At 46.9% G+C, this 72089-nt stretch overlaps 1 protein-coding gene across 1 annotated transcript; it reads right to left on the reverse strand.

Annotated features, from left to right (window-relative positions):
- Window positions 1-25700: 25700 nt before the first annotated feature.
- On the reverse strand, window positions 25701-43842 carry LOC142270265 (uncharacterized). Its single transcript, XM_075332425.1, has 8 exons — window positions 43729-43842; window positions 41304-41427; window positions 41123-41220; window positions 40835-40925; window positions 32945-33039; window positions 32431-32554; window positions 32219-32347; window positions 25701-29183 (listed from the first exon to the last, which is right to left on the reverse strand). Exons 1-8 carry the CDS (start codon window positions 43840-43842, stop codon window positions 27385-27387), a joined length of 2574 nt encoding a protein of 857 aa, XP_075188540.1. The 3' UTR covers window positions 25701-27384.
- Between the last annotated feature and the right edge of the window lie 28247 nt (window positions 43843-72089).

Consider the following 72089-nt stretch of genomic DNA (forward strand, 5'->3'; position numbering starts at 1 on the left):
CTACGTCCTAGGTGCATTACTTTACATATATCAACATTAAATCTCATTTGCCAAGTATCTGCCCATTCTGACATCTTATCCAGATCTTTTTGTAATATTATACTATCAAGTTCAGTTTTTAATATCCTACATAGTTTGGTGTCATCAGCAAAGACTGACACTTTACTATCAATCCCATCCACAAGGTCATTAATAAAGAGATTAAAAAGAATTGGTTCTAGCACAGATCCCTGCGGCACCCCACTGCTGACTATGGCCCATTTAGAGAATGTTCCATTTATGACTACTCTTTGTTTCCTATCTTTTAGCCAATTCCTTACCCAGTTGCATATAGTTTCCCCTAGTCCTTGCTTCTGGAGCTTTAGTATAAGGCTATTATGTGGTACAGTATCAAATGCCTTTGCAAAGTCCAAATAAATCACATCAGCTGCATTACCAATATCCAGGTTTTCACTTACCCCCTCATAGAACCCCAACAGGTTGGTTAGACACGACTTATCTTTCATGAATCCATGCTGTCTGTCAGTTATTATATTATTTTCTGCAACATATTTTTGCATGTCATCCCTTAAAATGCCCTCAAAAACTTTGCATACAACTGATGTCAGGCTTACTGGACGGTAGTTGCCTGGATCTATCCTCTTACCTTTCTTAAATATCGGTACCACATCAGCAATCCTCCAATCCTGAGGCACGAACCCTGTTACAAGCGAGTCTAAAAAGATGAGATACAGCGGTCTGTCAATTACGGAGCTCAATTCCCTCAATATTCGTGGATGAATGCCATCTGGCCCTGGGGATTTGTCAATGTTTAATTTTCTCAGACGTAGGCGTACATCTACTTGTGTTAAATTAATTATATCGGGTGTTGAGCTTTGATTTTTTACTTGTTGAATACTGCCTGCTACAGTCAGTTCCTTGGTGAACACAGATGAGAAATGCCTATTTAATATCTCAGTCTTTTGTTTGTCCTCTATAACTAACTTGTTATTATATTTTAAGGGGCCAATACTATCCTTTGTTTTCCTTTTGGCATTAATGTATTTATAAAAGATTTTGGGATTTATTTTAATGTCATTGGCGATTTTTGTTTCAGTAGCTAGTTTTGCTTGTTTGATTTCTTTTTTTTGCATTGCCTATTGATATCTTTATACTCCTGCAATGCTATTTCTGTATTCTCAGCCTTCAAGATTTTAAACGCCCTTTTGTTTTTGTTTTATTTTACTTTGTAAAGTCTTATTTATCCATAGTGGTTTCTTTTTATTCCGGGACGTTTTATTACCAGAGGGTATAAGTTTATTACAGGATTCTAGCAGTATATCCTTAAACTTTCCCCATTTATGTTCAGTATCCCCAGTTACCATGACTTTGTCCCAATCTACACATTTAAGCTTTTCCCTTAATTTGTTGAAATCAGCTTTCCTAAAATTCCAGGTTTTAGAATTTCCCCTTTGAAATGTTCTATTGAATATTACGTTGAAGCTTACCATATTATGATCGCTGGTGCCCAAGTGCTCCCGGACCTGTAGATCTGAAATTGTATCCGGTCTATTTGACAGGACGAAATCTAGCAAATTATCTCCCCTCGTCGGTTCATCTACCATCTGAAAGAGGAAATGGTCTTGAATGGTAGATAAGAATTTACAGCTTTTAGCACAACCAGAAGATTCTATGTCCCACTGTATGTCTGGATAGTTGAAATCCCCCAAAATAAGAACCCGATTATTATTATTAGCTGCCTATTCAATTTGTTCCAGCATTTCACCCTCTATTTGTTCAGGTATGTTAGGAGGCTTATAGCAAACTCCAATTAGCATTTTTCCATTATTCCCCTCCCCATGTACATTTACCCATACTGACTCTACATTGTTGCAGTTCCCCCCAATGTCATCATTCAACACAGGTTTTAGGTTAGATTTGATAAATATACACACCCCACCACCTTTTTTGTCTTTCCTGTGCCTCCTAAATGTACTATAACCCTGTATGTTTGTCACCCAGTCATGGCTTTCATCCAGCCAGGTTTCCGTAATGCCCACCACATCATAATCCATGGTTGACATAAGAGTCTCCAATTCATTCATTTTGTTTGCAAGACTTCTTGCATTTGCCAGTAGACATTTAATCCTATTAACACCTTTATTACTCCTAGCCTCCCTATGTTCCTTGCATGTCCCATCCCCCCCTAATCCTTCATTGACCCCTACCATCTCACTGTCTCTATCTACTCTATCTATCCCCTTTTTTGCTCCACTACCCTCCCTCCCCCCAGATCCTAGTTTAAAAGCTCCTCCATCCGTCTGCCCATTTTCTCCCCCAGCACAGCTGCACCTTCCCCATTGAGGTGCAGCCCGTCCCTACCGTAGAGCCTGTAGCCGACTGAGAAGTCAGCCCAGTTCTCCATGAACCCAAACCCTTCCTTACTGCACCAATTTCTAAGCCACGTATTTATCTCCCTAAGCTCCCGCTGTCTTTCTAGTGACGCTCGTGGCACCGGTAGTATTTCTGAAAACACCACCTTGGAGGTCCTGGACTTCAGCTTCTCTCCTAGTTCCCTGTAATCATTTTTAAGGACCTTCCACCTGCCTCTAACTTTGTCATTAGTACCAATGTGCACCATGACCGCTGGGTTTTCCCCAGCCCCACCCAGCAATCTGTCTATCCGATCCGCAATATGCCGAACCCGAGCACCCAGCAGACAACACACTGTTCGGCATTCACGGTGTCGGCGACAGATGACCCTGTCTGTCCGCCTAATTATAGAGTCCCCTACCACCAACATCTGTCTGGGCTTTGCTGCACTCCTATTTCCCTCCTTCCTACAGTAATTGTTTTCCTGGTTGCTAGGAGCAACGTCCTGCTGTAGTGACCCTAGTCCTGGCCCTTCATTCCTAATATCAGCCAAGGACTAGGCTCCCTGACACTTTTCCCCCTACCTCTTCTTCTAACTGTTACCCAACTACCTACCTCTGGGTCCTGATCTTCCCCACCTCCACCCTCCTCCATATCATTGGCCCCAGCCAGAGAAAGCTCAGTGAGCTCTAAACTCCTCTCCAGGTTTGCAATGCCCCTGAGTGTTGCAAGCTGCTTATTTAGATCAGTTACCTTGGCTTCCAAATACGCAACATGCTTGCATCGAGTGCAGACATATTCACCCTCATCCTTTATTTTAAATAAAACAAACAAGCCTCGTTCACCATTTTATTAACCCCTCCCGCACCAAAGCTCCGACGTAATCCACAGGTCCTGCGCTGCTTACATCCAGCCGCGACTGTCACAGACACAGCGCTGAATGAATGCAGCAGACAGCAGAGGTAATTACCGGTCATTTCCCACGGCCGGTAATGTGAACTCACTGCCGACCGTGGGAAATGCAGCGATCTGTCCTCTATCTGTCTATCTATCCCTCTGTCTGTCTATCTATGTATCCCTCTATCTATTCTTCTGTCTATCTATCTACTATCTCAGAATTAAATTACTTTTTTTTTTTTTTTCAATGTGCTTTATTGCATTGAATGCAATAAAGCACATCCCAACCCGCACGCGGCAAAACCGCGGCAATACCGCGAACAATACCACGGTGAAACCGCGGCAAACCGCATGCGGTTTTCGGGTGCGGTTTGCCGCGGTTTTTTACCGCGGGTGCGGTATTTTTTGAGAGCATGCGGAATTTTCTCAAGAAAATTCCATTTCCCAGTGCGCACATAGCCTTATGCTATGAACGGTGAAGTACCAAGCAAATGGAGAAAGGGAAAGAAACCATGTGCCTAGGGAAAGGGGAGATGGTAACCTCTGACTAAGCCTACCACTGTGCCCTGAGTTCCCTCACCACGCTGAGCCGGATACCTCACCCTATGCTGACCCTGATCTGGAACCATAGGCTATGTTCACACTAGAAAAATGATTTTTCCTAAGGAATTTCTTGAGAGTGAAGGATTAGCGCACCTGTGTTGAAATAGGCACTAGTAACGCAGGTGCGTTTTGGTGCGTTTTTTTGCAGGTTGGTCCCTGCGTTTTTTAATGCTTTTAACAGCTACTTTAAGAGATAATAGAGAGAGATAATAGATAGATAATAGAGAGATAGAGAGAGATACATAGATAATAGCTACATAGATAGATAGATAGATACATAGAGGGATAGATAGATACATAGATACATAATAGAGGGATAGATATTCCAGCTTTATTTATGATGTTTGTGGACATACTGCACTTCTCGCTGCCGGTAATGTGTTCACATCACCGGCCGTGAGAAATGTCCTGGAGTTACCCGCAGCCTCGCTCAGGGAGCCGCATTCAGCACTCGCTCACTGAACGAGGCTGCGTGGAGAACTGTCAGTCATGGCTGAAGCAGGGCTGGAAGCGCCACGGGACATTGCTGTGGATTATGTCGGAGCTGTGTTCGGGGGTTTAATAAAGTGGAGAAAGGGGGCTTTTTGTCTTTTAATCCAAATAAAGGAATTTTTCGGGGTGTGTGTGTTTTTAATGTCACTTACAGATTAGTAATGGCGTGTCATACACACTGCCATTACTAATCTTGGACTTAGCGGCAGCTATTGGTTGCCGTTAACTCGTTATTACCCTGATTGCCACCGCATCTCGGCAACAGGAAGAGCCGGGGACACTCTGGGACTGTCGCATAATGGATGCGACAGTCCCGGGGCAGCTGCGGGCTGATATTCTCGGTTGCGGGAGGGGGGGTCATTAACCATGGCCCTCGCCCTCCCCAGCCTGAGAATACCAGGCCGCCGCTGTGCGCTTTCCTGGCTGGAAGGTAAAAATACGCCGGAGCACACGCATTTTTTTTGTTTTTTTATTTTTAATATGTTCGTTTGATTTCTATGTGTATTCTATATGTCTGTGTGTGAGTGTCATGTGTGTGTTACTCTGCATTACATTACAGTCAATGGAGTGAAATAACGCAGTTAGCTGCAGAAAAGAAGTGACATGCTCAATCTTTTTCTTAAGAAAATCCACTGAAAGAATTTTCTTAAGAAAAAAAACGCAGTGTGCACACTACTAATTTTTTTGCCATAGGTTTTGCTGGGGAATGTCTGCAGAAAGGTTACAAGAATTTCTCAAGAAATTTCTGCAGCAAAAACGCGGGTAAAAAATGCAGTGTGTGAACATAGTCTAAATAAGGAATGGATGGGATGAGCTCTTCATCAACCCCACTAAGCACTTAGGGTATGTGCGCACGTTGCTTTTTACCTGCTTTTTACATGCTTTTTTGCTGCTTTTTCTTCTGCGCTGTTTAATGCCAAAATGGATGTGTTCTTCTATTCAAGCAAAGTCTATGGGAATTTGGGTTTCTTGTTCACACTATGTTGTTCAAAATGCTGCCTTTTTGTGGCAGAACTTTGGTCAAAAACTCAGCTTTTCAAAGAAGCAACATGTCAATTGTTTTTGCCATTTGGGTTTTGCACTGCAAAGCTGAGTTTTTGACCAAAGTTCTGCCACAAAAAGGCAGCATTTTGAACAACATAGTGTGAACAAGAAACCCAAATTCCCATAGACTTTGCTTGAATAGAAGAACACATCCATTTTGGCATTAAACAGCGCGGAAGAAAAAGCAGCAAAAAAGCAGGTAAAAAGCAGGTAAAAAGCAACATGCGCACATACCCTAAAGGACACACAGGGATAACAAACAATTTGAAACAACAAACAACTTATCTCTAGACGACTCCGTAAGAAGTTCAGTAAAAAGCAACAACAATCCTACTGGTGTGTGCAAGCCACCTGCTTGCATCCAGAGCTTGTGAAGTAACTGAATAATATCACCAGCACAAGTCCATGGAAAATGAAAGTATTTAAACCCAAGGGGAAATACAGATGATTAGCAACTGAAGCTCAACTAGGTCCTAAAGAAAAGGATGAAAACCCAGCAGAGGAGATACGAGTACACTGAATATTGACAGCAGGAACAATAGAAAGTCAGGGCTATTTTGCGCAGCCAAATGCTGTGACCTTCTAATGCCGATCACCATAGGACTGTCTGTTACCGTGACAGACAGTGACTCTGATTCCAATGATGTGTCATTTACTGGGCTGCTTGCTGTAGTTTTGATAAAATCACAGTATTATAGCTAGGGGATTATCACTAGAGAACTAGTAAACCTGCTACCATGTATCACCCATCACCATTAGCTCTGTATTACCCCGCCCGCACTTGATTGGCAGCTTTTTGTGTATGCTCATTGTACACAGCGGCCAAGCAGTGATGTAAGTGAGGTTAGGGTATGTGCGCACGTTGCGTCGGAGTACCTGCAGTTTATTCTGCACGTTTTCCTTCCCTTGGTTTTTGACCAAATGGCTTTTGACCATTTTTTAGCGCTAAAAATGCATGCGTTTTTACCGCGCTTTTAGCGCTTTTTACCTGCGTTTTCACCTGCGTTTCTGCAGATGCGTTTTTTAGATCAAGACACTGAGAAATAAAGTTGTAATAGTCAAAAAGAATGAAAAAAAGAGAAAAAAAAGTATAAAATTAACTTTTAATAATACTATATGGGAAATTATCAATTGTAATGAAAATATAGTGGTTATGCACATTTTAACAGAAAAATAGGTGAAGTTTATTATTTTTTAACATTTAAATTTTCGGTTTTTGTTTGTGTGTAAAGGAACATTAGAACCCATTAATTTTTGTTCAGAAAAGCATGCGTTTTTGGAGCCAAAAACGCAGTGGAAAAGCAGGTAAAAAGCATGAAAAACGCAGGAATTGTGATTTTGATTGCGTTTTGCCATTTCTCATTGACTCCAATGTTATGGAAACGCTGCAGAAATGGCAAAAACAACTGACATGCTGCTTCTTTTTCAGCATGGTTTTTGACCACAAATATGCAAATTAAACGCTGCAGAAAAAAAAGCAAAATGCAGACAGGATTTCTGCTTTTCCCGTAGACTTTGCTGGCAATCAAAAACACATGCGTTTTAGCGCAAAAACGCTGCTGCTAAAAACGCTGCAGAAACGCGGAAAAAAACGCAACGTGCGAACATAGCCTTATACACAACAGCATTTTGAGAACTAGTAGACCTTAAGCAGATAAAACTGATTTTTATCAAAACTTAAGCAAGCAGCCAAGTGACAGTTCACTGGAATTAGGGTCTCTGCTTATACAGGTCGATTGGACACACGTTACAGGTAGCTTTGTTCCTCTTAATCTATTAGGCTATGTGCGCACTAGAAAAAGGATTTTTCTTAAGAAAAATCTGCACCCTCTAAAAGATGACCGCACCTGCGGCAAAAAAAACGCAGCAAACCGCACCCGAAATCCGCATGCCGTTTTACCGCGCATTTGCTGTGGTTAAGCTGCGGTATGTCCCTTCGTTATTTTGATAGCACAGGGAGATACTCACCTGTCCCCCACTCCTTCTGTCCATGGTGCTGAAGTGTCCCGCGATGCTGTGTCCCATGCGGCTGTTTCCGGCGCTCTGCTACTTACGGGTCAGCTGTGGACTGCATAACTGCATATGCATGAGCCGGCCTGGAAGCAGGAGACCAGCGTCCAGAGGCAGCCTCGCTGGAGAAGGTGAGTATAAGATCAGCAGTGACTTCAGTCAGCTGATGTGTAGTGACAGCTGAGTCCTCCACCTGTCACAGCAAAGCACATGAGTGAAGTCACCACTGATCCCGCGCGGCTCACTTCACTTGCGGCCTGACCCTCACAGTTAGCGGTCATGGTCTATGGCGCTCGATGTGAGTGTCAGGTGTAGCAGAGCTGGAAGTGTCGTGGGACCTCGTTTGGATTATATCGGACCTGGAGGACTGTTATTGGTGGGGTTAAGTGGGGAAAGAGGGGGCTTTTTGTCTTTTAGTTCAAATAAAGGATTTTTGGGGTGTTTGTGTTTATTTACTTTTACTTACAGTTTAGTAATGAGGTGATACCTGCCATCACTAAACTAGGTCTTAGTGGCAGCTATGGGCTGCTGTCATTAACTTCTTATTACCCCAATTGCCACCGCATCAGGGCAACGGGAAGAGCGGGAAAATTCCAGAAACTGTTGCATCCAATGGATGCGGCAATTATGGGCAGGTGCTGGCGGATATTTTTAGGCTGGGAGGCTCCCCAGCCTGAGAATACCAGCCCCCAGCTGTGAGGCTTTATCCTGGCTGGTTATCAAAATTGGGGGGAGCACCAATATTCTTTTTTTTATGTACGCCATAGATCCCCGGCACCGGCGTCCGTAATTGGTTGCAGTAAGACAGCTGTCACTCAGCGTGGGGGTGGGTATGACTGCAACCAATCACAGCCACTGGTGAGCAGTGAGTATGAAGTGCTTGCTCCAACCCCTTTGCGCCAGATTGTGTTCCCCATAAATTTTAAATGGGGAGCAGCATCTGGCCAGATACTGGGGATCAATCCTGTGACATGTACATTAATTCCGCAGCGGAAATTCCGCAGCAAAACCCGCAGGGACAAAAATTGCAGTGTGTGCACAGCATTTTTTTTATCCCCATAGGTTTTGCTGGAAAAGGACTGCAGAAATGTTCTAAACATTTTCTGCAGCAATTCCACAGTAAAATCCGCAGCGTGTGCAAAGGGCCTGAGCCACATCCCAAAGCCGTACGCTATTATATGTCATTTATTTAATCTGAAAAAGAAGACAGTATTTATAAAAATGCACAACAGATGTTACAAAGGGGAACAAAACAATATAGTATATACAATTGCATAAAATAAAAGGGAATAATGAAAGAAAATTACTGAACCTGGATCACAGAAATAGATTCAGATTTATGGAGGGAAGGCCTACAATGGAACAATCCTATACAGCAATGTTCCATTCATTAAAGTAGGATCATAATTGGCATTAGCTTTTTATTAACACAAGTTACACCCACATACTTCCCCTCTGGTGACTCATAACAGGGCTGGACTTCAGATAACTACAGGATGTGTCTAAGTCTTTGAAAATTATAACATTCCCAACTTTTACAATATCTTCGCCCCTGGAAATCCCAGGCGGCACATATTACTATCATACTTCCTCTTATGATTTTATCTGTTCACAGATAGGAGACATTACATAGATATTTTAATCTCTCTGGCGAATATCCATTTTACAGGACCTGGCCATCACCCAATGATGCTGAATGATGCTTTGCGTTCTCTACTTTATCACAAATTCAAAAATATGGCTTTCTTATCTATTATATTGATGCCATTCATGAAACCTCAATTCATATTTTCTGTAAGGGGAAACAAAGGATTTGAATTTCTCTGCTATTTTTATGTTCAACTTCTGCTCTTATCTCTATTGGTCATAAATCTGTCCTTTTCTGCATTCTTATGCATTCAAGTTGAGATTGGCCTCACATCTGCTAGAGGATTCTCTTTAGTTACCTGTTTCCAAAGGAGGGGATCAGTTTCATAGGGGTCTTGTTGAGTCTTTATGGATTTTATAATTCCTATGTGACATACTGATGTTTTCCGAAAATCAAGCTTTTATCCCCTAGAAAGGCCATTTTTTGAACACTTTCCTCGACTTGGTGCTTGAAGACTTCAATAAAATCAGAACTATTACACTCCCAACTACCCAAAATAACCTAAATAAAAAAGGAAAGGTTGCCCTAAAATCATTATGCAATGATTCAGATATAGTAACTATCAGCCGACAAGGGGGATGGTATAGTCATCCAAAACATGGATGACTATATAAAGAAGCTCAGAATATTCTCTCCAACCCCATACACTAAGGGATTACGATAAATGAGGAAGATAAACCAGCTGAGTGCTCACGGTGATTTATTCAGTGCAGTACAGACAATGCACAGAGACGTTAACGCGTTTCTGGCTTGACGCCCTTAATCATAACATCTAGTGAATGTTATCGATTCCACTATATACTCCCCTCTCCATCTGGGGCAATTTAGTGGAAATGGGAACATAGGTGTCAGCAAGGAATGTTTGCATTATACAAAAAGTGAACTAGTAAAAAAACATATAAGATCAGACTATATTATTGAAACCACGTATAATGCTCTTTTTACTATAAATCCCAATTAATCAAAATAACTGGGAGCTCATGTGAGACTTGTTCTAACTTATTCTATATAAATAATTTCAGATAAATTTTATAAAAAATTATTATCAAGAGATTCATGTTTTTTATGATTGGTACTTTAATTACCGTATTTTTCGGACTATAAGACGCACCTGACCATAAGACGCACCCTGGTTTTAGAGGAGGAAAATAGGAAAATAAAATTTTAACCAAAAAATTTGGTCATGACACACTGTTATGGGGCGAGGATCTGCTGCTGACACTGTTATGGGGGTAATGTCCCCAAATTCTCTACTAAGGTACCCCATTCTGATAAGGATCCTCCTGCCTTGTATATGATCCTGCTGATATACCCCCCATCCTGCTAATAATATACCCCCCATCCATCCTGCTCATGATATACCCCCATCCATCCTGCTCATGATATGCCCCCATCCATCCTGCTCATGGTATGCCCCCATCCATCCTGCTCATGATATGCCCCATCCATCCTGCTCATGATATGCCCCCATCCATCCTGCTCATGATATGCCCCCATCCATCCTGCTCATGATATGCCCCATCCATCCTGCTCATGATATGCCCCATCCATCCTGCTCATGATATGCCCCATCCATCCTGCTCATGATATGCCCCATCCATCATGCTCAAGATATGCCCCCATCCATCCTGCTCATGAAATGCCCCCATCCATCCTGCTCATGAAATGCCCCCATCCATCCTGCTCATGATATGCCCCCATCCATCCTGCTCATGATATGCCCCATCCATCCTGCTCATGATATGCCCCATCCATCATGCTCAAGATATGCCCCCATCCATCCTGCTCATGAAATGCCCCCATCCATCCTGCTCATGAAATGCCCCCATCCATCCTGCTCATGATATACCCCCATCCATCCTGCTCATGAAATGCCCCCATCCATCCTGCTCATGAAATGCCCCCATCCATCCTGCTCAAGATATGCCCCCATCCATCCTGCTCATGATATGCCCCCATCCATCCTGCTCATGATATGCCCCCATCCATCCTGCTCATGATATGCCCCCATCGATCCTGCTCATGATATGCCCCCATCCATCCTGCTCATGAAATGCCCCCATCCATCCTGCTCATGATATGCCCCCATCCATCCTGCTCATGATATGCCCCCATCCATCCTGCTCATGATATGCCCCCATCCATCCTGCTCATGATATGCCCCCATCCATCCTGCTCATGATATGCCCCATCCATCCTGCTCATGATATGCCCCCCATCCATCCTGCTCATGAAATGCCCCCATCCATCCTGGTCATGATATACCCCCATCCATCCTGCTCATGAAATGCCCCCATCCATCCTGCTCATGAAATGCCCCCATCCATCCTGCTGAAGATATGCCCCCATCCATCCTGCTCATGATATGCCCCATCCATCCTGCTCATGATATGCCCCCCATCCATCCTGCTCATGAAATGCCCCCATCCATCCTGCTCATGAAATGCCCCCATCCATCCTGCTCATGATATGCCCCCATCCATCCTGCTCATGAAATGCCCCCATCCATCCTGCTCATGATATGCCCCCATCCATCCTGCTCATGATATGCCCCCATCCATCCTGCTCATGAAATGCCCCCATCCATCCTGCTCATGAAATGCCCCCATCCATCCTGCTGAAGATATGCCCCCATCCATCCTGCTCATGATATGCCCCATCCATCCTGCTCATGATATGCCCCCATCCATCCTGCTCATGATATGCCCCCATCCATCCTGCTCATGATATGCCCCCATCGATCCTGCTCATGATATGCCCCCATCCATCCTGCTCATGAAATGCCCCCATCCATCCTGGTCATGATATACCCCCATCCATCCTGCTCATGAAATGCCCCCATCCATCCTGCTCATGAAATGCCCCCATCCATCCTGCTGAAGATATGCCCCCATCCATCCTGCTCATGATATACCCCCATCCATCCTGCTCATGATATGCCCCCATCCATCCTGCTCATGAAATGCCCCATCCATCCTGCTCATGAAATGCCCCCATCCATCCTGCTCATGAAACGCCCCCATCCATCCTGCTCATGAAATGCCCCCATCCATCCTGCTCATGAAATACCCCCATCCATCCTGGTAAATGGCGTGTATCCTGTGGCACAGGAAAAAAAAATAAACGTTTATACTTACCCTTCCTCACTCCCTGAAGCACCGATCTCTGTTTCAGCTGCAGCGCCGCTGTGTGGAGCCGTCACCGTTGTCTGCAGCATCGCGTCTTCCTGTCTGTAAGCTGATCGATTCTGGTGGATACTAGCGGCGCGCACAGCGATGACGTTGCTAGTGTCTAGATCAGCTGACCGCCGGCACAGACAGGAAGACGCGATGCTGCTGGGGGGCGGCTCCACACATGGTGACGGGTGAGTACACTGATTCACTGCACCCCGCGCTGATAATGATGCACGGGCGGGCAGTTAATACAGCCGCACATGATCACTCCAGGCTGTAGTTGCCAGGGGTGATCACGGCCGGCCGCTAATTATGCACGCACCCCCCCCCCCGCCCATCACCCCGCCCACCTGTCAGCGCCGGTTTCGCTGAGAGATGATGGGCGGGAGGATGGGCGTGCATATGTAATGAGCGGGCCCACGTGGTCACGGCAGGCTGTTACAGCCTGCTCGTGCCGCCGATGACCCGCTGCACCGCGGCACCCTCATTCCCCGCAGCCTTATAGTCAGACCATAAGACGCACCCCCCACTTTCCCCCAACATTTGGGGGGAAAAAAGTGCGTCTTATGGTCCGAAAAATATGGTAATCATTATTAGTTGTAGGTAAAATAATATAATAATGCATGTAAGATATAGAGCAATTATAAGGGGTTTCATAAATATAATATCAATATGATACATAGGGGTGGAAAACATACATATATAAGCAAACATCATTCACAAGAAATGCAAGACTGGAAATTTGTGGACATACATAAAATTCATTAGAATAAATTACATTTATCATTTTTTTACAAAACATTTTTAGGTATATAAGAAATGAACAGTTCATCAGATGTTAAAAATTGTTATAAATTCTGTTTTTGGATTTTCTGGTGAGGATCCATTATTGGTTCAAATAGTCCATAATAATTATGATGTACCGTTCATATTATTGAGGAAGTACGGGAAGAAGATTACATTGTTGTCAGAAATTCAGTCTTTCCAGAAGTCCTCCGAGACTCAGCATGATAAAAATGTTCAAATCACCATGAATGAATGTGAACAGGGCCCTGCAGCAATTAATCATGAGATCGTTTTTATGATTTAGAACAACTAATGCACCTTTCATAATACATTTCTGTGGAATACAAGAATTACTGATTATAAGCAAGATCAAATTAGTAATCACTATTATGAAGTAAACCTACTGTATTAGGTTATTCCAATTGATTCAGATTCACTATGGGTAAGATTATGCATTTACTTCACATTCAAACATGTTAGGCTACTTTCACACTTGCGTTGGACGGCTTCTGTTGCTATCCGCAGCCTTGAGGAATTACGGTAACCGTTGCAGGAAACCGTTATATTCCTCATAGACTTCTATTAGCTACAGATAGCAACGGATGGTCTTGCGTTGCATCCGCTGCACGACGCAGCATCGTTATTTTGACACTGCGTCGGGCGGAGGGAACGCTGCATGTAACGTTTTTTGAGAAGCGAAATCCGTAGGATTTCGCTGCGCATACTCTCTCTGGCTCCCTGCACTCATAACCAGGGTAAACATCGGGTTACTAAGCAATGCGCTTTCCCTAGTTACCCGATATTTACCCTGGCTACGGGTGCAGGGAGCCCGACACTTTCCCGCTCGGCTCCGCCCCCTCCCGCACTTCACTCCACGTGTACACACGCACGCACGCACGCACGCACGCACGCACACACACACACACACACACACACACACACACACACACACTCACACTCACCAGTCCTCAGCCTTGCATTCCTCGCTGCACTGACGTCCTCAGTGCCATGGTCCCGCTCGGCTACACAAACCCTGCACTCCACCTCCGCACTCCGCCCCCCTCACACATTCTTGGCGGCTGAACGAACAGCTGATCACCCGGCGACTGGCTGCTGTGAGCGATCAGCTGATCGTTCACAATAATCTGCCACCGGTAAAACGAAAGAAGGAAAAAAAATAAAAAATAAAGATTCCGTTGTTTTGTACGATCCGTTGCATCCGTCACACAACGCAGTGCAACGGATGCCGTTCAACGCAAGTGTGAAAGTAGCCTTATCATGGTGATTAGGAACTTACCTGGACAGTTTGCGCTATGGCCAGATTCACTGAGACAGCTTCAAAGTGAAACATAGTATCTGATTTGAAATTCAAACACCACAGAGCTCCGGTAGGTTCACACTAAATTGTAACAATTTAAATTTCAGACACAGTTTCAGTAAATAAACCCGGAAAAATCCAGAAGCATGTTATCATAATAAATGAGTATGTGAGTGCAATCTATTATAGGGAAATTGTTACAATCATTAGTAATACTTTCATTTATATTGGAGATTATTTTAAGTTAACTAAAAGGAACAATTTTCACAGCATATTGAGCAGATTGTCACTGTCATCAGAAGCGCAGCACAGTAACAAACTGTAATGTAGCACAGTTCACACCATCGGCTCTAACTAACAGTGCAGCATGATGTCTCGTCTGAGAGTCAAGCCTTGGGGAACTCTGGTGTTTAACCCCTTCAGCCCCCGGGCACTTTCCGTTTTTGCGTTTTTGTTTTTTGCTCCTTTTCTTCCGAGAGCCGTAACTTTTTTATTATTCCGTCAATCTTGCCATATGAGGGCTTGGTTTTTGCGGGACGAGTTGTACTTTTAAATGAAACCATAGGTTTTGCCATATATTGTACTGGAAAATAGCAAAAAAATTCCAAGTGTGGAAAAACTGCAAAAAAAGTGTGATCGCACAATAGTTTTTGGGATGTTTTATTCACCGTGTTCACTATATGGTAAAACTGATGTGTGGGTGTGATGCCTCAGGTCGGTGCGAGTTTGTAGACAGCAAACATGTATAGGTTTACTTGTATCTAAGGGGTTAAAAAAAATTCACAAGTTTGTCCAAAAAAAGTGGCGCACGTTTTGCGCCATTTTCCGAAACACGTAGCGTTCTTATTTTTTGGGATCTATGGCTCCATGATGGCTTATTTTTTGCGTCTCAAGCTGTCGTTTCTAATGGTACCATTTTTGCGCAGATGCTACGTTTTGATCGCCTGTTATTGCATTTTGCGTAAAACTTGCGGCGACCAAAAAACGTAATTTTGGCGTTTGGAATTTTTCTGCCACTACGCCGTTTACCAATCAGATTAATTGATTTTATATTTTGATAGATCGGGCATTTCTGAACGCGGCGATACCAAATATGTGTATATTTATTGGGTGATTTCAACTTTTAGGATTTTTTTTTTTTTTTTAAACCTTTTTTTTTTACTTTTTTTTTATTTTACTAGTCCCCCTAGGGGGCTATAGCAATCAGCAATCCGATCGCTGATCGCTATCTGCTGATCACAGCAATACAGCTGTAAACAGCAGATTCAGTCACTTTGTTTTTCCCTCTGCTCTCGGCCGAGGGAAAACTAAAGTGAAACATCATAGCTGCAGGCGTCATCACATGACCCTGTGCTACGATGGCAACCACCGATAGTCACGTGATAACGCACGTGACTTCCGGTGGGGGCGGCGGTAAGTAAAAAACATGGCCGCGCGCATTTAGATCTTGCTGCCAGACTATGGCAGCAAGATCTAAGTGGTTAATGGCCGCGGGTGGAAGCGATTCCACCCGCGGCTAGCAGGCACACATGTCAGCTGTTGAAAACAGCTGATATGTGGGCCGACCGCCGCCTGCCTATGGCAGGGGGCGGGGCTTAATGGGACACGATCCTTGACGGATAGATCCGTCCAAGGTCGTGAAGGGGTTAATTGAAAGATCCACCATGCTTCTCTGTTTCTCAAATCATTCAAATTGGAACTGTGTCTGGGTTTTTTTTTAAGTTTTTCAATCACAAATGCTGAAAAAAAAATTCAATTGTCCTATCATGTTCCTGAATAAAATGTTTGGAAGCCTGTGATGTATTTTTTACTGGATTGTATTTGACAATGTCATGAAGATGTTCCTTAATTCTAGTGCAGAGCGTTTTGTATTGCCTACATATTTAAGATTGCATTTAGTGCATTCTATGATGTATGTGACCCATCGAGTGTTACAATTCAGAAAGGAATTCATTTGATATTTTTTATTATTTGTTGCATTAGTAAAAGATTTACAGTTTTTGGCCGCTGTGCATATTTTGCAATTGTGCAAACCGCACCTGTAAAAACCCCTCAGTGATAACCAATTGCCTTTAGGGTATGACTGCACTTTGCGTTTCCACCTGCGTTTTAGGTGCTTTTTAGGTCCGTTTTGAACTGCACCTTTTTCATGCCAAATGGCCTGCGTTTTGATTTTCCATGATAGTCTATGGAAAATGAAGATTTCCTGACCGCACTTTGCGTTTCAAAGCGCTGCATTTAATTTGCATAATTTGTGGCAAAAAACATGCGTTCAAAGAAGCAGCATGTCAATTGTTTTTGCCATTTTGGGTGCGTTTTGCTAACATTGAAGTCAATGAGATGTAGCAAAAACCAACAAATATCAAAATTCCAGCGTTTTACCTGCTTTTTAGCTGCAGAAACACTGCATTTTTTACTTCAAAAACGCATGCTTTTCTGACATCAAATTAATGGATTAATATGTCCCTTTACACACACACATAGTCCGACAATTAAATTAATGAAAATTATGATTTTATTGCTATTTTAATAATAAATATTATAAAACCGCTATAATTTCATGAAATATAACTATTTTCTTTAATTCCAAAAATATATCTGTTTTGCTTTTTTTTCTCTTTTTTTCATTTTGTTTGACTGTTTAAACTTTATTTAGCAGTGTCTTGATGTTCAAAACGCATCTGTCAAAACGCAAGGGAAAAAGCATGTAAAAAGCGCTGAAAACGCATCTTAAACGCGGGAAATACGCATGTGTTTTTAGCGCTAAATTTCTGAAAAAGGCAACTTTGGCCAAATCAATTAATGCAAGAGGGTGCGTTTTGACATGCGTTTTGAACAACGCAAAGTGCGGTCATACCCTGAGGTTTGGAGGATCTAATAGTGCTAGGTGAAAGGATATTTTAAACAACATTTTACATAACAACTACAAAGTAGTGTACAAGAAAGCAACTACATTGGCTAACATCCTTTCACCTAGCGCTATTAGATCCTCCCAACCTAAAGGCAATTGGTTATCACTGAGGGGTTTTTACAGGTGCGGTTTGCACAATTGCAAAATATGCACAGCGGCCAAAAACTGTAAATCTTTTACTAATGCAACAAATAATAAAAAATATCAAATGAATTCCTTTCTGAATTGTAACACTCGATGGGTCACATACATCATAGAATGCACTAAATGCATCTTAAATATGTTGGCAATACAAAACGCTCTGCACTAGAATTAAGGAACATCTTCATGACATTGTCAAATACAATCCAGTAAAAAATACATCACAGGCTTCCAAACATTTTATTCAGGAACATGATAGGACGATTGCATTTTTTTCAGCATTTGCGATTGAAAAACTTCAAAAAAACCCAGCCACAGTTTCAGTTTGAATGATTTGAGAAACACAGAAGCATGGTGGATCTTTCAATTAAACACCAGAGTTCCCCAAGGCTTGAATCTCAGACGAGACATCATGTTGCACTATTAGGCTGTGTACGCACTTTGCGTTGAGGTAGTTGCAGTTCAAAAAGCATCCTCTGGCAGAAAGAACAATGCTTTTGGCTTTAAAAATGCATGTAAAACGCAAAGAAAGTAGCCTATGCGCACCTTGCGGTTTTCATGAGTTTTTAGTGCTTTTCCGGTGCTTTTAGAAACGCAGTTTTGTATTAAATTGAATGGATAGGAAACGCAGCCAAAATGGCAAAAACAATTGACATGTTGCTTCTTTAAAGCTGGTGTCACACATAACGACAACGACATCGCTGTTACGTCACCATTTTCTGTGACGTAACAGCGACCTTGTAAGTCGCTGTTATGATCGCTGCTTAGCTGTCAAACACAGCGACGCAGCAGCGATCATAACGTCGCTACATGTGCAGAGAGCAGGGAGCCGCGCACATTGCTTAGCGCTGGCTCCTTGCTCTCCTAGCTACAGTACACATCGGGTTAATTAACCCGATGTGTACTGCAGCTACATGTCACAGTGCAGAGAGCAGGGAGCTGCGCACACTGCTTAGCGCTGGCTCCTTGCTCTCCTAGCTACAGTACACATCGGGTTAATTAACCTGATGTGTACTGCAGCTACATGTGCACAGAGCAGGAGCCGGCGCTAGCAGCAAGAGCGGGGGCTGGTAACGAAGGTAAATATCGGGTAACCAGGGAAAGGTCTTCCCTTGGTTACCCGATGTTTACCTTGGTTACAGCTTTCCGCAGCTGCCAGATGCCGGCTCCTGCTCCTTGCTCGCTTCATTTCGTCGCTCTCTCGCTGTCACACACAGCGATGTTTGCGTCACAGCGGGAGAGCGACGACCAAAAAATGAAGCAGGACATTCAGCAACGAGCAACGACCTCACAGCAGGGGCCAGCTCGTTGCTGAATGTCACACACAGCGACGGGACGTCGCTGCAACGTCACAGAAAATGGTAACGTAGCAGCGACGTCGTTGTCGTCGTAGCTGTGTGTGACACCACCTTAAACGCTGAGTTTTTGTCCAAATTTATGCAAATTAAACTCAGCGTTTTGATCAGCAAAGTGCGCACAAGAAAGCTCAATGTCGCATTGACTTTGCTTGGAAAGCAGAACGCAAGCATTTTGGTATGAAAACGCTGCAGTTGAAAAAGCAGTGGAAAAGCAGGTAAAAAAAGCAAAGGCTTTTGGGCGCTTTGCTTAGTTACCCGATGTTTACCTTGGTTACCAGCGTCCGCAGCTGTCAGAAGCCGGCTCCCTGCACATTCAGATCATTGCTCTCTCGCTGTCAAACACAGCGATGTGTGCTTCACAGCGGGAGAGCAACGAGCAAAAAACGAACCAGCGCTGTGTGTAACGAGCAGCGATCTCACAGCAGGGGCCAGATCGCTGCTCAGTGTCACACACAGCGAGATTGCTAATGAGGTCACTGGTGCGTCACAAAAACCGTGACTCAGCAGCGATCTCGCTAGCGATCTCGCTATGTGAGAAGTACCCCTAAGTTTGAACCTACCGGAGCTCTGTGTTGTTTGAATTTCAAATGAGATACTATGTTTCACTTTGAAGCTGTCTCAGTGAATCTGGCCATAGCGCAAACTGTCCAGGTGTCATGTTCCTAATCACCATGATAACATGTTTGAATGTGAAGTAAATGCATAATCTTACCCATAGTGAATCTGAATCAATTGGAATAACCTAATACAGTATGTTTACTTCATAATAGTGATTACTAACTTGCTTATAATCAGTAATTCTTGTATTCCACAGAAATGTATTATGAAAGGTGCATTAGTCGTTCTAAATCATAAAAACGATCTCATGATTAATTGCTGCAGGACCCTGTTCACATTCATTCATGGTGATTTGAACATTTTTATCACGCTGAGTCTCGGAGGACTTCTGGAAAGACTGAATTTCTGACAACAATTTAATCTTCTTCCCGTACTTCCTCAACAATATGAACTGTACGTCATAATTATTATGGACTATTTGAAGCAATCATGGATCCTCACCAGAAAATCCAAAAACGGAATTTATAACAATTTTTGACATCTGATGAACTGTTCATTTCTTATATACCTAAAAATGTTTTGTAAAAAAATGATAAATGTAATTTATTCTAATGAATTTTATGTATGTCCACAAATTTCCAGTCTTGCATTTCTTGTGATTGATGTTTGCTTATATATGTATGTTTTCCACCACTATGTATCATATTGATATTATATTTATGAAACCCCTTATAAATTGCTCTATATTTTACATGCATTATTATATTATTTTACCTACAACTAATAATGATTAATTAAAGCACCAATCATAAAAAACATGAATCTCTTGATAATAATTTTTCATAAAATGTATCTAAAATTATATATATAGAATAATTTAGAACAAGTCTCACATGAGCTCCCAGTTATTTTGATTAATTGGGATTTATAGTAAAAAGAGCATTATACGTGGTCTCAATAATATATTCTGATTTTATATGTTTTTTACTAGTTCACTTTTTGTATAATCCAGCATTCCTTGCTTACACATATGTTCCCATTTCCACTAAATTGCCCCAGATGGAGAGGGGAGTATATAGTGGAATCGATAACATTCACTAGATGTTATGATTAAGGGCGTCAAGCCAGAAACGCGTTAACGTCTCTGTGCATTGTCTGTACTGCACTGAATAAATCACCGTGAGCACTCAGCTGGTTTATCTTCCTCATTTATCGTAATCCCTTAGTGTATGGGGTTGGAGAGAATATTCTGAGCTTCCTTATATAGTCATCCATGTTTTCGATGACTATTCCATCCCCCTTGTCGGCTGATAGTTACTATATCTGAATCATTGCATAATGATTTTAGGGCAACCTTTCCTTTTTTATTTAGGTTATTTTGGGTAGTTGGGAGTGTAATATTTCTGATTTTACTGAAGTCTTCAAGCACCAAGTCGAGGAAAGTGTTCAAAAAATGGCCTTTCTAGGGGATAAAAGCTTGATTTTCGGAAAACATCAGTATGTGGTCCTGTGTCTTATAGAAATTATAAAATCCATAAAGACTCAACAAGACTCCTATGAAACTGATCCCCTCCTTTGGAAACAGGTAACTAAAGAAAATCCTCTAGTAGATGTGAGGCCAATCTCAACTTGAATGCACAAGAATGCAGAGAAGGACAGATTTATGACCAGTAGAGATAAGAGCAGAAGTTGAACACAAAAATAGAAGATAAATTAAAATCATTTGTTTCCCCTTATAGAAAATATGAATTGAGGTTTCATGAATGGAATCAATATAATAGATAAGAAGGCCATATTTTTGAATTTGAGATAAAGTAGAGAACGCAAAGCATCATTCAGCATCATTGGGTGATGGCCAGGTCCTGTAAAATGGATATTCGCCAGAGAGATTAAAATATCTATGTAATGTCTCCTATCTGTGAACAGATAAAATCATGAGAGGAAAGATGATGGTAATATGTGCCGCCTGGGATTTCCCGGGGCGAAGATATTGTAAAAGTTGTGAATGTTATAATTTTCAAAGACTTAGACACATCCTGTAGTTATGTAAAGTCCAGCCCTGTTATGAGTCACCAGAGGGGAAGTATGTGGGTGTAACTTGCGTTAATAAAAAGCTAATGCCAATTATGATCCTTGTTTAATGAATGGAACATTGCTGTTTAGGATTGTTCCATTGTAGGCCTTCCCTCCATAAATCTGAATCTATTTCTGTGATCCACGTTCAGTAATTTTCTTTCGTTATTCCCTTTTATTTTATGCAATTGTATATACTATATTGTTTTGTTCCCCTTTGTAACATCTGTTGTATATTTTTATAAATACTGTCTACTTTTTCAGATTAAATAAATGACATTTAATAGCGTATGGCTTTGGGATCTGGCTTAGGCCCTTTGCGCACGCTGCGGATTTTACCGCAGAATTGCCGCCGATTTCGCTGAAGGAATGCTGCAGAAAATGTTTATAACATTTCTGCAGTCCTTCTCCAGCAAAACCTATGGGGATAAAAAAAAAAATGCTGTGCGCACACTGCATTTATTTGTCCCTACGGGTTTTGCTGTGGAATTTCCGCTGCAGAATTAATGTGCATGTCACTTCTTTTCCACAGGTCCCTGTATTTTGGAGGGCTGGCTGATCAATCACCCGCTGACTCTGGGCAGGTGGAGGATTGATCCCCAGTATCTGGCCAGATGCTGCTGCCCATTTAAAAATTATGGAGAACACAATCTGGCACAAAGGGGTAAGAGCAAGCACTTCATACTCACCAATCATCAGTCGGCTGTCACACTCCTCCCGTGGCAGCTCTTTCATCTTCCAGAGCCGGCCGCTCATTAGTCTTATAACATATTCACACCTTCCCTGCTCACCAGTGGCTGTGATTGGTTGCAGTCAGACCCACGTCCATGCTGAGTGACAGCTGTCTGACTGCAACCAATCACAGACGCCGGTGGGGGGGGGGGATCTATGGCGTACATAAAAATAAATAAATTTAAAAAAACGGCGTGCGCTCCCCCCAATTTTGATAACCAGCCAGAATAAAGCCTCACCGCTGGGGGCTGGTATTCTCAGGCTGGGGAGCCTCCCAGCCTAAAAATATCAGCCAGCACCCGCACGGAATTGCCGCATCCATTGGATACAACATTTTCGGGACTTTTCCCGGCTCTTCCCGTTGCCCTGATGCGATGGCAATTGGGGTAATAAGGAGTTAATGGCAGTAGCCCATAGTTGCCACTTAGTCCTAGTTTAGTGATGGCAGGTATCACCTCATTACTAAACTGTAAGTAAAAGTAAATAAACACAAACACCCCAAAAATCCTTTATTTGAAATAAAAGACAAAAATGCCCCCTCTTTCCCCACTTAACCCCACCAATAACAGCCCTCCAGGTCCGATGTAATCCAAACAAGGTCCCACAACGCTTCCAGCTCTGCTACACCTGACACTCACATCAAGTGAAGTGAGCCACGCGGGATCAGCTGTGACTTCACTCATGTGCTTTGCGGTGACAGGTGGAAGACTCAGCTGTCACTACCCATCAGCTGATTGAGTTCACCGCTGATCTTATACTCACCTTCTCCAGCGAGGCTGCCTCTGGACGCTGGTCTCCTGCTTCCAGGCCGGCTCATGCATATGCAGTTATGCACTCCACAGCTGACCCGTAAGTAGAAGAGCGCCGGAGACAGCCTCACGGGACACAGCATCGCGGGACACTTCAGCACCACGGACAGAAGGAGCAGGGGACAGGTGAGTATCTCCCTGTGCTATCAAAATAATGCAAAGACATACCGCAGCAAAACCACAGCAAATCCGCAGCAAACCGCGATAAAACCTTATGCGGATTTCGGGTGCGGTTTGCTGCGTTTTTTTTCCGCAGGTGCGGTAATCTTTTAGAGGATGCGGATTTTTCTTAAGAAAAATCCTTTTTCTAGTGCGCACATAGCCTAATAGATTAAGAGGAACAAAGCTACCTGTACCGCGTGTCCAATCGGCCTGTATAAGCAAAGACCCTAATTCCAGTGAACTGTCACTTATTTGGCTGCTTGCTTAGGTTTTGATAAAAATCAGTTTTATCTGCGCTTAAGGTGTACTAGTTCTCAAAATGCTGTTGTGTATAACCTCACCCACATCACTGCTTGGCCGCTGTGTACAATGAGCATAGACAAAAAGCTGCCAGTCAGGTGGGGGCGGGGTAATACAGAGCTAATGGAGATGGGGGATACATAGTAGCAGGTTTACTAGTTTTCTAGTGATAATCCCTTACCGATAATACTGTGATTTTATCAAAACTACAGCAAACAGCCCAGTAAATGACACATCATTGGAAGCAGAGTCCCTGTCTGTAACAGACAGTCCAGTGTTGATCGGCATTAGAAGGTCACAGCATTTGTTTGCGCAAAATAGCCCTGACTTTATATTGTTCCTGCTGTCAATATTTAGTGTACTGATATCTCCTCTCCTGGGTTTTCATCCTTTTTTTAGGACCTAGTTGAGCTCCTCTTCCCTTCAGTTGCTAATAATCTGTATTTCCCCTTGGGTTTAAATACTTTCATTTTCCCTGGACTTGTGTTGGTGATATTATTCAGTTACTTCACAAGCTCTGGATGCAAGCAGGTGGCTTGCACACACCAGTAGGATTGTTGTTGCTTTTTACTGAACTTCTTACCGACTCATCTAGAGATAAGTTGTTTCCCATTCTTTATTGTTTATTATCCCTGTGTGTCCTTTAGTGCTTAGTGGGGTTGATGAAGAGGTCATCCCATCCGTTCCTTATTTAGGGCCCAGATCAGGGTCAGCCTAGGGTCAGGTATCCGGCTCAGCGCGGTGAGGGAACCCAGGGCCCAGCGGTAGGCTTAGTCAGAGGTTACCATCTTCCCTTCCCTACGCACAGGGTTTTCCTTCCCTTTCGCTTGGTACTTCCCCGTACCTAATGTGACACTGTGTTTACATTATTCTGATTTTTAATTAAGGGGTAAACACTTAGTGACCGAATCCCATTAAATTCACAAAACCCCAGCATAGGTATCATAAATGTTACTTCCTCTCCACCAAGAGATAGGCCCCTTTCAGTTCTGGTCTCTTCTACACCCATAATCTAAACTGTAATAAAGGTTTGTGGGCAGAGATGAGTGAATCTAAATAGTAAAGTTCGGTGTTTGTACCAAATACAGACTTTATACAAAAAATCAGTGTTAGAGTTCAGAGTTTTTGGTGCTTTATGTAACCTAACCACTCGATCTAGCATCGCTGTGCTCGGGTACACTCAGTGCTCGGCCCAGTGCGAGCCGCTTGCAGTGTGTGAATGGCTTTCACGGGGAGGTAAAAACATCGTTATAGGATGTATTGTGTACAAGGAAAATACCCGCCCTCCCTTCCCAGTAATAAATGCTCTGTTTATGGCTGGATGCATGTGGGCGGAGACCCAAACTGCCCTATCAGTGACTTCCAATGGGGTTCAGGACAAGTCCGGTTCCCGAACTGAACTTTATTTAAAGTCCGACTGAAAAACCCGAACTTCAACGGGTCCGTATATCTCTATGTGTGGGTAGCCCCACAAAAAAAATAAGCTCTTGGATATCAGAGAGATAAAATCCTTTAGTTATTTTTATTACAACAATTATCCTTTGTAAAGGAATCAGTTTTATAACATAAAAAGCCCCATTTCTGCGGGGACCACTCCTGATTCATGAAGAGGTAAATGCCTCCTCATGAATCTGGAGCGTTTGACGAGTGGCATGTGCCTCCTTGTGCCATGCTAGAAATATTACTCCCATCAGACACTGGAGTGAGATTTCTGGCATAGGGAACACCACAGCTCGTCATGAATTAAAGGAGCTGTGCTGTCACGCCCCCGTCCCACCTAAGCTCTGCCAGTTTTAGAGTAAAAATGCCAAATCTTGGCACAACTTTCCAAATTTTTGTGACAGTTTTTTTTGGCATAAAAACATTGATAATTTGTGACCAGAGCGTCTTAACAACTTCCACATCTCTAGGATGCACAGTGTGATTCAATTCTCCCCTCACTATTTTGGTGTGAAATGTCTACAGGTCTGCGCCAACTCCAGAGGTTCTGAGGCGAAATCATCACATCTAGACAATAGAGAAAGCTAGGCATGAAGAATATATATTTACAAGCATTTATTAACAAAACAACAAGATTTGAAAAGCAATTATATACAATGTGATATACTTCAGAGTTCCTATCTCCAATCTGGGGCTGCGCTTTTTAGTAAATAAAGCAGTGGGCAACCTGAGATTAGTGAATTATCTAAATATAATCCAGTATCAAAACCTTTCACAAATGTTCCTAAAGGCTCTCAAAAAGGCTAACAGTGTGCCAACTAAAAAAGAAAATGAATATTCACTGCTCCCCACACCATAATCCCGCCCACCTCTAGGCAATGAAGCCAGCCCCAACCAAGAAGTAAGCGGTATTATTAGCATGGGGAGCAGCGAATATTCATTCTCTTTAATATCGGGTACACATGATTACTAAGCCGCCCGATTACTGCTATGACTGGGCGATCACGTGTGTCTACTATTAGACATTGAATATTCACTGCTCCCCAAACCCATAATCCCGGCTGTGGGGAGCAGTGAATATTCTGGCAGCTTACTGAAAGAAAATGTCCGTAGACCTTGAGAGCTAAGAAGACGTTGTAGACAATCCGTTCCAAGCAAAGACTGTTTATTCTGACATAGCAACAGAGCAGATAAGACAGGTTATGCGGCAGGATGACACACGCAGGTGTCTGGCAGAACAGCAGAATTAGCAACAGATGAAGAAGTGTCCCCCGAAAGGCGTGTGGGGATTTTATACATGTTAGACAAAGGAAAGCTCATACTGCAGAGAAAGGCGTATACGTTGGAGAACAAAGAATATAATGATACATCATGACATTATTTACGAGCATTGTGGTAAACACTTATTGTATTCCTATGGGCCTCCATGATACTTTTCTCTAGTTCAGCCATGTCGTCATTGCTGACATTTCTGATCCCTGAAGGCGCCTCTACTTCACATAACTCTTCACACACTGACAACTCTATTGACAACTTAATTTCTTTATCAATTCAATACACCTGCTATTCATGACGACACATCACCATCTATCAACTGACGCAATTGTATTCTTCTATTCGATTTAACCTTTTTTGGACCTTTTCTTATACTTGCTAATTACACTGATGTCATCTCTATCTCCTCTCTGGGGGGAGAACTCTAGCCAGTGCAGCTCATTAGCTGCAAAGTTAGTTTGCTCAAGTCTTCCCAAGATGGCTGTTAGATACAACATGGCTGCTCAGCACATTATGGCTGACTATTCTCTAACACTTACGTCTGCGTGTAACTGGGGGCACATTGCAGTAATGTCATGCGCTTCTCCACTTACATGGTGAAGTCACTTGCCAGCATCAGAAAAGAACACCGTGCACCGGAAGAGCAGAGGGATGGGGAGTATAATAATTTCTTTTCTTATGTGTGCAGTGTGATGGGGAAAGATATACCAGAATGGGCCCAAGATGAGGGCTATATATACAAGAATGGGGACATATATACTAGGACAAGAACCATATATACCAGGATGGGGATTATATATACCAGGATGGGATAAAGATGGGAAACATTTATACCAGGATGGATATACAATATACACAAGGATGAGAGACACATCAACAGTACCTGGAAGGGGCCCAGGATGGGTGATATCAGTACAGAATTGGGGGATTTTATCCCAGTAACAGTGTCAGCAGATCCCCCCCATAACAGTGCGCGATGACCACATTTTTTGTGTCAATCTTTTTTTCTATATTCCTCCTTCAAAACCTAGGTGTGTCTTATGGTCCAAAAAATACAATAAGTTTAAAAAGAAATAAAATGGTGTTTTTCCTCACAAATTCTTACTTGAGCAATTGTATCCAACTTTTCTTATAAAACCCTTTGAATTATAATACATCATGATGGCTTCTCCTGTGTGACTGATCGGACAACAGGATCTGATTACTCTTAAAAACATTTGGCAAATTCTGAAAGCAAGAATGGCTGCTCCGCTCTGTTGGTTTTCTGATGGTCGGCAAGACTTGATTTACCAGTTAAATATTTCAATTATTCACAACATGAAAAAGGTTCCCTTCCCTGTGCGGCTTCTTCACATGTTTAACAAGACCTGATTTACTAGTAAAACATTGCCCACATTCTGAACATGAAAATGGCTTCTCCCCTGTGTGAGATCTTTCATGCCTAACAAGATGTGCTTTCTGAATATAACATTTCCCACATTCTGAACATGAAAATGGCTTCTCCCCTGTGTGAGACCTTTGATGCACAACAAGATCTGATTTCTTAATAAAACAATTCCCACATTCTGAACATGAAAATGGCTTCTCCCCTGTGTGAATTTTATGATGTCTAACAAGATGTGATTTACTAGTAAAACATTGCCCACATTCTGAACATGAATATGGCTTCTCCCCTGTGTGAGATCTTTGATGCATAACAAGATCTGATTTTGAAATAAAACATTTCCCACATTCTGAACATGAAAATGGCTTCTCCCCTGTGTGAGATCTTTGATGTATAACAAGCTCTGATTTCGCAATAAAACGTTTCCCACACTCTGAACATGAAAATGGCTTGTCCCCTGTGTGAATTTTATGATGTCTAACAAGATGTGACATCTGACTAAAACATTTTTCACATTCTGAACATGAAAATGGCTTCTCCCCTGTGTGCGATCTTTGATGATTAACAAAAGCTGATTTCTGGATAAAACATTTTCCACATTCTGAACATGAAAGTGGCTTATCTCCTGTGTGAGATCGTTGATGCTCAACAAGTTTTGATTTCCGAATAAAACATTTCCCACACTCTGAACATGAAAATGGTTTCTCCCCTGTGTGAAGTTTCTGATGTCTAACAAGGCATGATTTCTGAAAAAAACATTTTCCACATTCTGAACATGAAAATGGCTTCTCCCCTGTGTGAATTTTCTGATGTCTGACAAGGCATGATTTCTGAATAAAACATTTCCCACACTCTGAACATGAAAATGGCTTCTCCCCTGTGTGAGATCTTTGATGCATAACAAGATCTGATTTTGAAATAAAACATTTCCCACATTCTGAACATGAAAAAGGCTTCTCCCCTGTGTGAGATCTTTGATGTATAACAAGCTCTGATTTCGCAATAAAACGTTTCCCACACTCTGAACATGAAAATGGCTTGTCCCCTGTGTGAATTTTATGATGTGTAACAAGATGTGACATCTGACTAAAACATTTTTCACATTCTGAACATGAAAATGGCTTCTCCCCTGTGTGAATTTTCTGATGTCTGACAAGGCATGATTTCTGATTAAAACATTTCCCACACTCTGAGCATGAAAATGGGTTCTCCCTAGAGTTAATTTTTTGATCGTTAGCAAGGTTTATTCTTGGAATAAAACATTGTTCACATTCTGGGCTTAAAAATGGCTTCTCCCCTGTGTGAGATCTTTGGTGTTTAAAAAGATATGATTTATGAATAAAACATTTCCCACATTCTTGACATGAAAATGGCTTCTTCCCAGTGTGATATTTTTGATGGTCAACAAGATGTAATTTCCTGGCAAAACATTTCCTACATTTTAAACATGAAAATGTCTTCTCCCTTGTAGGAACCGTTTCATCCGTTTCATATTCCACATCACTTCTGTAACTTTTATTCTGCTTACAATTCTGTGATAAATGGGAATTTTGGGCTTGTTTGAAAATCTCAGATGATAGAGCTTTCCGAGGAAGGACTGGATTTATATCTGGGACAACAGCATGCTCTTCATATGTATCATGTTGGATACTTTCATCATCTGTTATAAATTCTGAAGATATTAGATTTCCATCTGAACTCCCAATACAGTCATCTGCTAAAAATAAACACAAAGTTATTAATTTTTAATTATATTATCTTGAAAGTACATTTATTCTTTTAAAGCATAACATCAGAAATTAAATTAGGGAAAAAATTATTCTGAATCTGTTGTCCAATATCGAGATCTAAAGGCCCCTTTACACGCTACGAATTATCTGACGATATGTCGTCGGGGTCATGGTTTTCATGACGCACTTCTGTCGTCGTTGACGTCGACATGTTGCATGTGACACCTACGTGCGACTCCGAATGATCTTAAAAATAGCGAAAATCATGATGATGTTCAGTTTCAAAATATTGTTCGTCGTTTGGAATGCAGCAGACATATTGCTACGTTTGACACCCTGCCAACGACGAACAACATCCACATGACCGCCTTGGTCAAACAATATCTCGCTGAACGATGTAGCGTCGTATGTGAGATGGGTACATGTGACCGCTACAAAATGACCTATGAGCGATCTCGGCAAATCGTACCAATGATCTGGGCGTGTCACATCGCTAACGAGATCGCTAGCGATATCGTGTGTAAAGCAGCCTGAAGCGTTACATCTTTGCTAATTCGGCTGTCCCATTCCTAGCACCAGTTCTCTGGAATGTGCTACAGTAAATAATCTGATTGATTGTCACAATGTGACTGCAGGATAATGAGGGATAGGGGGCTCCTATACTGTCCCTCACACTGGGGGACCCTAAGCTATTCCTAACCTCTGGATTACCCCTGAAGATGGAGATGCCGGAGTCTCGTGCATTACTAGTCTCCTGACTAGATCTAATCTGTGATCCCCTAGGGAAGGAAGGGGCAGGATTATGATGGAAATACAGATAAAGATAGATGGGACACATTGCAAACTCACAAAAATAAAGAGTGAGAGGCTAAGGAGAAAAGAAAGAGCAGGATGGCACCAACAAAAATGACAAGGGTTAACACTGTGACGCCCTGGCAAAGCCAGGTTGTCACAGAAAGAGTTAATCCTCCTTGGTAACCTTATCCCACACCAGTGCAGCAGGACAAACCACCTCCCCCAGTGTAAGAGGAAAACAGAGCAGGAGGGGAGGGGCTGGAGCAGAGTGTGTGGAGAGAGAGACAGGAGAGGAGCCCGGAGTTGTAGCTCCCGGGCTGCTACTGAAGCGTGCTCCAAAAGGGCCGGGACAGGCTGGTAGTGAGGAAGGAACTCTGTGACTGGGGCAGGGTAGTGGCCCGCTGGTGTGGAAGGAGATCCTGGATCACTGCAGGGGAGCAGACTCCCCATTCCCGGCTGAGGAGGAAAGAGAAAGAGAGTGGAGAGAGAGGCACCTGGCTGCAGGGAAAGAACAGGGGCTGCTGCACCGTGTGTGGGACACTAACACCCTCCGTACCGAAGGCTGCGGACTCCGGCAGTTTCTGGTTAATTCCTGACTCTGTGTGAATTTCCTTGCAAAGCGAACTGTGAGTAACAACATTCCCCGGTCCAACCGGACGCACAGCACTCAGACCGTCTCCATTTCCACCCTGCACCACCTCACCGGGGTCCCGGGACACCAACACCCTACCCGTGGAGGGAAATCACCACCTTGCTGCCCACCACCATCCCCGGGATCCATTAACCGGCAGTGGCGATGCTCCGTTACCTCACCGCACACCACGGGTGGCGTCACGGACAATCTCCCTTACCTAATCCCCTTCTTACTGTGGAGCCTGGGATCACAGACCGGGTCACGCCACCGTGATACCCACAGAAGTGACCCCGTGGCCCGGATCTGAGTACCCCTTGTCCCCGGGCGACACAACACCACAACAGCTAACAGTATAATGCACAAAAAACACCCATAAACATGGATCACAACACCTCACCAGATCAGTAATATAGATGCCATTAATGAAATAGTCCAGCCAGCATATACAGAACAGGGGCAAACAATACTTTCTCCTCTACAGCATGTGATCACAGACATTAACAAGCAGCCCAGCAGAGAATAACTCTTACTAGCCTGCCCAAGCCTGTGGTTCGAAGCCTGCGTCTCCCTGCTCTGCTCACAGGCTGCAGAGAAATTAACATGCAAAGTACCAGAGTCTATCATTTCAACAGATCCTGAGGCTGCCATGACAGTTGGCAAAACCTGCAAACATCTCCTTGAAACATTGATCCACAACATAGACAATTTCAAAGAGGTTTTTTTGAAGACGAAAATAAAATAAAGACAGATGCTGAAAATTCAACTGGGTTGTCTGGGACTGTAACGCTGATGGCCTATCTTTAGGCTTTGTAACCAAAGCAGGTAGCAGGGTCTTGCAGCCTGTACAGATAAACATTAGGGTTCAAATTCATCAAGACCTGGCCAAGCTCTGCTCATTTTGGCAAAGCTGGTTAAAATTGTCGTGACCACACACACACCAGCCTGTCTCCTCTTCAGCTTTAGACTCCTCCAATTGAGACGTTTGGTCACATGACGTGATGTCAAAATGGTCCTTAAGCAGTCCTATAATTGGTATATAAACACTGGGGCCCCTGGGAGAAAGGGGGCCCTGAGCAATTGCCCAGTTTGCTCTCCCTTACCCCTAATGCCAGTCCTGAATGCCAGCCTGTCCTCTGTTCAGTTCTTTTAGACTCCTGCAATTAAGAGACCTTTGGTTACATCATGTCACATGACTTTGAAGCCATCAAAGGTCCTTAAACAATCAACCTCACACTACAACTGATGGGGTCTTTAAGAGAGTGGGGTCTTGAGAATTTGCGCAGTTTGACTCCTCCCAACGCTGGCCCTGACTGTAACTAGGGCTTATTTATGGAGTAGGGCTTATATTTCAAGCATTCTTCAAAAATCCCATAAAATTGTGCTAAGTGTTATATTTGGACTATGTTTAATTTTCAGGTAAACGGTATTTATGAACCCTCTTCAGGTCTTTGAGTTGCCATCATAACAACATAGAGAAGGCACTAGAAACAAACAGAAGGAAAGACAATACATTTGAAAAAAAAAACAGAGCAGAAAGCCGAAAAATGTAAACACAAAATTAGTGCAGAAAGTACATGAGTAGATATCTCTTACTGGATAGAGCTGGAGGAAACACATCCTGAGGAAACACATCCTGAGGAACATCGGGGTCTTCTTGTTTACAGTCCTGTGGGAGAAGAGGACGGGGACATCTCTCTGGTGTTGTCCTCTTACTGGATAGAACTGGAGGAGACACATACAGGGACTGAATTCATTCCTTACATACAGATAATTATAGGCCGTGTGTATTTAGTCCTGTCTATTACCTGGTGATGTGAGGGGCTGGGAATCCTCCATCATGACGTCCTTGTACAGATCTTTGTGTCCTTCTAAATACTCCCACTCCTCCATGGAGAAATAGACGGTGACGTCCTGACACCTTATAGGAACCTGACACATACAATGATACCGTCACCCCCGATCCCTTCATAGCGTTACTGTATAATGTCCCAGCATTCCCAGCAGTGTCACCTCTCCAGTCAGCAGCTCAATCATCTTGTAGGTGAGTTCTAGGATCTTCTGGTCATTGATGTCCTCATGTATCGGGGGGTGAGGTGGAGGCCCCGTGATTGGGCTCAGGGGTCTTCCCCATCCCTCAGACACAGGGGCCTGACAGCGCTCACTAGAGGTCTTCTTCACTACTGTGTAATCCTGGTTATGGAGAGACACAGTAATAAATCTCACTCCAGACATTTCCAGAGTCCTCACCTCTCCAGTTCTGTCCATCTGTTATTCCCATAGATAAGAATGATGTAATGTGACGTCATCAGAATCTCTCACCTCTCCAGTAAGCCGGAAGAGGATCTCTAGGGTGAGGTGTAATATCCTCTCCGCCATCTTGTCCCTGTCCATATCCATCCTGGACAGGAAATTTTCTGAAAACAGATTAAAACCACTGAAAGAATCCGATATTATAAGGACCAAAATGATAAGGACATGAGCCGATATGTAAAATTAATGGAGATAATAATGGAGGAAAGATATCATTTGGGTAGGAAAAACAAAATTTCAACATGAAATGAAATAGCAAAACCGACCCACAAAAGTATTGCACCTAAAATTGTGTCAATGAAAACGTCGGCTCATCAAGCAAAAAACAAGTCCTCACTCAACTTCGATGTCGGAAAATGGAGACACAAACCGATTTTTTCATGTTTTTTTTTTTTTTACAAAAGTCTGATTTTTATTCACTACAAGAGATGAGTGAACCTGGAGTTCGGTGTTCGGTATAAACTCAGACTTTTCCAAGATAGTAAAGCTCAGGTTTGGATTTCGGGGAAATAAAACTGAAAAAACCCGCCCTCCCCTGGAAGTGATCTGTTTAATGCTGCATGTGGGCGGAGACCCGAACTGCCAATCAGTGACTTCAAATAAACTTCAGGTCAAGTCCAAGACCAGAACCGATCTTACAAATGTTCAGCTGGACCAGCAGAAGCCGAACGTCCACGGGTTCGCTCATCTCTAGTCACCACTGAGATAAGAAATGTGGACATCTGATATTGCCGCAATCACACTGACCCGGAGAATCACGCTGACCGCTCACTTCCAACACATCGTCAATGGCGTAAAAACAATAAAAAAAAAAGCAATTTTTTTTTCTTTTTTGACCAATTCACTTCACTTTGAATTTTTACTTAAAGGGGTGGTTCAACCATTTTTTTTATTTTCTGTAGGAGTTCTACTTACCTTTCTAGGCGTTTTCTCCATTGGCTTCGGTTTCCAGTTCTGGCACTGAGCAGCGCTATCCTGCACGCTCAGTGCCTGTCACATGACCCCCTGGAGCTGTGGCCGCCAGCATCCTCTGACGTCCCGGCATTTCCGGGCTCTCAAACTCGTTGGGTACGTCAGAGGAGGCTGGCACCACTCAGATTGAGTGACAGGGCTGTGGGCGGTGACTACCGCACATCACAGCCCAGCATCGAGGGGAGGAGCCGGAGGACGTCACTGTGGAGCAGGCTAAGCGTCCTACAGATGGTGAGGCACAGGGCGCCAGTGTGCAGTACAGGGGGGGGGTTCTTCAGCTGAATCCCCCCTGCACGTAAGTATCTGATCACACTCTCCACCCGCCCGCTCTGCTGCGATGTCAGGAGAGCGGCCGGTGTTGGGCAGTGTGATCATCTGCTCCTCCCAGCAGCACTACAGGACGCAGCAAGACACTGTCAGGCATGTCACCGCTGTGCTCTGCCACCTGTCCTGCTGCATGGGACCAACTGTCTGCACTCTGTCACCTGCACCACAAGTCACAGAGTGGAGACAGTTGGTGACAGGGTACCTCTGCCCCCCCCTTCTTTCCCCACTCTCTTCTCTCCCCCCACTCTTCTCCCCCTCCCCTCTTCCCCCTCTTCTCTGCCCCCCTCTTATCCCTCTCTCCTCTCCCCTCTCTTTTTCCTCGCTCTCTTCCCCCCCTCGCTCTCTCCCCCCCCCACGCTCTCTTTTCCTCCCCCCCTCGCTCTCTTTTCCTCCCCCCCTCGCTCTCTTTTCCTCCCCCGCTCTCTTTTCCTCCCCCCCTCGCTCTCTTTTCCTCCCCTTCTCGCTCTCTTTTCCTCCCCCCACGCTCTCTTTCCCCCGTGCTCTCTTTCCCCCGCGCGCTCTCTTTCCCCCGCGCTCTCTTCCCCCCCTCGCTCTCTTTCCCCCCCTCGCTCTCTTTCCCCCCCTCGCTCTCTTTCCCCCCCTCGCTCTCTCCCCCCCTCGCTCTCTTTCCCCCCCTCGCTCTCTTTTCCTCCCCCCCTTGCTCTCTTTTCCTCCCCCCCCGCTCTCTTTCCCCCCCCTCGCAATCTTTTCCTCCCCCCCTCGCTTTCTTTTCCTCCCCCCCTCGCTCTCTCTCTCTTTTCCCTCGCTCTCTCCTGGCATGGTCAGTACAGAAATCTCTCCATCGTGGAGGGGTGAGAGGGAGTAATAAACATAGAGTCCCTACTGTGTCTGTGTATTTATTTCTAATAAAGTATTTTTCTCTGTGTGGTCTTTTTTTTTTTTTTAAACCCTTTATTGGAGATTCTTAATGGCCAGGTCAAACTTGGCCTGACATTAAGAATCTCGGGCTTTATACCAGCTGGTAAAACATAGCTGGTATTAACCCCTTATTACCCAGCGTGCCACCTGCCACCAGGGCCACTGGAAGAGTTGGATACAGCGCCAGAAGATGGCGCTTCTATGAAAGCGCCATTTTCTGGGGCGGCTGTGGACTGCAATTCGCAGCGGGGGGCCCATAAAGTTTGGGCACCCTTCACTGCGGATTCCAATCCCCAGCTGCCTAGTTGTACCTGGCTGGACTCAAAAATTCGGCGAAGCCCATGTCATTTTTTTTTTTTTTTAATTATTTCATGAAATTAAAAAAAAAAAGGGATTCTCTATATTTTTTGTTCCCAGCCGGGTACAAATAGGAAGTTGGGGGTTGGGGGCAGCCCGTAGCTGCCTGCTGTACCTGGCTAGCATACAAAAATATGGCGAAGCCCACTTCATTTTTTTAAAAAAGTTTTCAGGCAAAAACCTTTATAAAAAAAAATGCTTCCCTGGATTTCTATTGCCAGTGAAAGTAACACCAAGCAGCGGTGGTTAGCAGCCAGTAGCTGCTTGGGTTACCCTTAACAATAGAAAATGCAGCGGGAGCCCACAAACAATGTGATTTATTTTTTTTTTTTATTTTTAATGAATTTTTTTTAAAAAAAAAAATCGACATGGGCTTCGCCATCGAGCACCAGAGCATTTTACTGCTCAATTCATCCCAAGTAATCAGATGACTGCAGTGTCTGCCAATTACTTGTTCTGTGTCCCCCTGCATCCATTGCTGCGTGTACGGGCTGTGAGGTCAGCGGAGTTCACTCCAGTACTGGAGTCAGCTGATCTGAACTCCAGCCTGCACACGCTGCGATGGATGCAGGGGGACATAGAACAAGTAAGGTCTAAGCCACACGGCGAGAATAACAGTGCGAGTGGAGTGCGATCAAACATCGCATACCACTCGGACCAATATTAGCCTGTGTGTCAGCACACATGAGCGATTATTTTCTCAGCCCTAATTGGACCGAGAAAACAATCGCAGCATGCTACAACTGTAATGCAAGACTCTCTCTTTTACCCATTCAAGTGTATGTGGTGAGAGAAAAATCGCACTGCACTTGCGGTACATCGGTGGACTACGGAGGAGAGAGGGAGAAAAATCCCTCCCACCCCTCCTCAGTGCTGGCCCACCCCTCGAGTGCCGGTCCGTCCCCGCTGCTGAGGTCTGCTCGCAGAGTCGGACCTCAGTCGCAGGGACACACGCATGACACTCAGCTCTGCTGTACTGAGCGTGAGCCGAGTGTAATGCGAGGGGATCGCAGTAATCCCCGTGTGGCCCCAGCCTGATCGGTCGACACTTGAGTCAGCTGATCTGAACTCAGCTGAAGTCCTGTACACACAGCCCGCACACGGTCACATGTGACCGGCAGCAGGCAGCGACTGCTGTTAAGGCTACATTCACATGACTGTTCCGTTTTTGCGGGCCACAAAAAACGGTCCTTTTTTTCATGGATGCATCCTAGTGGCATCCGTGTGACATCTGCGTGCCTTCCGTTTTTTTTGTGGACGGCAAAAAACGGAAACAGAAAGTAAGATAAATAGATGAGTAGATATAGAGATGAATAGATAGATATAGAGACAGAGGGATAGAGGGATGAATGAATGAATGGATAGATAGATAGATAAGAAATACATATATAATGTTTTACCCCCTGCATATTCTAAGCTGACACCCTTTTGTGACTTTCATGTGGCACTAAGGGGTGCTTAGCCTTGTATTTAGCCAAAAAATAAATAAATAATAATAAAAATGACATGCGGTCCCCCTATCTTTTGTAGCCAGCTAGGGTAAAGCAAACGGCTGCAGCCTGCAAACCACAGCTGGCAGCTTCACCTTGGCTGGAAATCCAAAACAGAGGGCACCCCACGCTGTTATTTTAAATTAAATAAATAATTTAAAACAAAAAACACGGAGTCCCCCAAAATTGGATCACCAGCCAAGGTAAAGCAGACAGCTGTGGTCTGGTATTCTCAGACTAGGGAGGTTCACAGTTATTGGACACTCCCCAGCCTAAAAATAGCAGGCTGCAGCCGCCCCAGAACTAGCGCATCCATTAAATGTGCCAGTCCTGGTGCTTCGCGCTATCTCATCCCGTTGCCCTGGTGCGGTGGCAAACGGGGTAATATATGGGGTTAATACCAGATGTGTAATGTCACCTGGCATCAAGCCCTGGAGTTGGTGATGTCAGGCGTGTATCAGACACCTGACATCACCAACCCAGGCAGTAATAAAAAAAAAAAAGACAACAAACACATTTTTATTTGAAAAAACACTCCCCAACACATTCCCTCTTTCACCAATTTATTAGAAAGAAAAACAAATCCAGGTCTGGTGTAATCCAAGGGGGTCCCACGATGATCCATACCATAGTCAATGTCCCAGTCAATGAAGAACAGAATGTTCCCTATTTGCTGGGAGAGCCGTGCAGTGACCTGAGCTAACATCAATAGGTCAGCCCAGGTCACTGCAGGGCATGACGAGTGCTGCTATCAGGAGGTTAGCGAGGTATATTACCTGCGATGATTGCTGAACTCCTGACAGCAGCGCTGTCACTGAGTTCAATGACCGCCGCCTTCACAAACCAAGTATCGCAAGCGGCCCGTGACGTCACCACTAGTCACAGTATCGGGTCGACAGCGAGAGGTGATGTGACAAACGTCGGGCATAGAAGGCAGTGACGACCGCTGACGTCAGGAGGGCAGGACTTCATCACCGTAGGTAATGAAATTACTAACCTCTTGACGGTAGCGCTGGTCATCCCCGCGGCTGCTGACACTGCTGTGCGGGCCGCTGCTGACACTGCTGAGCGGGCAGCCGCGTGGCTGGGGCTGGAGCGTGACACTGACTGCACTGGGCACCCGACGGAAGTCACATGGAAGTGCTTCCGTGTTGCTTCCGGGAATTTTGCGGACCCATTGACTTGTATTGAGTCACGGTTCATTATTACGGAACAGAATAGGACATGTTCCATAATAACGGAGCGGACATACGGCATCCGATGTGGTTTTTTTTTGTAGGATCGGATGCACATGGAAGTGCTACCGTGTGCCATCCGATCCTATACAAAAGACATTGAAAAGATGGTCCTGTCTGTGGGGCCGCAAAAAAACAGGAACTGACCAGGACACACGGAACGGTCATGTGAATGAGCCCACCTGCAGCCATTGCAGCGTGTGCGGGCTGTGAGATCAGGAGTCAGCTGACTCCAGCGCCGGCCGATAAATTCTGTGTCCCGCTGCAGAAGGATCCGGTAAAATAACGGTTGCATGCACTGCACATTTAATCCACAGGATCCGGTCACATGCGGTTTGCGGATGATACGGACGACACACAGACTAGGCAAGAGGGAAAAAAGCAATCTCATCGCCCGTCACTTTTTTTTCCCCAATTATTTTTTTCACATGTTGCGCAGACTAATAATCATAATTTCTGTACATACACACACACACACACACACACACTGTATATACGCACACACACACTTTCTTCCCCTGGCTGTGCAGAGCTGCTGTATCTGTGATTTCTCTCTGGGCATCAACTGGGAAGAGGCAGGGAGGAGGGTTTGGTCGGAGAGCAGAGTGGGTGTATTAGACACAATGGGTGTGTTAGATAAGCTAGACACCGCCCTAGAGCCACAAAGAGTTCTGAGACTTGTAGGAACTGAACACAGGAAGTCAGAGGAGAGATTAACCCCATCAGAGCTGGAGCCAGCAATGAGCATGTGCTGCTAGTGCACAATAAAAGGTAATTTTGCTGAAAAAACATAATAGATGTGTTGAGGGGCACATATTAGCAAGATTTATCAGAAAAAAAAAAAATCAGTTTTGGTAACTGGACAACTTCTTTAATGGCTGCTCACTCTCAAGTCTCACAAGCTTGTTGCCTCGGAGTAACCCTCGACTAAGCTCTATCCTTCAAGCCACACATCCAAGCCCTCTTTACCTCATGCTCACTATAACTCAAAAATATTTCCTTAATCAAGAAACATCAAAACATTAGTGCATGCCCTCATCATCTCCTGCATCGACTACTGCAACCTCCTGCTTTCTAGACTCCCTTCCAACACTCTTGCACCCCTTTAATCTATCCTACACTCTGCGGCCCGATTAATCCACCTCTCCCCTCGTTATGCCCCGGCCTCTCCTCTCTGCCATTCCCTTCACTGGCTTCCCATTGCCGAAAGACTCCAGTTAAAAACACTATCCATGATATACAAAGCCATTCACAACCTGTGTCCTCCTTACATCTGTGCCTTAAGGTCCAGTCACACTAAGCAACTTACCAGCGATCCCAACAACGATAGGGATCGCTGGTAAGTTGCTAGGAGGTTGCTGGTGAGATGTCACACTGCGACGCTCCAGCGATCCCACCAGCAACCTGACCTGGCAGGGATCGCTGGAGCGTCACTACACGAGTTGCTGGTGAGCTCACCAGCAACCAGTGACCAGCCACACGTGCAGAGAGCAGGGAGCAGCGCACACTGAGCGCTGGCTCCCTGCTCTCCTAGTTACAGCACACATGGGGTTAATTACCCGATGTGTGCTGCAGCTAAATGTGCACAGAGCAGGGAGCAGCGCACAATGCTTAGCGCTGGCTCCTTGCTCTCCTGGCTACAGCACACATCGGGTTAATTAACCCGATGTGTCCTGCAGCTACACGTGCACAGAGCAGGAGCCGGCACTGACAGTGAGAGCGGCTGAGGCTGGTATCAAAGGTAAATATCGGGTAACCAAGGACAGGGCTTCTTGGTTACCCGATGTTTACATTGGTTACCAGCCTCCGCAGAAGCCGGCTCCGGCTGCCTGCACATTTAGTTGTTGCTGTCTCGCTGTCACACACAGCGATCTGTGCTTCACAGCGGGACAGCAACAACTAAAAAATGGCCCAGGACATTCAGCAACAACCAACGACCTCACAGCAGGGGCCAGGTTGTTGCTGGATGTCACACACAGCAACATCGCTAGCAACGTCACAAAAGTTGTTCGTTAGCAGCGATGTTGCTAGCGATGTTGCTTAGTGTGACGGGGCCTTTAGTCTCCGGGTACCTACCTGCACACAACCTCAGATATGCACAAGATCTCCTTCTCTACTCCCCTTATCTCCTTTTCCCACAATTGCATACAAGATTTCTCCAGCGCCTCCCTCATACTCTGGAATGCTGTACCCCAGCATATCAGACTCTTGCCTACCATGGAGCGCTTCAAAAGGAACCTGAAGACCCACCTCTTCTGACAAGCCTACAATAATCCTCAGTCCAGTACACCACTGCGCAACCAGCTCTACCCTCACCTACTGTTTTCTCACCCATTCCCTGTAGACTGTGAGCGCTCGCGCGCAAGGTCTTCTGTCCTCCTGTACCAGTCTGTTTTTTAATGTTCATGATTGTTGTACTTGTTTTTTATGTATACCTTTGTCACTTGTAAAGTGCCATGGAATAAATGGCGTTATAGTAATAAAAAATAAATAATTTATGTATGATATAGCCAAGATGATTGTTTATAAAATGAAGGTCGTCTCCCGTTCAAGGTGATGGTGAGATATGGAGAATGAAAGTCAAAAGTTCAAAACATTGTTATCCTTTTACTCGTCGGTTTATAGAGACCACTACTCACCTGGGTGGTTATCTGTAGGAATCTCCTCTTTACTCCGCTCATCTCCCCTCACATATGTCTCTGTAGTATTAATATGGGGCAGATCTTCACCCTGAAACAAATATTGTAAAAGTCACAGACAGATGGAGAAGTCCCATCTATGATCAGCTCTAATCCTGCCATCTCCACCGCTCTCATTACACAAGTATAACACATATAATACTGGAGGATAAAACAAGACTGAGCACAAGACCTTCACAACCGTCTACACATCATAGGGAGATTTCATGGCCCCTTGTCTCCATCTACCTGATGATCCTGAGGAACATCGGGGTCTTCTTGTTTACAGTCCTGTGGGAGAAGAGGACGGGGACATCTCTCTGGTGTTGTCCTCTTACTGGATAGACCTGGAGGAGACACATACAGGGACTGAATTCATTCCTTACATACAGATAATTATAGGCCGTGTGTATTTAGTCCTGTCTATTACCTGGTGATGTGAGGGGCTGGGGAACCTCCATCATGACGTCCTTGTACAGATCTTTGTGTCCTTCTAAATACTCCCACTCCTCCATGGAGAAATAGACGGTGACGTCCTGACACCTTATAGGAACCTGACACATACAATGATACCGTCACCCCCGATCCCTTCATAGCGTTACTGTATAATGTCCCAGCATTCCCAGCAGTGTCACCTCTCCAGTCAGCAGCTCAATCATCTTGTAGGTGAGTTCTAGGATCTTCTGGTCATTGATGTCCTCATGTATCGGGGGGTGAGGTGGAGGCCCCGTGATTGGGCTCAGGGGTCTTCCCCATCCCTCAGACACAGGGGCCTGACAGCGCTCACTAGAGGTCTTCTTCACTACTGTGTAATCCTGGTTATGGAGAGACACAGTAATAAATCTCACTCCAGACATTTCCAGAGTCCTCACCTCTCCAGTTCTGTCCATCTGTTATTCCCATAGATAAGAATGATGTAATGTGACGTCATCAGAATCTCTCACCTCTCCAGTAAGCCGGAAGAGGATCTCTAGGGTGAGGTGTAATATCCTCTCCGCCATCTTGTCCCTGTCCATATCCATCCTTCACGGGGCAATCAGGAGAATTCTCTTCTATAGAAGATCTCCACTGAGAGGATCCGATATTGTAGGGACCTGAATGGGGAGAAGATGGCGATGTAACATCATGAAGAATCCGCTGTAATAATACAATTACAGGATATAATAAAGGGAAACATATAATGAGAACATTCTGGGGGAACATTATACTGTGTGGGGGCAGAAAGGGGCCGAGGACCGGGGACAGAAAGGGGCCGAGGGCAGGAAGGGGCCGAGGACCGAGGGCAGGAAGGGGCCGAGGACCGAGGGCAGAAAGGGGCCGAGGACCGAGGGCAGGAAGGGGCCGAGGACCGAGGGCAGAAAGGGGCCGAGGGCAGGAAGGGGCCGAGGACCGAGGGCAGGAAGGGGCCGAGAACCGAGGGCAGGAAGGGGCCTAGGACTGAGGGCAGACGGGTTTCCTCACTTCCGGCCTCTCATAGTTTGGGCGTCTGTATCTATCAAAGGAAAAGGAACAAAAACCTCATAGAAATCAGGAAGAGAAAAACACCAAGAAAGTCTCAGAGCTGAAGGGGTTAATGCCGCCTGCCCCAGTAATGGGGAACCTCCACACACCTCCACCTGCAGAGCCGCGCACCGGATATATGGCTGCTCTGTGCTTACAGGACCTGTGATGATGTCACATGGAGGGGAGGAGTCAGGGGTCACATGATCAGCTCCTCAGTATACTCCTATATTGGCATGAACACACTGGATGAGGCGCGGTGTCAGTGGACGGTTTTAGTAAACCTCTGTTGCGTATGTATGTGACCCCTGTTGCGTATTTATGTGACCCCTGTTGCGTATTTATGTGACCCCTTCAAACTCATTTCAATCTTTGCTAAATTTAATTATTGATGAGTTCAGGTGAGGAGAAGATTTATTAAGCGACTTTAGAAGAAAAACATTTGGACCTGATCGGTCTCGATCACAAGTCGCTGAAAATGTGTTAATGACGTATATGGAGCAGAGCCGCATGTGTACAATGTGTACGGACCAGTACCATGTGTCTACGTAGTGGAGCCGTGTGTGCATGATGTGTATGTAGCAGAGCCGTGTGTGCACAACATATATGTAGTGGATACCCTCTCTTACCACTTTACTAATCCCCAAAACACCCGTGCAGGTTCAACATAATCCACACGAGGTCCCACGAAGCTTCAAGCTCTGCTACATGTAGTCACAGCACGCGATCATGGTACATGACTGTCCGCTATGAGGTTCAGGCAGAGACTGAGCTGCGATCAATGGTGACGTCACTCACCACGGCCACAGCTGGAGGTTCCCACGGTCCTCCACTTGTGACTGCAGGTAACTTGACCTCAGGTGACTTTAGTGACCTCACCTGAGTTCATTCACCATTCATCACGCGACTCACTCAGTCTGTGCCTGACCATCACAGTGTACATAGGAAATACTGTGGATAGAAGCGCAGAATAGGGTCTTCCCAGGTAAGGTAACAGATAAGCCAAGGTAACTTCATTCACCTATTAGGGTTGTGCCAACTCCTAAACGCACATAAAAGATGGCGACAGCCGCAGCCCTGGAAAGCAAATTCAGTGCAGCGTCCACGCTGGACCAGGTCTGGGCCTTCTTTCCATAATGGACGGAATCTCACTCAGCTTTTTGCTCACAACAGTCTTTGGGACACTCTGCTTTTTGGGCAGCTTTCCTCTCACCCAGACTTTCGTGGCTCTCTCCTCCGGCAGCTTTCCTCTCAGAGTTTTGTTTCCTCTTTTGCCTAGAAAGTCCCGGGATCCATCTTAGTACTGCCGGGATCCATCTTTGGGGCTGTGGATTTTCCTTCTTGCTACACCCCACCTGGGATTGACCGACAGTCATCAATGCTCCGGGGGGTGGGCCAGACTTTTGTGCCATTGTGCTGTGACTCCGTTCAAGATGGGCTTGCTGCTCTTCCAAAGCGGCCAGCGCCATTTTAGTTCTCACGCACACAACACCAAGGGTTTGTTTTCTCTTTTTCTTCATTCTCACCGAGCAGGTCACGTTAAAACACGGAAGTTTATCCTGCCGACTACGCCAAGATGTGAGAGGCACGGGGCAGGCCGTAGTAGTCGTGCTTGCAGGTGGAAGCCGAACGCAGCACAGCTGCTCGTTAACCCCTGCCTCCCCGCTGCCACATCACGTACAGGATCACTCCCAACTCATCCGCTCCACACTTCAGTCATTTTCAAAAGACATAAACAAGACGCCATAGCATTTGAATTCATCAACTTGTCTTTACTTCCTTTCTTCGTTTCAATTACAATTCCACTTCTTTCCTTCACAACATTTGTTAACGTCTGGGCTACACGGTCACCGTATTCAGACCCACGGGGGTTCCCTCCAGACTCCATCTCGTAAATGAATTTAGCCGACCGTCTTCCTTGCACCTGGGTTCTGTAAGATACCGCTAGGCCCCTCAGTTGACCGGCGTTGACCGGATCATATACTCTCTTAGGCCTTCCGTTCCCTCCCACAGGGGATGCTTGCACTAGGAATAGCTTATAGTGTTTTTAACTCCTTGGTCACTTGCTTAGGTCAATAACAAGTGTGTCCTTCTGTTTAAGGGCGCCCACTGACTTCGGTCTCACTAGGGACTTCGTAGGGAAATACGCTTCCAGGAAGACGGCCACCACCCCAACCACCGGACTATACCCCAAGCACAGGGGACGTGACTAGACCATTCTCCAACTTGTCGGCCTCCCACGTATCCATAATCCAGGGATGACTCTTAAGCGGGCTTTTACACACAGCGACATCACTAGCGATGTCGCTGATGAAAGCACCCGCCCCCGTCGGTTGTGTGTCACGGGCAAATCGCTGCCCGTGGCGCACAACATCGCTTACACCTGTCACACATACTTACCTGCCTAGCGACGTCGCTGTGGCCGGCGAACCGCCTGCTTTCTAAGGGGGCGGTTTGTTCGGCGTCACAGCGGCGTCACTAAGCGGCCGCCCAATAGAAGCGGAGGGGCGGAGATGAGCGGGCCCGAACATCTCGCCCACCTCCTTCCTTCCTCATTGTGGGCGGCCGCAGGTATGGTGTTGTTCCTCGTTCCTGCGGTGTCACACATAGCGATGTATGCTGCCGCAGGAACGACGAACAACCTGCATCCTGCAACAGCAACTATAATCGGGATAGGAACGATTGGTCAACGATCAACGATTTGGTAAGTAATTTTGATTGTTAACGGTCGTTTCTGCGTTTCACACGCAACGACGTCACTAACAAGTGACACGCAACACGTCAGATTATCTACTACACTTGCAAACTTCAAACGGAACCTAAAGACTCATCTGTTCAGAAATGCCTATAACCTTGAATGACCTCACTGCCCCACCACCGTGCGGAGCTGCCGCCCCACCACCGTGCGGAGCTGCCGCCCCACCACCGTGCGGAGCTGCCGCCCCCACCACCGTGCGGAGCTGCCGCCCCACCACCGTGCGGAGCTGCTGCCCCACCTACACCCCACCTACTGTCTCCTCCCCATAATCCTATAGAATGTAAGCCCGCAAGGGCAGGGCCCTCTTCCCTCTGTACTAGTCTATCTACTGTAACTTGTACATGTATTTTGTATGTAACCCCCTTCTCATGTACAGCACCATGGAATCAATGGTGCTCTATAAATAAATAATAATAATAATAATAACAAGGCCGGATGTGCGTCATGAATTCAGTGACCCCAACGACATCTCGTTAGCGATGTTGCTGTGTGTAAAGCCCGCTTTTGAGTCTCAATGTTGGCCTTATCTTTTCTACTTCTTCTTTGGGACTCACCTACCTTTTCCCTCTAACCGCCCTATTTATAGTATCCTGTCCTCCTCCTCTATTAACCGTCTCTCCGCCAACCCAGGTGCCAAGCATACTGTATGATCCTTGGGCCAGACTGCCACCTGGTGGCGACCCATGTCGCGGGCGGAGGGGACGGGCTCGCCACGCTCAGGTCCGGGGCTGCTGCTGCTCGATGGCTCAAGCAGTGGGCCGGCCCCGGGGACTCGAGTAGTGCTCCCCGCCCGTGAGTGAAAAGGGGTGGTTTGTTTGGGAGATTTAGTCCGTGACGCCACCCACGGGTTGTGGTGAAGATGGGCACCACCGCTGCTGGTGACGGGGATCCCGGGAGCAATGGTAGGGAGCAGCTGGGATGTTGTTTTGCCCCTCCGTGGGTAGAGGTTGGTGGTCCCGGGGCCCAGTGGTGTGACGGGGAGGGTTGGTGAGGTGCAGGGTTATAGGGACAGCGCGGTGCGGTGCCGGATGGCACTGGTGTACTCACTCAGCAATAAATGCACAAAGTCTACGGTAAACCAAATGGCTGGATGGACGGGTCCCGCAGCCGGCTGCAGTGTTGTTGTTGTGCTCTCCTCGGACGGTTGATGGAGGCTGTCTTTGCCTGCACCTGATAGTTTGTTCTGACTCCTGTGGTTGCCCACCGGAAGTCCTCTCCCCGGCGTATATGTGCCGTAGGAGCCCGTGTTGCCCGCAGGCGCTGGCCCTTGGATCTCTAGTCTGTGGCGGGTGGCTGTATATCCTCTCGGTGCGGACGGTTGCCTTCTAACGGGACTTGGTTGTTGGGAAACACCTGGGGTTCCTGTCACAATCGGATTTGACTATTAACGGCGGCTCCAAGCCTGGTCGAGGTCCGATGGCCCTGCCTGTGTGCTTAGCTTCACTCCGTTCCCCGGTTCAGTACCGGCGGACCGACGCCCTACCCCGGTCCTTACGGCTCTGCGGAGTTACATCAACTCCTGCAGACGGCCACCCACCGTCTGCCAACCTTGCTTTCAGTGCCTGGGCACTACCCAGGCACACCAGACGTTTCACTCCTCTCCACTTGAACTCTACAACTGATCTGTCTGTTTTTCCCGCCTGCAGGCCTGTGAACTCCTCAACTGCCTGGCTCCGCCCCACCTGGTGTGAACATCAGACCCTGGAGGGAGGCAACAAGGGTTTTTGGTTGACTGATGTAGCTGTCTAGGGTGGGGGGTGTGTGTGGTGTTCTGTATGTGACTACCTGGCTAGTCCAGGGCGTCACACCCACACACAGTACAATGCATTGAATTAAAATATACTAAACCCCTCAGTGTGCCGCAGTTGTGCAGGGGTGGCCTATCCCCGACTCCCTACAGGTGAATGAACTCAGGTGAGGTCGCTGACGTCACCTGAGGTCAAGTTTCCTGCGATCAGAAGTGGAGGATCGTGGGAACCTCCAGCTGTTGCCACAGCTAACCTGAGCGACGTCACCACTGATCACTGATTGCTGCTCAGTCTCTGCCTGAACCTCATAGCGGGCAGTCATATGCCATAATCACGCTGTGACTTTACATGTAGCAGAGCTTGAATCCTCGTGGGACCTCGTGTGGATCATCTTGGAGATGCATAGGTGTTTTGGGGATTAATAAAGTGGTAAAAGAGGGTATCTGCTAATACATGTTGTGTACTCATGGCTCCACTAAATAGACGTCATGCACCCAACCGCTCCGTTATGTGGCGCCCTGGACAGCCAGGACGTCACAGGTAGCACACACACCCCACACCCCCAGACAGTTACATTAGCCAAACACAAAATCCTTGTTGCCTCCCTCCAGGGTCTGATGTCCACACCAGGTGGAGAGGAGCCAGGCGGTTGGCCCCACCCATCGAGGAGTTCACAGGCCTGGAGGCGGAAAACAGGTCAGCTCAGTTGAGGAGTTCAGTTGTGAAGTTCAAGGAGAGTGGAGCTGAGACACTGATGTGCCTGGGTTAGTGGCCCAGGCACCGACAGCAAGGTTGGCAGACGGTGGTGGCCATCTGCAGGAGTGGTGGAGGAACGCGGAACCATAGGACCGGGGTCAGGCGGTGGTCCGCCGATACCGACCGGGGAGCAAAGTGAAGCCAGCACACACAGGCAGGGCCATCGGACCCGACTAGGCTGGGAGCCACCGACAAAAGTGAAATCCGAGTGTGACCGGAACCCCGGCAACCGCTCACATCGTGAGGATATACAGCCACGCCAAGGCTAGAGATCCAAGGGCCAGCGCCTGCGGGCAAAAACGGGCTCCTCCGGTATCCATGCACTGGGGAGCGGACTTAACGTTGGGAAGCCATTGGAGTCAACACAGTACACAAAGGTGCAGGGAGAGACAGCCGCCATCACCTGTCCGGGGAGAGCACAACGACCACATTGCAGCCGGCTGCGGGACCCGTCCATCCAGCCGTTTGGCTTACCGGAGACTTTGTGCGTTCTATGCTGAGTGAGTACACCAGTGCCATCCGGCACCGCGCCGTGCTGTCCCTGCACCGCACCAACCCTGCCTCCCCGTCACACCACCGGGCCCCGGGACCACCAACCCCTACCCACGGAGGGGGATAATAACATCTCAGCTGCTCCAAACCATCGCTCCCGGGATCCCCGTCACCAGCAGCGGTGGTGCCCATCTTCACCACAACCGGTGGGTGGCGTCACGGACTAAATCCCCAAACAAACCAACTCCCCTTTTCACTCAACGGGCGAAGAGCCGCTCGAGTCCCCGGATCCGGCCCACCGCTCGAGCCACTGAGGAGCAGCAGCAGCGCCGGACCCGAGCGTTAGCGAGCGCAGCGCCCCGCCGCCCGCGACAGTTACATACACTGCTCTGCTACGTAGACATCATACACACATAGCACTGCTCTGTACACATCGTACACAAGCGGCTCTGCTCCATATACATCATACACACATTTTCAGCAACTTGTGATCAAGACCGATCAGGTCCAAACGTCTTTATTTTAAAGTCGCTCAACAAATCTTCTCCTCACCTGAACTTATCAATAAAGAATTCAATAAAGCAAAGATTGAAATAACAGTAGGAAGGGGTCACATACATACGCCACAGGGGTCACATACATACGCAACAGGGGTCACATACACATACCTCCCAACATTTAAAGATGAGAAAGAGGGACAAAGTATGCGGCGCACAATTTTAAGCCACGCCCCTAACCACACCCATTTTGCAATCTGTCATGCCCACATCCAATCCTTTTGAGCTATTGATCACATTGTATAAGGCTGCGTGCCCACGATCAGTATTTGCAGCATTTTGGATGTAGCGTGTTTTTGCTGTGTCTAAAACGCCGCATTGTACAGTACAAGCACAGTGGAGGGATTAGAAACCCCGTGCCCACTGTGCTTGTTTTTTCTGCAGCAAACACTGACCTGCGGAGCGTCTTTCCAGACTGCAGCATATCAATTGTTTGCTGCAGTTGCATGCGTCCTCCGTAGGGAGAACACAGCAGGAGACCGCAGCGCACTGAACCCTGATCGTGGGCACAGGCAGCTGCGTTCTCCTGCGGAGGAGACGTGCAGCCCCGCAGGTCAGGACCCGCTGCCTCCAGGACACAGCGAGTCCTGATCGTGGGCACAGGCAGCTGTGGTCTCCTGCGGAGGAGACGTGCAGCCCCGCAGATCAGGACGCGCTGCCTCCAGGACACAGCGAGTCCTGATCGTGGGCACAGGCATACGCACATATGCGGTACATATTTGAAGACAAATTCCCTAAAATACATATAAACAGACAAATCTATACACAGTCATCTGCACTGACATACATAGATATATACATCATACATATACACACATTGGAGGTAATAATATGGGGAAGCCGGCAGCAGCCGCACTCACCTACCCCGCTTGTCTCTATCAGCTCCTCCTCGGCATGTGATCACTTGGCAACACTTTAACAGACCTAGCCACGCACAGTGCACACTGACACCGCTGTGTATGTATCACAAGGGAGGATGGGGGTTTTATATAATATATATATATATATATATATACATATACACACACACTCACTGTATATATACAGTATATAGAGCACAGGAGGGGCTGTGGGCTACAGTATATACAGCACAGGAGGGGCTGTGGGCTACAGTATATACAGCACAGGAGGGGCTGGGGGCTACATTATATACAGCACAGGAGGGGCTGGGGGCTACAGTATATACAGCACAGGAGGGGCTGGGGCTACAGTATATACAGCACAGGAGGGGCTGGGGGCTACAGTATATACAGCACAGGAGGGGCTGTGGGCTACAGTATATACAGCCAGGAGGGGCTGTGGGCTACATTATATACAGCACAGAAGGGGCTGGGGGCTACATTATATACAGCACAGGAGGGGCTGGGGGCTACAGTATATACAGCACAGGAGGGGCTGGGGGCTACAGTATATACAGCACAGGAGGGGCTGGGGGCTACAGTATATACAGCACAAGAGGGGCTGGGGGCTACAGTATATACAGCACAGGAGGGGCTGGGGGCTACAGTATATACATCACAGGAGGGGCTGGGGGCTACAGTATATACAGCACAGGAGGGGCTGGGGGCTACAGTATATAAATCACAGGAGGGGCTGGGGCTACAGTATATTCAGCACAGGAGGGGCTGGGGGCATAGACAGTACTTGAGGGGCATACATATTAGGCCTGTTTCAGATGTCAGTGATTCTGGTATGTATGTGCTACTTTTTATACGTACCAGAATCACTGACCTATGCAGACCCATTATAATCAATGGGTCTGCACACACATCAGTGATTTTTCACTGACCGTGTCTCCATGTGGCGTACATGCGTATCCGTGATTGCCGCACAGAAACATGTCTGTTTTTTTTCTGACATCACTGATGTCCCCAGGACCACACTATGGTGTGATCCGTGAAACACGTACATTTAAAATAAAAATCTTTTTCAACTCACCTTCTCCAGCGATGCTGAGTTCGGCAGCTGCTCTCTGCTTCTTCCTGGCCGGTTCATTATGGCATGCATATTCATTTATGCAGCCAGAGTCGACCCGGAAGCAGCTGTAGAGGTGAGAGAGCGGTGGCTGGATGCTGAATCGCGGGACTCTTCAGCACCACGGAGAGCAGGAGCGGGGGCAGGTGAGGCATGCATATCTGGTGAGGGGGGACTGGGATACATATCTGGTGGGAGGGGGCTGGAGGCATACAGAGCTGGGGAGTGCTGGGGGGTATATAGATCTGGTGGGGTGGCTGGGGGGTATACAAATCTGGTGTGGGGGCTGGGGGACATACAAATCTGGTGAGGGGGTGGCTGGAGGCATATAGCTCTGGTGAGGAGAGGGCTGCTGGGGGCATACATATCTGGTGGGAGGGGGCTGCAGGCATACAGAGCTGGTGTGTGCTGGGGGGCATATAGATCTGGTGGGGGGGTATACAAATTTGGTGAGGCGGCCATACAGATGTGGTGAGGGGGGGTGACTGGAGGCATGTAGCTCTGGTGAGGAGAGGAGTTGGGTTGGTGAGGAGAGGGTTGGGTAGGTTGGGGGGGTCACATACAGCGTTCCTTGGTGCTGCAGCTCCTCTTCCTGCAGTCTCTTTATCTGTGGACAGAGCTCAGCATGTTGCTCGGTAGCTCCGCCCACAGATGCACTTACGTACACAAACAGCCCAGCAGTGAGCAGTGAGTGCACGCTGAGCTGCAGATTTAAAGTGCCGGCAAACAGAGTGCTGCTGCCGCCCACCCATAACAGCGGCAGCACAGAGCCAGAGCAGTGAAGCAGCGCTCAGCTCTGCTCTGCTCATGTGTATTAGGAGGGGGAGAAAGTCAGACAGGGAGAGAGCGGGTGGGCGGAGCCACGGGCGGGACAAAAAGCCTCACGATCGTGACACCGGGACACCCGCTGAAATCCGGTACAGTCCCGCTGTATCCGGGACAGTTGGGAGGTATGCATACATACTCAACATAGGTCACATACATACGCAACAGGGGTCACATACATACTCAACAGGGGGCTGTACTGAACAAGCTCCGCCCCCTCTCCTGAGTGGCTGTTCTCCTGGCATCTCTTACACCTCTCTGATTGGAAGATGATGCTGCCTGGCCACTCCCTCCTCTACCGCAGAGGCTGCGTGGTGTGCAGTGTGGGCAAGTCTGCTCCTCTGTGTTGCGGTGGCCTGCAGCTGTACAAACAGTGCGGGCCCCCTGCGGCCTTAATCAGCTGCTTGGTGACCGAGCAGCCCATGCTGGGAATGAGGAAAGTGAAATCGCAGACACAGCGGGCAGCCATCATGGGGCACCTTTAAGGTCACGGGCCCCATAGTAGTGGCGTGGCCTGTCTCTATTGACGATACGCCACTGCTCTGCACCTACCTCCACGGTAGAGGCTAGATTCCAGTGGGCAGAAGGACCTCTGCTGACGTCACGCCCATGTGACCGGCCTCTTGTGTGGGAGGAGCCTGTAGTTCCCGGCAGTCAGTGAGTGTACAGTTTGCCGGGCGTGCAAGCAGCAGGATTGTTTCCCATCTTCCCTGTTTGTGCTGTTTTTCTACCCCGAGGTTTGTGATATAAGAGGTCAGTAATATCTGATGGAGCTTATCACATATGAGCTTCAGGGGGAAATAAAAAGGGATTGTAGGTTAACGTCTCTGGGTGCAATAGTGTGCAGCAGTAGGTGTAATGCTCTATCTGTGGGGAGAGAGGGTGCGATACTCTGACCGTGAGGGGGGGGGAAGGAGAGAGGGTGCGATGCTCTGACCGTGAGGGGGGGGAAGAGAGGCTGCGATGCTCTGACCGTGAGGGGGGGGAGAGAGGCTGCGATGCTCTGACCGTGAGGGGGGTGGAGAGAGGCACGATGCTCTGACCGTGAGGGGGGGAAGAGAGGCTGCGATGCTCTGACTGTGAGGGGGGGGAGAGAGATGGTGCGATGCTCTGACCGTGAGGGGGGGGGAGAGAGGGTGCGATGCTCTGACCGTGAGGGGGAAGAAGAGAGGGTGCGATGCTCTGACCGTGAGGGGGGGGAAGAGAGGGTGCGATGCTCTGACCGTGAGGGGGGGGGAGAGAGGGTGCGATGCTCTGACCGTGAGGGGGGGGGAAAGAGAGGGTGCGATGCTCTGACCGTGAGGGGGGGGGGAAGAGAGGGTGCGATGCTCTGACCTTGAGGGGGGAGGGAGAGAGGGTGGGATGCTCTGACCGTGAGGGGGGGGGAAGAGAGGGTGTGATGCTCTGACCGTGAGGGGGGGGGAGAGAGGGTGCGATGCTCTGACCGTGAGGGGGGGGGAAGAGAGGGTGCGATGCTCTGACCGTGAGGGAAGAGAGGGTGCGATGCTCTGACCGTGAGGGGGGGGGGAGAGAGGGTGCGATGCTCTGACCGTGAGGGGGGGGGGGAGAGAGGGTGCGATGCTCTGAGGGGGGGGGAGAGAGGGTGCGATGCTCTGACCATGAGGGGGGGAAGAGAGGGTGCGATGCTCTGACCGTGAGGGGGGGGGAGAGGGTGCGATGCTCTGACCGTGAGGGGGGAGGGAAGAGAGGGTGCGATGCTCTGACCGTGAGGGGGGGGAGAGAGGGTGCGATGCTCTGACCGTGAGGGGGGGAGAGAGGGTGCGATGCTCTGACCGTGAGGGGGGGGGGAAGAGAGGGTGCGATGCTCTGACCGTGAGGGGGGGGGAGAGAGGGTGCGATGCTCTGACCGTGAGGGGGGGGGAAGAGAGGGTGCGATGCTCTGACCGTGAGGGGGGGGGAAGAGAGGGTGCGATGCTCTGACCTTGAGGGGGGAGGGAGAGAGGGTGGGATGCTCTGACCGTGAGGGGGGGGGAAGAGAGGGTGTGATGCTCTGACCGTGAGGGGGGGGGAGAGAGGGTGCGATGCTCTGACCGTGAGGGGGGGGGAAGAGAGGGTGCGATGCTCTGACCGTGAGGGAAGAGAGGGTGCGATGCTCTGACCGTGAGGGGGGGGGAGAGAGGGTGCGATGCTCTGACCGTGAGGGGGGGGGGGAGAGAGGGTGCGATGCTCTGAGGGGGGGGGAGAGAGGGTGCGATGCTCTGACCATGAGGGGGGGAAGAGAGGGTGCGATGCTCTGACCGTGAGGGGGGGGGAGAGGGTGCGATGCTCTGACCGTGAGGGGGGAGGGAAGAGAGGGTGCGATGCTCTGACCGTGAGGGGGGGGAGAGAGGGTGCGATGCTCTGACCGTGAGGGGGGGAGAGAGGGTGCGATGCTCTGACCGTGAGGGGGGGGGGAAAGAGAGGGTGCGATGCTCTGACCGTGAGGGGGGGGGGGAAGAGAGGGTGCGATGCTCTGACCGTGAGGGGGGGGAGAGAGGGTGCGATGCTCTGACCGTGAGGGGGGGGGGAAGAGAGGGTGCGATGCTCTGACCGTGAGGGGGGGGGGGAGAGAGGGTGCGATGCTCTGACCGTGAGGGGGGGGGAAGAGAGGGTGCGATGCTCTGACCGTGAGGGGGGGGAAGAGAGGGTGCGATGCTCTGACCGTGAGGGGGGGGGGGGGAAGAGAGGGTGCGATGCTCTGACCATGAGGGGGGGGAGAGAGGGTGCGATGCTCTGATCGTGAGGGGGGGGGGGGGGGAGAGGGTGCGATGCTCTGACCGTGAGGGGGGGGGGGAAGAGATGGTGCGATGCTCTGACCGTGAGGGAAGAGAGGGTGCGATGCTCGCAATGCAGTTTCCTTTTATATCTTGTGTCAAAATTTTAATTATATTCCAAATCCAATTACATTCTTTTTCCCACCCAATGGTTTATAATTTGTGACACGTCTGTGGTGTCAGTGCGATCGCTGCACCCATAGGTGAATTTATTGAGGTGGTGCGCTTTGTCATGACTCAGTGACTGGCCATTTGTGGGTGGTGAAATGTTTTTAATCAGACTTATTGTTCTTTTGTTTGTTAAACCAAGAGAGGTTAGCCATTGTCTCTTGTCAGACTGATTGTAGAGTCCTATTGTCTGTAAATGTGGATTCCCTTAGCCCCTCTGACTGCATAATTGAGAGGAAAATGTATGCAGTTGGATTGAAGTAGCGACCAATGAGAGAGCAGCCATCTCCACCAATTCTGTAAGGGAACTGGGGGTATAAAAGAGCATTGCGGTTGTCACCAAGAGTGGGTGAAGCCTAATTTAAAGATTGTTTCTCATCAATATCTATGTCCACTTTATTTATTTAGTCATGAACTCCGAGTCGACTCGAATGAGAAGTGAAATTGCTTCTGCCATAGACCATCGCAATGAAGGCAGAAGAGGAGGGAAGGAATCAATCAGTGGCGTAACTACCGCGGTCGCAGCGGTCACGATCGCGACCGGGCCCGGGCGGTTTGGGGCCCGCGGGGACCCGGCAGATCAGCAGCCAGCTCCTCTCAGTGAGAGAGAAGCTGCGCTGATCTATCACAGTGCACGCGCCCACTATATGACCCGCTGCCGCCCCCGACACCGGGCCCTCCTGCCTGATGTCAGCGGCGGCACCGGGGCCCCCCTCCCCCGTCACCGCGCACAGTAATAATGACGCAAAGAGCGGCCGGCGCCGCTCTGCATCATCATTCTGCCCCTGTGCCTGTGCGGTGACGTCACTCCTGTGCGACTGCTGTGCTGAGTGCACAGAGCGCAGGGAGGGAGGACGCCGACCGCAGCACCGGGAGGACGAGCAGCAGTGGAAGGAGGAGAGCAGGGACTCGGGAGTACAGCATCAGTGGAACAAGGAGACGTCAGGACAGAGCAGCAGTGGAAGGAGGAGAGCGGTGAGTACTTGTTTTTTTTTTTTATATATATATATGAGTACACGGTGGTCAGAGGCCTGGAGTGGGGAGGCTGCATTATACTGTACATGGAGGCCTGGGGTGGGAAGGCTGGATGATACTGTACATGGAGGCCTGGGGTGGGGAGGCTGCATCTGTACATGGAGGCCTGGGGTGGGGAGGCTGCCTGATACTGTACAAGGAGGCCTGGAGTGGGGAGGCTGCCTGATACTGTACAAGGAGGCCTGGGGTGGGGAGGCTGCCTGATACTGTACATGGAGGCCTGGGGTGGGGAGGCTGCATGATACTGTACATGGAGGCCTGGGGTGGGGAGGCTGCATGATACTGTACATGGAGGCCTGGGGTGGGAAGGCTGGATGATACTGTACATGGAGGCCTGGGGTGGGGAGGCTGCATGATACTGTACATGGAGGCCTGGGGTGGGGAGGCTGCCTGATACTGTACAAGGAGGCCTGGGGTGGGGAGGCTGCATGATACTGTACATGGAGGCCTGGGGTGGGGAGGCTGCCTGATACTGTACAAGGAGGCCTGGGGTGGGGAGGCTGCCTGATACTGTACAAGGAGGCCTGGGGTGGGGAGGCTGCATGATACTGTACATGGAGGCCTGGGGTGGGGAGGCTGCCTGATACTGTACATGGAGGCCTGGGGTGGGGAGGCTGCATGATACTGTACATGGAGGCCTGGGGTGGGGAGGCTGCCTGATACTGTACAAGGAGGCCTGGGGTGGGGAGGCTGCATGATACTGTGCATGGAGGCCTGGGGAGGCTGCATTATACTGTACATGGAGGCCTGGGGTGGGGAGGCTGCCTGATACTGTACAAGGAGGCCTGGGGTGGGGAGGCTGCATGATACTGTACATGGAGGCCTGGGGTGGGGAGGCTGCCTGATACTGTACATGGAGGCCTGGGGTGGGGAGGCTGCATGATACTGTGCATGGAGGCCTGGGGAGGCTGGCTGCATTATTATACATGGAGGCCTGGGGAGGCTGGCTGCATTATTATACATGGAGGCCTGGGGAGGCTGGCTGCATTATTATACATGGAGGTCTGGGGAGGCTGGCTGCATTATTATACATGGAGGCCTGGGGAGGCTGGCTGCATTATTATACATGGAGGCCTGGGGAGGCTGGCTGCATTATTATACATGGAGGCCTGGGGAGGCTGGCTGCATTATTATACATGGAGGCCTGGGGAGGCTGGCTGCATTATTATACATGGAGGCCTGGGGAGGCTGGCTGCATTATTATACATGGAGGCCTGGGGAGGCTGGCAGCATTATTATACATGGAGGTCTGGGGAGGCTGGCTGCATTATTATACATGGAGGCCTGGGGAGGCTGGCTGCTATATTATACATGGAGGCCTGGGAGGCTGGCTGCTATATTATACATGGAGGCCTGGAGAGGTTGGCTGCATTATTATATATGGAGGCCTGGTGAGGCTGCATAATAAACATGAATGACACCTTATACATTGAATATAGAGGTGTAATATACATAGAGGTCTATGAGGCTGCATTATACTGGAGGTCTATAGGGCTGCATTAAAATGGAGGTCGAGGGGGGGCTGTATAATACAAAATGAAGGGACACCTTATACATGGAATATAGGGGTGAATTATACATGGAGGAGTATGGGGCTGCATAATACCATCTGAAGTTTTATGGGGTTGTGTTATAATACATATAGGACTATGGGGGCTGCATTATAATATATGGAGGACTATGGAGGCTACCTTATACACGGACTATGGAAGTGCATTATAAAACATGGAGGACTATGTGGTGCAGTATAATATATGGAGAACTATGGGGTGAATTTTAATACATGGAGAACTATGGGAAATGCATTATAATTGAAGGGCTACTTTATACATGGAGGATTATGGGGGTGCATTATAATATATGGAGGGCTATGTATCTGCATTCTAATATATGAAGGGTTATGTGAGACCCTTTATACAATTATTTGGAAGGCTATGTGGGGGCTGTTATAGTATTTTGAGAACTTTATACAGGGGGGACAAAGATACAAGTATGGGATGGAAATGTTTTGTGCTGAGGGAAAAAGGCTCTTTCCCTCAGCAGCCAACTTTCCCATGCTCTGCTATACATCTCTCAGCACCCAGCTTTCCCATGCTCTGCTATACATCTCTCAGCACCCAGCTTTCCCATGCTCTGATATACATCTCTCAGCACCCAGCTTTCCCATGTTCTGATATACATCTCTCAGCACCCAGCTTTCTCATGCTCTGATATGGGAAAGCTGGGTGCTGAGGACAAGATAAATATCAGAACATAGGAAAGCTGGGTGCTGATAGAGGGATTTCAGGGTGCTGTGGGTGAGAGCCAAGTGTCAGCGTCATTATCCTGTACCCCGAGTGTCAGTGTCATTATCCCTTACCCCATACCTCCCAACCGTCCCGGATACAGCGGGACTTTCACACTTTACGTTGTTTGTCCCGTTGCCACGATCGGGACGGCCGGCTCCCGGGCTCCGCCCACCCACTCTCTCTCCGCCTCCCTGCTTTTCCCTCCTACCATCCCAGTAGACGTGGCATAACAGAGAGGAGCGCTGCCTGTGCTGCTGCTGGTACAGTAAAATCTCCCCAGCGCTGATTTCCCTCCCTCCCCCCCCTCACCCCCGGCCGGAGCCTCTCTGTGCGGTCGGCCGGCCGCCTGTCTGTGCGGTCGGCCGGCCGCCTGTCTGTGCGGGCGCCCCCCGGCCGCCTGTCTGTGCGGGCGCCCCCCGGCCGCCTGTCTGTGCGGGCGCCCCCCGGCCGCCTGTCTGTGCGGGCGCCCCCCGGCCGCCTGTCTGTGCGGGCGCCCCCCGGCCGCCTGTCTGTGCGGGCGCCCCCCTGCCGCCTGTCTGTGAAGGCGACCGGCCACCTCACTGTGTGGGCGACCGGCCGCCTCACTGTGGCTCCCTGCGTGTCCATGCTGGAGGCCCGCCGGCTGCCTGCGTGTCCATGCTGGAGGCCCGCCGGCTGCCTGCGTGTCCATGCTGGAGGCCCGCCGGCTGCCTGCGTGTCCATGCTGGAGGCCCGCCGGCTGCCTGCGTGTCCATGCTGGAGGCCCGCCGGCTGCCTGTGTGTCCATGCTGGAGGCCCGCCGGCTGCCTGCGTGTCCATGCTGAATGGGTGTGGATGGGGAGTGGATATGGGCGTGACTGTGAAATGGGTGTGGTTAGGGGGCGTGGCCTAAAAATTTGCCCTTCTTTTCCTTCTTTAAAAGTTGGGAAGTATGCCTTACCCTAAGTGTCTGTGTATGTGGAGGGGGGGCCCAGGTCTAAACTTTGCACCGGGGCCCATCCAACTCTAGTTACGCCACTGGAATCAATATATACAAACCAATATATCTGTGTTAAAGGGGTTTGGTTTCCAAAGAATATTTTAAATTCTCTGTACTTTAGTGCAGATGTGATAGTGTACAATGTTCATGTTGTCACGTTTTCCCTGTGTTCCCTGTGCAATTGTGCGATTTACAGTCACATGCTCACTAGTCTCATGCAGCTTCTCTGGAAGCCAGATGAGACTAGTTGTCACATGACTGCAATTTTGTAAATCACATGCATTCATGTAATCATGACATTAGGTGGATCAAATATCATTTAGAAAAATGCTGGGCCTCAAAGTCACCACTGGAGTCCGCTCTAGGCCCTGTGTCCCGCTCTAGGCCCTGTGTCCCGCTCTAGGCCCTGTGTCCCGCTCCAGGCCCTGTGTCCCGCTCCAGGCCCTGTGTCCCGCTCCAGGCCCTGTGTCCCGCTCCAGGCCCTGTGTCCCGCTCCAGGCCCTGTGTCCCGCTCCAGGCCCTGTGTCCTGCTCCAGGCCCTGTGTCCCGCTCCAGGCCCTGTGTCCCGCTCCAGGCCCTGTGTCCCGCTCCAGGCCCTGTGTCCCGCTCCAGGCCCTGTGTCCCGCTCCAGGCCCTGTGTCCCGCTCCAGGCCCTGTGTCCCGCTCCAGGCCCTGTGTCCCGCTCCAGGCCCTGTGTCCCGCTCCAGGCCCTGTGTCCCGCTCCAGGCCCTGTGTCCCGCTCCAGGCCCTGTGTCCCGCTCCAGGCCCTGCGTCCCGCTCCAGGCCCTGCGTCCCGCTCCAGGCCCTGTGTCCCGCTCCAGGCCCTGTGTCCCGCTCCAGGCCCTGTGTCCCGCTCTAGGCCCTGTGTCCCGCTCTAGGCCCTGTGTCCCGCTCTAGGCCCTGTGTCCCGCTCTAGGCCCTGTGTCCCGCTCTAGGCCCTGTGTCCCGCTCTAGGCCCTGTGTCCCGCTCTAGGCCCTGTGTCCCGCTCTAGGCCCTGTGTCCCGCTCCAGGCCCTGTGTCCCGCTCCAGGCCCTGTGTATAAGGAAAAAATACATACTTGTCATCTGTATCCTCTAAGGGCTATGCCGTATTCATGAGTCTCCCATATGTTTAATGGCCTCTTCTACTCACGAGACTAGATCTTACTGTTGTTGACATTACTTTATATATTTTACTTATAATCCCTGATTTGCTTTTCCAGCCAAACAATGCTTTATCTAATAACAAAAGAGTTGTTAAAAACTACGAGACATATGAAGAAATGACGGCTTCAATCAGTGCATCTGAAGACAATGCAAAGTGGAGCTTTGTTATATTTGAGCACACAAAGCGCTGTGGGACGCGAGGTATGATCATCTTTACCTGATCTTGCCGTTTATTTGTGATGGCGTTCTACTCTCACATACAGATGGTGACAGAAGAAAGTACGGCTGGAAGGTTTGAACAGTGCTATAAAGATTTTGGAAAAGGTTGTCCAGCGTCACTAAAAGCTTTACACCTGGTATAGATGCTACAAAATCCTAACACCATGCGACTCGCCTGCTGTCACTTCTGTAAATACATTCTGATCTGCAGATGGCCATGAAGCCGGGAGTAATACATCATCACACAGATCATATACACAAGTCTCCAAGAAGCTATATACTGCATTATTATGGGCAGGTGCCTAAATTAGTCACCTGACCATCAGCACCAACTCCGTCAGTATATACACGGGAGAACAAGAGTTATCTGTGCAATGCATTTATTAAGTGCAGAAGCTCGTGGCACCCAATGTGTAATATACATTAACGCTAGCCAGGTAACCTGCAATGACAGCTATGAAGTGCTAGTATAGTGACAGAACCATGCACTGGCCACTTTAATAGCACCTGGCACTTTATCATCTTGGCGCTTTAGCTTTCTATGGAGGTTTGAACTCCATACCCATCATTGCAGGTTACCTGGCTAGCGTAATGTATATTGCACTTTGTATGTGCCACTAGCTTCTGCACTTAATAAACTCTTGTTCTCCCGTGTATATATCATCACACAGGTCACCTGGCCATAGCAGCCAATTGCTGTCCATTTTATGAAGCATAAAAGGGCTTTTTTTCACATTTTATTAGACTAATTCGGAGTTGTAAAGTCCAAAAGAACCAATTCTGATGTCCACTATTCTGTTGAACTGACATCAACCACTTTATTTTGGTTGATAAAATAGTGCGTGTATGTATAATAATATTGAGCGTGAGACGACCTTTATTTTATAGACAATCATCTCAGCTATCTCATACATAAATGTGACTTCATACTATTTAGTATATGATTAAACAGATTCTCGTCGTGTCGCTGCATTGTTACTGTTTTGCTCCTTTATTTCCCGTATACTACAAATTACACCCTATTCTCACATTCCCTAATAGCTCAGTATGTTAAAATTTTGATTCCAAGTGAAAGGTCACTGGTTCAAATAAAGGAGCTGCCATGAAGAATATTTCCCAAGAAAAGATGAACAGCCTCATCCAGCTCATCAATTATGCTGCAGACATGAGCAATAACATGTACCCCGCTATTAAAGAAAGTGGCTAGTCATTGCTTCCTGCTCACATCATGCCAGGTGTGGGAGAAGTGAATATCCCGGCAGCTGACGGCATGTGGGGGGGCACAACACACAGCTGTGCCATCATGCGCCGTGCACTTACATACAATTGAGCTACCGGCAGAAGAGCATGTTGTGCTGCTGGGAAGCGATAACCGGTGAGTATAATCGTGTTTTGTGGTTTTTTTTGTTTTGTTTTTTTTTTCCCGCTGTGTGTGGTGTGATGGGGAGACTTTGCTACAATTTTTTTTTTCTTTCCCCCAATTCCACTTCTCTACAACCTGGGTGCATGTTATAGACTGAAAAATACAGTAATTGTTTCCTGAGAGTACTAACGTTTTTATCTTTACAGAGCTCTATGCTGTAGTATTTCTTATTGTTTTTTGTGAGGCTGGCTAAATAAAAAAAAAATAAATGTTTTTGTTTTGTCTTCAAATTAGAATTCTTGCCAAATTCAAACTTGCGAATACATTGGCAAAGTCTTTTTGCCAAAGATGAGCCGGAGTGTGAATTTTCAGGTGTTCCTTATGTGATTGTTGGCCGAAGAGTCCTCAGCTGTCATCTTGAAAAAGATTTGTCTACTTTAAAGAAATGTAAACGCAAAAAAGAAATCCTGAGAAGACCGGTCAGGGACTGGAGGGCTTTTCTTAACCCCTTCACGACCGCGGGCCGTAAAATTACGTCCTATTTTAACGTGACTTAACGACCAGGGACGTAATTTTACGGCCTAAACTTCATTTGATTGCCGTGGCCATAGCAACGGCTTTCAAATGATGTCCCCTGCTGTTTCTTACAGCAGGGGACCTTTGCTTGACCCCAGGGGGGGCGGCATCGCCACCCCCTATCGACGATCGATGTGATTGGCTGTTCAAATCTGAACCGCCAACCACATCGATCGCACTAATTTCGGCAAAAATAATGCCCGAATTAGTGCGATCCTGTGAGATCCAGCTATGAGATGCCACAGCTGCAGCAGCATATCATAGGTGGACCTCAAACATGCCGCCCCCAGCCCCTGCAGCACTGATTGGAGCGATCGTGCTATGACGCGCAATCGCTCCAATCAGTGTGCAGTGGGGCGGTCTGATCTGCCGGTGGCCGCCCTCCCCAGGCCTGTGCTGGCCTGTGAGCCCTCCCCCAACATGTCTGCAGCGTGGAGTGGCTGGTACTTTTGGTACCACGCCACCGCTGCTGCTGCCGCCGCCGCCTCTGATGTCTCCGCCGCTGCAGCTCTAATGGTAAGTATTCCGCTCCCTGCGCGCTCCCGTGAAGGCCCCTGCGCGCTCCCGTGAAGGCCCCCTGCGCGCTCCCGTGAAGGCCCCTGCCCGTGCCCCCCCCGATCTGCCCCCCTACGCCCCGATCTGCCCCCCCCGGCATCCCGATCTGCTACCACCGCTGCTGCTGCAAAGTGAGTACTGTGCTCACTTTGCAGCCCGTGCGCGCTCCCGTGGTGCCCCTGCGCGCTGCCGTGATAGCCCCTGCCGTGCCCCCCCCGCGATCTGCTCCCCCCAACCACCCCCCCCCCCCCCGACATCCCGATCCGCTCCCCCCGCGATCTGACTGCCTCCCCCATTATTTCTATTCTGCTTCTGCAGCTCCCTCTCCGGTCTCCCCCTCTGCTCTCCCCCCCTCCCCCTCTGCTCTCCCCCCCTCCCCCTCTGCTCTCCCCCTCTGCTCTCCCCCCTCCCCCTCTGCTCTCACCCCCCCCCCCCCCTCTCCCCCTCTGCTCTCCCCCGACGTCCTCTTACCTGTCTTCACCGGCCTGATCACATCTGCGTCCATCGCTGGGTCCTTCCTGGGCATTCTGCTGATCTGCCTGCTGCTCCTGTAAAGCTGTCCATCTCTCTGCCATCTGTTCCTCTGCAGCTCTTCTGGTCAGTGATCCTCCTGCTAGTCCTGTGGGTACTGTGAGTATAACTTTTTTTTTTTTTTTTCCGTATCCCCTGTCCATTTTTACACCTCATCCGTCCGTGCGTCCCGCCAAGCGCTGATCAGGGATGCAGATAACGGATCTGCATCCCTGCTCAATTTTTGGCGTGACTTTTTTTTCCGTATCCCCGACGCTTTTTGTATCGCATCCGTCCGTGCGTCCCGCCAAGCGCTGATCAGGGATGCAGATAACGGATCGGCATCCATGGTCAATTTTTGGCGTGACTTTTTTTTCCGTATTCACGACGCTTTTTGTATCGCATCCGTCCGTGCGTCCCGCCGAGCGCTGATCAGGGATGCAGATAACGGATCGCCATCCCTGCTCAATTTTTGGCGTGACTTTTTTTTCCGTATCCCCGACGCTTTTTGTATCGCATCCGTCCGTGCGTCCCGCCAAGCGCTGATCAGGGATGCATATAACGGATCGGCATCCATGGTCAATTTTTGGCGTGACTTTTTTCCGTATTCACGACGCTTTTTGTATCGCATCCGTCCGTGCGTCCCGCCGAGCGCTGATTAGGGATGCAGATAACGGATCGGCATCCCTGCTCAATTTTTGGCGTGACTTTTTTCCGTATTCACGACGCTTTTTGTATCGCATCCGTCCGTGCGTCCCGCCGAGCGCTGATTAGGGATGCAGATAACGGATCGGCATCCCTGCTCAATTTTTGGCGTGACTTTTTTCCGTATTTGCGACGCTTTTTGTATCGCATCCGTCCGTGCGTCCCGCCGAGCGCTGATTAGGGATGCAGATAACGGATCGGCATCCCTGCTCAATTTTTGGCGTGACTTTTTTCCGTATTTGCGACGCTTTTTGTATCGCATCCGTCCGTGCGTCCCGCCAAGCGCTGATCAGGGATGCACATAACGTATCTGCATCCATGGTCAATTTTTGGCGTGACTTTTTTTTTTACGTATCCCCGACGCTTTTTTTTATCGCATCTGACCGTGCGTCCTGCAGCGGCCGATCAGTGCACTGCGTCTGTGCGTTTGAAAAGTCAAATGGCGCTCCTTCTCTTCTGAGCCCCGCCATGCGCTCAAACAATTACTTTCCACCACATATGAGGTATCTGCGTACTCAGGAGAAAATGCACAATACGTTTTATGGTGCATTTTTTCCTGTTACCCTTGTGAAAAAAAAAGCTACCTAGTTGAAGCAACCGTTTTGTGGTAAAAAAAAAAAAATTCTTTTCACGGCTCAACGCTATAAACTTCTGTGAAGCCCCCAGGTGTTCAAAGTGCTCACCAAACATCTAGAAAAAATATTTGAGGGCTCTAGTTTCCAAAATGGTGTCACTTGTGGGGGAGCTCCACTGTTTAGGCACCATAGGGGGTCTCCAAACGTGACATGGCGTCCGCTAATGATTCCAACCAATTTTGCTGTCAAATGGCGCTCCTTCTCTTCTTAGCCCCGCCATGCGCCCAAACAATTACTTTCCACCACATATGAGGTATCTGCGTACTCAGGAGAAAATGCACAATACATTTTATGGTGCATTTTTTCCTGATAGCCTTGTGAAAAAAAAAGCTACCTAGTTGAAGCAACCGTTTTGTGGTAAAAAAAATTTTTTTTCTTTTCACGGCTCAACGCTATAAACTTCTGTGAAGCCCCCAGGTGTTCAAAGTGCTCACCAAACATCTAGAAAAATTATTTGAGGGCTCTAGTTTCCAAAATGGTGTCACTTGTGGGGGAGCTCCACTGTTTAGGCACCATAGGGGGTCTCCAAACGTGACATGGTGTCCGCTAATGATTCCAACCAATTTTGCTGTCAAATGGCGCTCCTTCTCTTCTGAGCCCCGCCATGCGCCCAAACAATTACTTTCCACCACATATGAGGTATCTGCGTACTCAGGAGAAAATGCACAATACATTTTATGGTGCATTTTTTCCTGTTACCCTTGTGAAAAAAAAAGCTACCTAGTTGAAGCAACCGTTTTGTGGTAAAAAATTGTTTTTTTCTTTTCACGGCTCAACGCTATAAACTTTTGTGAAGCCCCCAGGTGTTCAAAGTGCTCACCAAACATCTAGAAAAATTATTTGAGGGCTCTAGTTTCCAAAATGGTGTCACTTGTGGGGGAGCTCCACTGTTTAGGCACCATAGGGGGTCTCCAAACGTGACATGGTGTCCGCTAATGATTCCAACCAATTTTGCTGTCAAATGGCGCTCCTTCTCTTCTGAGCCCCGCCATGCGCCCAAACAATTACTTTCCACCACATATGAGGTATCTGCGTACTCAGGAGAAAATGCACAATACATTTTATGGTGCATTTTTTCCTGTTACCCTTGTGAAAAAAAAAGCTACCTAGTTGAAGCAACCGTTTTGTGGTAAAAAATTGTTTTTTTCTTTTCACGGCTCAACGCTATAAACTTTTGTGAAGCCCCCAGGTGTTCAAAGTGCTCACCAAACATCTAGAAAAATTATTTGAGGTCTCTAGTTTCCAAAATGGGGTCACTTGTGGGGGAGCTCCATTGTTTAGGCACCTCAGGGGGTCTTCAAACCCGACATGGCGTCCGCTAACAGGTGCAGCTAATTTTGCACTCAAAAATTCAAATGGCGCTCCTTGCCTTCCGAGCACTGCTGTGTGTCCAAACATTTGATTTCCACCACATATGAGGTATCTGCGTACTCAGGAGAAAATGCACAATACATTTTATGGTGCATTTTTTCCTGTTACCCTTGTGAAAAAAAAAGCTACCTAGTTGAAGCAACCGTTTTGTGGTAAAAAAAATTTTTTTTCTTTTCACGGCTCAACGCTATCAACTTTTGTGAAGCCCCCAGGGGTTCAAAGTGCTCACCAAACATCTAGAAAAATTATTTGAGGCCTCTAGTTTCCAAAATGGGGTCACTTGTGGGGGAGCTCCATTGTTTAGGCACCTCAGGGGGTCTTCAAACCCGACATGGCGTCCGCTAACAGGTGCAGCTAATTTTGCACTCAAAAATTCAAATGGCGCTCCTTGCCTTCCGAGCACTGCTGTGTGTCCAAACATTTGATTTCCACCACATATGAGGTATCTGCGTACTCAGGAGAAAATGCACTATACATTTTATGGTGCATTTTTTCCTGTAACCCTTGTGAAAAAAAAAGCTACCTAGTTGAAGCAACCGTTTTGTGGTAAAAAATTTTTTTTTTCTTTTCACGGCTCAACGCTATAAACTTTTGTGAAGCCCCCAGGGGTTCAAAGTGCTCACCAAACATCTAGAAAAATTATTTGAGGCCTCTAGTTTCCAAAATGGGGTCACTTATGGGGGAGCTCCATTGTTTAGGCACCTCAGGGGGTCTTCAAACCCGACATGGCGTCCGCTAATGAGTGCAGCTAATTTTGCGTTCAAAAATTCAAATGGCGCTCCTTGCCTTCCGAGCTCTGCCGTGCGCCCAAACAATTGATTTTTACCACATATGGGGTATCAGCGTACTCAGGAGAACATGCACAATAAATTGTAGGGTGCACTTTCTCTTTTCTCCCTTGTAAAAATGAAAATTTTATGGCTAAAGTAACATTTTTGTGTTAAAAAGTAAAATTTTCATTTTTTCCTTCCACATTGCTTTGGTTCCTGTGAAGCACCTAAAGGGTTAATAATCTTATTGGATGTGGTTTTGAGCAGTGTGAGGGGTGTAGTTTTTAGAATGGGGTCACTTTTGGGTATTTTCTGTCACCTCGGCCTCTCAAAGTCACTTCAAATGTGATGTGGTCCCTAAAAAAATTATTTTGTAAATTTTGTTGGAAAAATGAGAATTTGCTGATGACCTTTGACCCCTTCTAACTTCCTAACGGAAAAAAAATTTGTTTCGAAAATTGCGCTGATGTAAAGTAGACAAGTGGGAAATGTTATTTAGTAACTATTTTGTGTGACATATCTCTCAGATTTATGGGCATAAATTTTCAAAGTTTGAAATTTGCGAAATTTTCAAAATTTTCGCCAAATTTCCTAAATTTTCACAAATAAACGCAAAAAATATCGGCCTAAATTTACCACTGACATGAAGCACAATATGTCACGAAAAAACAATCTCAGAATCGCCAGGATCCGTTGAAGCGTTCCAGAGTTATAACCTGTCAAAGTGACACTGGTCAGAATTGCAAAAAATGGCCCGGTCATTAGGGTGTTTTAGTGGCCGGGGGTGAAGGGGTTAATTTTACATTTGAAATATTTGTCCCTTTGTCAATTCTTGCCTCCCCTGCTCTTGTCCTCCGAGTGTTCTCTACCTTCTGGTGTTTCTGTATATGTAGCCATTGATTGGCTGAGCCTAGATTTCCTGCATGTCAAGGAACAGTTTATAATAGAAGCCATCATTTCTGGTTGCCAGACGTCACACAGTTCAGAGGCCATCAGCCCAGCAGCAGGAGGCGGTGCTCAGTGGGGAATAGAGCTGGAGTGACAGAGGCTTCACATCAATATCGCTTCAGCCACGTTTTGCATTTAAACTGATGTGTTGTTAACACAGGAAGGGTCTGTCTAGTTAAAGGTATTGCTCAGTTTGTCTTAAAAAGATCTACATGTGCATATATAATGATTTTTTGGGGGAAAATACTTCTGATACAGTAACGTTAATATCTGTTTAGTTTTTACAAGCGCTATATTGTTTTTCTGCTGCTCTTTAATAGTAGATTAGTGTCTAATTACTGCTGCATGTTATTTCTGTATGATATTTAAAATATGACTCTACTGTATTCACACTTTGTTTTTTTTCTGTGACAACATTCTGAAGTATTTTCATGAAATGGATGAAGTTTTTAAAGAAAAAAGAAAAGAAAATTTGTTGCATCACCTCCACTTTTCCAAGCTGGGTGCTGTGGACCGCATGCTGAGATTGCAGATATTAACCTAGATTTCCATGGCCTTAATGTAAAGCACATATTATGTTAAAAAAACAAAAAAACTAAATACATAACTAAATAAAGACAAATCACAGTTATTTATATTACAGCAACATGACACATGCAAAGGTATAGTTAAGGTGGTGGTGGGGGGATCACAAACGTCATTTTGGGATTCCAAGACATGAAATTGGATGCCCCTTAACATTGAAACAAATTGGGTGTGTATCTGCAAGTCCAGCGAATGTTGGCCATCTTCACCGGATGAATTCCAACATGATGATTCAACCAAAAGGGACGTTGCATCTCCTGTAAAAGTTTCCATCATGTAAAAAAAAAAATAAATTCAAAAATCACTTGAAGGAAGTTCTGGTTATTTCCAGTCACAGGTAATTTCAGATACCACCATCTTTGCAATTTCACACTAATCATAATTCCATGACAAAACAAATGATTAAAATCAAATCCTTTGGGTAATAAAATCCAGTACAGCCAAATCAGAGTGGGTACGAACTAGATGGACTCTTTTGGTTTGGGCAGAACCTTAATTTGTATGTAAGCTGTAACAGGCCTAGAAAACAACCGCCCAAGAGAAGATTTCCATTACTGACCTCTCTAGCTGCTCACTGTCCATTCCTTTTCTTTCTGCTGGACCACGCTGCATCTGTGACCCCCTTTTCCTATAGGACTCTAGACCCCGTAAGTCACTTTGTGTCATAAGGTAGTGATGTTTAATCATGACCTAATAATGCACAGTGACATCAAGATCCTGGCCACAACTGGAAGTCCTTGTGAGTAGGAAATATGCTAGAGCTGCAGCACGCGAAGGTAGAAAGAAAAGGGCTGGATAGAAAAAAGCATGGTAATATAAGGGTATGTGCACACGTTGCTTTTTACCTGCTTTTTACCTGCTTTTTACCTGCTTTTTCTTCTGCGCTGTTTAATGCCAAAATGGATGTGTTCTTCTATTCAAGCAAAGTCTATGGGAATTTGGGTTTCTTGTTCACACTATTGTTGTTCAAAATGCTGCCTTTTTGTGGCAGAACTTTGGTCAAAAACTCAGCTTTGCAGTGCAAAACCCAAATGGCAAAAACAATTGACATGTTGCTTCTTTGAAAAGCTGAGTTTTTGACCAAAGTTCTGCCACAAAAAGGCAGCATTTTGAACAACATAGTGTGAACAAGAAACCCAAATTCCCATAGACTTTGCTTGAATAGAAGAACACATCCATTTTGGCATTAAACAGCGCAGAAGAAAAAGCAGCAAAAAAGCAGGTAAAAAGCAGGTAAAAAGCAACGTGCGCACATACCCTAAGAGGTGAGATTTATTTATTTCTTTCAATTCTTGCCTCCTCTCTTACCTCTTCTGCCACCCTGTTGCCTGCTGAACAACCTGTTTTGTTTTTTTTTGTTTTTTTTCTTTCTGCCATTGCATGCTGCATCTCTGGACTCTTCACTATAAGCCAAGGATTATTGTTTGCGTCCAAGCCTCAGAGCACTGCATGTTAGAAGGGCACAGAGCACATATATTGCTTCACCTGACTACAAGTAGTGACCTCTGAGCCCTGGATGTGGTGTGAAGTCAATGCCTATAGTGAGTAGCCCGGAAAAGCTGCATGAAATAGCTTAAAGAAGAGGAATGGAGAGGTGAGCAGTGTGTAGCGAACTACCAACAATTTATAATTATCATCTAGAGATATAGATAGAGCTATATATATGTGCGGACATAGAATGTGTGTATGTACACACACATTATATACACTTGTGCATATAATGTATGTATGTATGTATGTATATATATATATATATATATATATAATATATTTTACTACATGTGTTTGTGTGTGTGTATAGAATTTGAACTTTTTATAATTTATATATAGATCTATATAACATTCAATATACCTGCAAGTTTCTTTATGTAAATTGAAATATTCAATAATAGTAAAAAGTAATTTTGGTTCCATTTGAAGGGATTGAAATAATTGTTCTACATACCTTTTTTTTTTTTTATTGATAAGGCTGAGGATCATTGCTTTCTTATACAAAGGACTATCATCCAGACCACAAAGAAAATGGACTGCCCAGCCAAGCTATACATTTATCATATAGCAATTTTTCCAGACTTTAGGGTAAATAAAAATTTTGTTTTTAAATGTCGTAAATAGCATACCAAAAAATTAAGATTATAATTAATTTTGTCAACCTTAATAGTATTTTCCAGCTGTATTTGGAAGCCAATAAGTACAATCTACACCAATGTCGCTTCATCTATTACTGGTGTAAAACTTGTCATTTGAACATTTCTTTGCGAGTCGCTCAGTTCTGCCGATAAGTCATAAAGTTTGAAAGTAAATATTTAAGTATCATAAACTGAGAAATACTTTATTTCAAGTGAAGACAAAGTTAAAATGTTTTTATTTTCCAACTTTAAAACATTTTTTGGTGTTATTATATTAAAATATTGAATATTGGTGTTTGGTGACGGCTCACCTGTCAGTTCAACCATCCAATTAGTGACTTTATAAATAATTATTAACACATAAAAAAGGTTCTAAATGTTTCATGTTTTACAGATCTGTTTGTAGGAAAAGTCTTTGATTATTTTCAAACTAATTTTTGAAACGATTTGTTTTAAGATTGCTCAGAACACAGAAAAAAGACGAAAGATGGTGTCTAAGAAAATAAAGAATTCCCTTGATAAACTTGCTCCTATCCACAACTATACAGTTAAGTTCCCAAATGTAACCGACCATCAAAATCCTGCTACAACTGGAGAGGTAAAGAACGGTCTGTGTTACTGTGCTGTTTACATGTGCTATTCTACATGATGCAAGATTTTTATTCTAATTCCAATTTCCTTGTTTTAAGATTGTAAACTTCCGAGAGAAAGTGGATCAGAGAGTTCGCAAGAAAGTAAGAGAGCTTTACAGAGGGGTATTAAGAACGGTCAGTGACATAATGATCCCGCTAGGGGCCTTTGTAGCAGAAGAGTGTTTTGTGATGAAGTCCCTGAGCGATCACACAGAAGGTTCTATCCAACCAGAGAAGACATCGCAAATATTATTGTAACGTTGAGGCAAGAGAATAGAAATTCTTTATTGGATCAAGAAAGTATTAGAAAATTTGTTGTTCAGTATGAAAAGCAAATCCCTGAAGACAACATTTTTTTCCGTGAAAACACCACCACCGACGAGAAACGTGAGAAACAAACGTTTTTATTCTGCTACCAAGCACAATGGCAGAGAACAATATTGACTATGTATGGAAGCATAGTGCTTTTGGATGCCACGTACAGGATGACTCGATATGTGTTGCCTTTATACTTTCTATGTGTAAGGGCAAACGTGTGTTACTTGATAGTCGGAGCCTTTGTAACACAAGAGGAGACATCAGAAAGCTCCGAGAAGCATGGCTTCTATTCAAGTCATGGACTCCTGATTGGGAGTCAGAGCTTCACGGTGGATTTTTGCTTAGAGGAAATCAATGCATTGACAAACATATTTCCTGGTATGTAATAATTGTATAAAAATTTGAAGTTGGTGGAATCTATATCATTGTTTTTTGGATCTAGGTTTTTTGTTTGTTTTTTTTGCAGGCTTTGGATATTTATAAGGTGAATACACGGTCATCAAAATTTGATTAGCCCGGTTCTCTGCACCCTATGTAACAAGCTAATTAGAATGGGTTTGCAGTGTTTTGGCCTCTTTATTGAATACCGTACCAACCTCTGCTTTTGTGGATTTGCAGCTGGCTATGTGACAAATGTGACTCTTCCATGGTCTAAGAATATCCTGCAGCACGCTCCTGACCCACATAACAATTCCACTAAGGCTAGCGCCACACATCCGTGCCTCCGGTACGTGTTTGGCATTTTTTACACGTACCGGCGGCACGGAGACATGTTCAGCAATGCTACCCTATGGTAGCAGGCACACACACGTAAAACCACACGGAACGTGTGTCCGTGTGCGTTTGTACGTGTGTGCGATTTTCAAAGCGCTGACATGTCAGTGTTTTCTCCGGCAGCACGGGTGTCACACGGCCCGCACC

Source organism: Anomaloglossus baeobatrachus, unplaced genomic scaffold (assembly GCF_048569485.1).
Source record: "Anomaloglossus baeobatrachus isolate aAnoBae1 unplaced genomic scaffold, aAnoBae1.hap1 Scaffold_326, whole genome shotgun sequence".
Lineage (NCBI taxonomy): Eukaryota > Metazoa > Chordata > Amphibia > Anura > Aromobatidae > Anomaloglossus > Anomaloglossus baeobatrachus.

What these genes read in the sequence shown, in the direction of transcription:
- LOC142270265 (XM_075332425.1), bottom strand. Translation starts at nt 43,842, where the DNA reads ATGGCGCTGGCCGCTTTGGAAGAGCAGCAAGCCCATCTTGAACGGAGT. An exon ending in CCAGCCCCTCACATCACCAG is followed by an intron (nt 32,348 to 32,430) that starts GTAATAGACAGG and finishes TGTCTCCTCCAG; the next exon opens with TTCTATCCAGTAAGAGGACA. An exon ending in GTTTCCTCCAGCTCTATCCA is followed by an intron (nt 29,184 to 32,218) that starts GTAAGAGATATC and finishes GTTTATTTTTAG; the next exon opens with CAGATGACTGTATTGGGAGT.